Source organism: Rhineura floridana, chromosome 4, assembly GCF_030035675.1.
Source record: "Rhineura floridana isolate rRhiFlo1 chromosome 4, rRhiFlo1.hap2, whole genome shotgun sequence".
NCBI classification, from domain to species: Eukaryota; Metazoa; Chordata; class Lepidosauria; order Squamata; family Rhineuridae; genus Rhineura; species Rhineura floridana.
In genome coordinates this window covers 133,053,952-133,126,040 of record NC_084483.1, presented here as the reverse complement: position 1 = coordinate 133,126,040, position 72,089 = coordinate 133,053,952, and the positions used below count along the sequence as shown (strand labels likewise).

General features: G+C 43.3%; 1 long non-coding RNA gene across 1 annotated transcript; it reads right to left on the bottom strand.

Moving 5' to 3' along the window:
* Positions 1 to 27,719: 27,719 nt before the first annotated feature.
* On the bottom strand, positions 27,720 to 43,777 carry LOC133384448 (uncharacterized). Its single transcript, XR_009762564.1, has 3 exons — positions 43,622 to 43,777; positions 39,406 to 39,550; positions 27,720 to 27,919 (listed from the first exon to the last, which is right to left on the bottom strand). It is a non-coding gene; the product is annotated as an uncharacterized LOC133384448 (long non-coding RNA).
* Positions 43,778 to 72,089: the final 28,312 nt, after the last annotated feature.

Below are 72,089 nucleotides of genomic sequence, written 5' to 3'. Positions count from 1 at the left end.
CGAAAGGCTGGCTGAAATAAAAACATTCTCTTGGTAAGCCTAAATCCATGCAATGTTGACATCTGCCTCAACTCTGCTGGGAGAGTGTTCCAAAATGCAGGGGCTACTGTGCAGAATGCTTTCTTCTGAACATAGTGGGATTTGATTTCTGGGACTAGAGGCACCTCCAAACGCTCAGCCCCTGATAATCCCAGGGATCTAGCTGGCCTGTAGGCAGTGAGGTGCTCTTTAAGATACCTTGCTTCTGAGTTATTTAGGGCTTTGTACACTAATACCAAAACCCTGAACGTGGCCTGGTAGCATACAGACAGTCAGTGCAGTTCCTGCAGCAGAGGTGTTGCATGCTGTCAGAAAGTTATTCCCATCAGCCATTGCACCACTGCATTCTGTATCAGCCGAAGCTTCTGGAGCAGACACAAGGTAGCCCCATATAAAGCACATTGCAGTAATCAAGTATTGAGGCTACCAACACATGGACATGTGTGTAAACTATCCTGGTCCAAAGCTGGAACAGACACCTGTGCCTCTAGCGAAGTGGTATCTAGGAGCAGCCCTTGACTATGAACTTGAACTTCCTATAGAATATGAACTTCCTGTAGAGGGAGTACAACCCCATCCAGAGCAGGTAACAGACCTAGCTTTAAGACCTGGGCACTGCTTACCCGCAGCTTATTGGCCCTCATCCAGTTCAGCTTATTGGCCCTCATTCAGCCAGCCTATCTGATCCAGGGCTTGCACAGCCGCTCCTGATTCAGATATTACAGAGAAATAGTGTGGGGGTGCCCCAAATTCCCATCCTACAGAGCTGCCTCGGGTGGTCAATGGTATCAAAAGTAATGAGACCAAGAAAAAGCAACAGGTTCACAATCCTGACCCTCTCCTGATACAGGAGATCAAGTGGAATTAAGGCCAATTCAGTCTGATACACCTGGATTAAAATGTGTCCTGATTAGTTTTCCTCCAAGAATGACTGCTACTGATGCCACGACCTCTCAATTGTTGGAAGTGGGGCAAGAGCAACTCCTGTTTTGTTCTTTTGTTTGTGCTCCAGAAGGGAGAGAGGAGACATTCCTTTTGTCTCTGCTCTCTCTCCTAGCACGGGGCTAACTCCCGCACCTGGGCATTGCACCTCCAACTTAGTTAGTTAGTTAGAACTAGGTATGCCTTTCTATCTACTATGTATTTCTATAAATAAAGTAGCTTTTCTTATTTTACTAAGTCTCCAGTCTCAGTGATGCTGAAGCAGGGTAAAAGCCTGCTTTCTTAGGTAAACGCACGCACACGCTGGCACACTCGCATTTCAACATCTGCTGTGACTCTGCTGCTGTGGTGTTGCTTTAAACTAAATTAAGCACACAAATTACACACAGCGCAACATCAATTACCTTTCTCACAAAAGCAGTATTTGTGACTGGGTAGTAGTTATCACATACCACAGGGTCCAGGGTGGGCTTCTTTAAGAGTGGTTGCACCACAGCCTCCTTTAAGGTGGCGGGGACCACCCCATCCCAAATACATAAACTTAGAATCACAGAAATGAAAACTACTTCAGTCATTATTATTATTAGAATTTATATCCTGTCCTTCATCCAGAAGGAGCCCAGAAAGTATAATATTTCTATAGGGGATGGTGTTCCTTATGGAAATCGACACACAGCACATACTTAGATCATGATGTGTGACTATTGTACATGTATGTCTGAAGCCCCAGGAATAAGAAAGAACCTGTACTAAAGCACTAACATTTTGGTGCTTACCAAGCATTACCTGAGAGGCATGTCTTCTTCCCCAGGATATTTTGCAATGTAACAGAAGATACTAGGGCACACCAAGCAGACACATTTAATTATAGATGCAATGTCTTTGACTTAATTTTGAATCAGACTGATATATACAAGCTTTTTCAGTGAGCAATGCATTCGTTGGGGGAAGAGGGGAATTGTCTTGTTTTTTAAAGATTTCTCTCCCAGTTCATAATGTTGGCATATATAGGTTGATGGTGCTGCATACACACATACTATTAGATTGTGCCGTAGGAGTTGTAATTTGGTTTCACCTGCCTAGCCGTACACCCATCCCAAATCATCAGCCATTACTCATCAAGAGTAATGGGTTAATATCAAAGGACTTCTGAATATGTGTCTACAAAGCAGCTGACTTGGTAGTTCACACAATTTCAAGCAATCAACAAAAAGTTTCATTGAAGTAAGTAAGCTTACTGCTGAACACTGACTGGGCATCTATAGAAACTCATTTAACATTTTGAGCTGAAGGATAACATCTTGATGAACTTGTGCTCAGTTCTTAATGGAGCTGGACATTATGAGCTGCACCTAGGAATGGTGAATCTGGAAACATCACAAACCACATGCTGCTTTATTGGCAATCCTCAGTGGCAAAATTCCAAAGTGCAGGCACTCTTTATGACAACCCCCAAACCATGCCCCCATAATCATGTCCCTTAGGAACACAGGAAGCTGCCTTATACTGGTTCAGAACATTGGTCCATCTAGCTCAGTACTGTCTACACTGATTGGCAGGATTTCAGACTGGGTTATCTCCCAGCCCTACCCAGAGATGCCAGGGATTTAACCTGGGACTATCTGCAAACAAAGCAGGTGCTCTGCCACTTAGCTATGCCCCTTCTAAGAATATGCAACAAAAATTAATTTTTGACCAATGCAGATATTATGACTTCAATATCAAGCCAACTTTCTTCTCACATCATCCCTGCCTATGAAGAATTCTAGTGGATTCAAAAGCTTATTCGCTATTTTGTGTCATTTTGGTTGGTCATAATAAAGGAATTTCAGAATTTTCCAAAACAAGCACAGCATGACTTTAGCCATGTCTGCTAACATAACCTACCTCTTTCTCTGCTTAACATTTTTTGCTGGGCTGGCCTGACCAAGCTTATTTATTTGGCATGTAAAGGATTGGCAAATATCACCCCAAAAGGTGACCATCTCTGCTGTGCTCCTCTGGAAGGATGGGAAATAAGTTTAGTGAATAAATAATACTTATTATTAAAATTTATTATTTATCCTTCACCCTAATATTTCAGGGCAGTTTACAACACACAAGTAATGCAGTTTAAAACTAAATAAAATCCACACATCTGCAGCAGAAAAATCATACACTGATCAACAGGTATAAGGTACATCACAAATAAGTGGCAGAGCTTCATCCCTCCCTCCTCCGCTACATCAATGGCAAAAAAGGCTAAAAGTAGAAAGCTTGGATTACTTGTGCGGTCTGATCATCTGGACACCCAAATCAGAGAATGCTTGTTTATTAGCTTTTTAAAGAAGCAGCAGGGCTTGGAAGATTACTTTTAAAAAGGAATAAATTACAATTATTGTTACATGGCCCTAAAAAGGAATAAATTACCATTACAATTACAATTGTTCTGAAAGGAATTGATGACTTTACCATTATTCAAAAGTAATCACTACAATTACAGTTAAGTTACTTAAAAAACCTAGAGTGCCTACAAAGTGCTGGCCTTGGCTGCTGCACACCAAAGTAGCCTAAAACAACATTAAAAATAAACATACATGCACAGGAGGTAGTAGAATAATTCTTTTTATCCATATGATAGCAGTGGTGGTCTCTCCACTGGTAAGGGAGGCAGAGGCCACCTCTCATAAGAATATAAGAACATAAGAAGAGCCTGCTGGATCAGGCCAGTGGCCCATCTAGTCCAGCATCCTGTTCTCACAGTGGCCAACCAGGTGCCTGGGGGAAGCCCGCAAGCAGGACCCGAGTGCAAGAACACTCTCCCCTCCTGAGGCTTCCGGCAACTGGTTTTCAGAAGCATGCTGCCTCTGACTAGGGTGGCAGAGCACAGCCATCACAGCTAGTAGCCATTGATAGCCCTGTCCTCCATGAAATTGGCTAATCTGCTTTTAAAGCCGTCCTAGCTGGTGGCCATTACTGCATCTTCTGGGAGCAAATTCCATAGTTTAACTATGCGCTGAGTAAAGAAGTACTTCCTTTTGTCTGTCCTGAATCTTCCAACATTCAGCTTCTTTGAATGTCCACGAGTTCTAGTATTATGAGAGAGGGAGAAGAACTTTTCTCTATCCACTTTCTCAATGCCATGCATAATTTTATACACTTCTATCATGTCTCCTCTGACCCGCCTTTTCTCTAAACTAAAAAGCCCCAAATGCTGCAACCTTTCCTCATAAGGGAGTCGCTCCATCCCCTTGATCATTCTGGTTGTCCTCTTCTGAACCTTTTCCAACTCTATAATATCCTTTTTGAGATGAGGCGACCAGAACTGTACACAGTATTCCAAATGCGGCCGCACCATAGATTTATACAACGGCATTATGATATCGGCTGTTTTATTTTCAATACCTTTCCTAATTATCGCTAGCATGGAATTTGCCTTTTTCACAGCTGCCGCACACTGGGTCGACATTTTCATCGTGCTGTCCACTACAACCCCGAGGTCTCTCTCTTGGTCGGTCACCGCCAGTTCAGACCCCATGAGCGTATATGTGAAATTAAGATTTTTTGCTCCAATATGCCTTATTTTACACTTGTTTATATTGAATTGCATTTGCCATTTTTCCGCCCATTCACTCAGTTTGGAGAGATCTTTTTGGAGCTCTTCACAATCCCTTTTTGTTTTAACAACCCTGAACAATTTAGTGTCGTCAGCAAACTTGGCCACTTCACTGCTCACTCCTAATTCTAGGTCATTAATGAACAAGTTGAAAAGTACAGGTCCCAATACTGATCCTTGAGGGACTCCACTTTCTACAGCCCTCCATTGGGAGAACTGTCCGTTTATTCCTACTCTCTGCTTTCTGCTTCTCAACCAATTCCTTATCCACAAGAGGACCTCTCCTCTTATTCCATGACTGCTAAACTTCCTCAGAAGTCTTTGGTGGTACCTTGTCAAATGCTTTTTGAAAGTCTAAGTACACTATGTCCACTGGATCACCTCTATCTATATGCTTGTTGACACTCTCAAAGAATTCTAATAGGTTACTGAGACAGGACTTTCCCTTGCAGAAGCCATGCTGGCTCTGCTTCAGCAAGGCTTGTTCTTCTATGTGCTTAGTTAATCTAGCTTTAATTATACTTTCTACCAGTTTTCCAGGGACAGAAGTTAAGCTAACTGGCCTGTAATTTCCGGGATCCCCTCTGGATCCCTTTTTGAAGATTGGCGTTACATTTGCCACTTTCCAGTCCTCAGGCACGGAGGAGGACCCAAGGGACAAGTTACACATTTTAGTTAGCAGATCAGCAATTTCACATTTGAGTTCTTTGAGAACTCTCGGGTGGATGCCATCCGGGCCCGGTGATTTGTCAGTTTTTAAATTGTCCATTATATTGTCTCTCAGATCTTTGTATGTCAAATCAAGTGCAACCCTCACACATGCACACTCTCAGCCAGCAAATATAATCTCTCTCACTTAACCACCTCCTGGACCCTGCCCTGCCACCAACTAAGGCACCTCCACCTGAGCAAATATTTTCCCCTGGGGTGCAAAAAAGTTGAAACACTGCAAATGCAGCAAAGTAGTCAGGGAGGAGGGCTGGCCCCAGGCATGCCGGGGCCCTTTGGCACAAAGCCTGCCCTGGGCCCCAGTGCTCCCCTTCTGCGATTTGTGGCAGGATTGCTGCCACGGATCGCAGGGTGGGAGCTACAGAGCCCCCGCCATTCCCTCACTCAACCTACCTTTCTCGGCTGTGTTGTGTGGCTGCGTGCGGAGCGTGCGCAGGGCTACCCTTAACCAAGATGACAGTTTCCCTAAGGGGCTGAAGCCTCTGCCGCCATCTTGGCTGATGGCAGAGATTTTTGTAATGAATTACTTCTGTGGAAGAAAAACAAGGCTTCACATTGTGTTGAGATCAGATCCATTAGAGACACCTTTATTTTGGAAACAACCCAAATTACAGTATGTCATCATTTTAGTATGTCATCTAGACATTTGTTACTGTCATTTACATAGAATAGAGAAAATTAAACATTAATTAGGGGAAATGCTTATCAGCGGTTTAAAGTCTAAGGGTTACATACACGCAGCTTGCAAATGCTTTAACATGTTTGCCTTCTCATGTTTGTACTACTTGCATTACAGCATCAACATTATTCTCAGAACATATTTTAGCATTCCCTCTTAGTACATTAAACAGAAACATTCTATCTGTCATTCTTTGCACTCACAAATTTATTTATTTATTATTTGATTTATATCCCGCCCTTCCTCCCAGCAGGAGCCCAAGGCGGCAAATCTGAACCAAAATTAAGGCCTAGCTTTTACTTCCACACTTCCAAGCTCTGAGAAGCAACAACCCCAAATCTGCAGCTGAAGACACAATCAGTTGAGACATTCCTTCATTCTGAGGAGCAAGTCTTAAGGAACATCACTGTAAATTAAAAGAAAACTCTGTTGCTAGCTTCTATCAGCTTCTAAGGCCAGAATTTCACCCTTGGCTGTTATGGCCCTTTTAATTTTCAAAGTGCTTACAAACATTAATGGCATTAATTAAACACTCTCTTCTTCCTTCCTGCTAACAAGGTTTATTAAACTGAATGCATTTTTTTTCCTGTGGGCATCTCTGATGAGCAATCAAATGAATAAATTTGTTGCTAAATTTAAGAGCTGAGTTGCAAAGAGCAGGAGCTGACAGGAAGAGCCGAAGACAAATGATGATCAGCTGCTGACAGAGTGACTGGGCTGCCCTCATTACTCTTCCACCATATAATCCCATTAATCCTATGCATGTTCAGAAGCAGGTCCAACCCTGCTCAATAGGGCTTTCTGCTAGATTAAGTTTACAGTCTTGGGAATACAGATCTGACAGTAAACCCCTTTGAATACAGTGGCACTTGCTGCTGAGTAAACAAGCACAGCATCAGACCCAAGCCTTCTACCACTTTGAGATTCTGTACTCTCTTTTCCTTGATGACGTTAAAAAGCGTTGGTGTGATTAATATAGGCCACTTCACACTAGGGATGTCCTAGAATTCTGCCCAGTTTGGCTTTGGTACCGACTTTTCTATTAATTTGCATATTCTCTGTCGTTGCAGATCAGATTTTTATGTAGCGATTTTCTGTGGCTATTTGGAAAATTGACTTTTTAAAGAAAAAACTGTCTCTAAAATATTGATATTAAGAACGATAATTTTATTGCTATTTCCCTTCAAAATATTTATATTTCCTTTCAAATTATCAATATTAATATTAATTTTTTTGTGAAGGGGAAAAACCAATAAATGGAAGCAGTGGCTAGCAGACAAAGAACAAATTCAAATCAGTATCAGCCTGTTAGGGCGATGGAATGCTTTTGAACCAGCACTGGCCAATGGATCTCATCCCTACCACACCCCGCTTTTTTAAATAAAGGCCACTTCACATACTAAAGTGCCTGAAAGGTTTCAAAAGTTTATGCCTCATTAATGTTTAAACCACAGGAGCTTCTGAAGAACTATATGGCCCTGAGGGAAGTGAAGAGGAAGCAGAACCATCCAGTTCCCAGGGGTGGCATCTCGCTTCCCCAGCTGCCATCACAGGAGCTTCTGAAGAACCATCTTGCTCGGAGGAGAGGGGAGAGGAGGTGCCTACGTACAGCTTCTTCTAAACCAGCCCTCCCCAACCTGCTGGCCTCTAGCATGGCTAGGGCTGGGGCTGGTGGAAGTTGTAGCCCAAACAATCTGGAGGCCACCAAGTTGAGGAAGGCTGTTTTAAGCCAACACTTGCCTTTTCTGTTTGACTGTAACACTTTTTATGAATGCTTACTGGTGTAATAATCGCACTGTGAGGTCTGCCTGAAAAGCAGTATATAAATATATAGACCCCCCAAATACTAACTGTGAATGCAACAAACATATTTGCAAATACATCTACAGCATGAGACAGGGAGATGTGACTGGCTGCAGCTCCTTGTTGAGTGGAGAATCCATACCAAACCAAAGTGTACCTCTATGCAGTTGTGTGAAATGGCCCTTGGGCCACCCTTGAATTTGGGTTGCTATAGCTCAGGAAAGGGGAACCTCAGACCTAAGGTATAAATGTGGCCCTCTTGGCCTCTCAGTCAGGCCCTCACAACTCTCCAGGCTATATCCCCTTCTCAGCCACAACCCCTCCCACTGGCCCTGCTTTGCACTCTCTTTGAGTGTTTTTGCCTGACTGGAATGTGCCCTTATTTATTTATTTATTACATTTATATAACGCCCCATAGCCAAAGCTCTCTGGGCGGTTTACAGCAATTAAAAACATTAAAAACAAATATACAAATTTTAAAACACACAAAAAAAATTAAAAAGACAATTTAAACATTTTTAAAAACAATTTAAAAACACATGCTAAAATGCCTGGGAGAAGAGGAAAGTCTTGACCTGGAGCTGAAAAGATAACAGCATTGGCTCCAGGCACACCTCGTCAGAGAGATCATTCCATAATTTGGGGGCCACCACTGAGAAGGCCCTCTCCCTTGCTGCCAGACTCCCAGCTTCCCTCCGAGTAGGCACCCGGAGGAGGGCCTTTGATGTTGAGCGTAGTGTATGGGTGGGTTTGTGTCGGGAGAGGCGTTCCATCAGGTATTGTGGTCCCAAGCCATGTAAGGCTTTATAGATTAAAACCAGCACCTTGAATTGAGCTCGGAAACATACAGGCAACCAATGCAAGCGGGCCAGAATCGGTTTTATATGTTTGAACTGTCTGGTCCCTGTTACCAATCTGGCCACTGCATTTTGCACAAGCTGCAGTTTCCGAACTGTCTTCAAAGGCAGCCCCACATAGAGTGCATTGCAGTAATCTAACTTGGAGGTTACCAGAGCATGGACAACTGAATCCAGGTTATCCCTGTCCTGATAGGGACATAGCTGGGCCACCAACCGAAGCCTCAAGTGACAGAGATGGTTCTAGGAGAACCCCCAAGCTACGAACCTGCTCCTTCAGGGGGAGTGCAACCCCATGCAGGACAGGTTGGACATCCACCATCCAGTCAGAAGAACCACCCACTAGCAGCATCTCAGTCTTGTCTGGATTGAGCCTCAGTTTATTAGCCCTCATCCAGTCCATTGTCGTAGCCAGGCACTGGTTCAGCACATTGACAGCCTCACCTGAAGATGATGAAAAGGAGAAATAGAGCTGTGTGTCATCAGCATACTGATGGCAACACACTCCAAAGCTCTGGATGACTGCACCCAATGGTTTCATGTAGATGTTGAACAGCATGAGGGACAGAACTAACCCCTGCGGAGCCCCATACTGGAGAGTCCAGGGTGCCGAGCAATGTTCCCCAAGCACCACCTTCTGGAGCCGACCCGCCAAGTAGGAGCGGAACCACCGCCAAGCAGTACCTCCCACTCCCAGCTCAGCCAGTCTTCGCAGAAGGTTGCCATGGTAGATGGTATCAAAAGCCGCTGCGAGATCAAGGAGCATCAACAGAGTCACACTCCCCCTGTCTCTCTCCCGACAAATACTGGGCAACCAAGGCTGTTTCCGTGCCAAAACCAGGCCTGAAACCCGACTGAAATGGATCCAGATAATCGGCCTCATCCTGGAGCTGGCCCGCAACCACTCGTTCAAGGACCTTGCCCTTGGGCTCTGATCATGCCTCTTGCTTGCCTGGATGGAGGGTAGAGAAGGGGGTATGAGTATATGTATGTAAAAACCAGCCTGCTGTACAAAGGCAAACATTACATGCATTGTTGTGCTCACTTTTGCCTCTAACTGGGTCCCCCATTGGCTTTTGCCCCCCAGAAAATTGCCAGAGGGGGATGCTACAGCTGCACTCAAACTGAAAGAAGCTCCCTACCCCTGAAAAAGGTAAAACAATAATACAAAACTAACTCGTGCAGAGATCTTTCCCATCCCATCCCATCCCCTGCTTCTTAAGATCCTGTTTCACTGGCAGTATTAGGGATTAAGCTTGGGATCTTCTGCATTCAAAGCATGCACTGTACCACTGAACTACAGCTCCATAGTCCCCAGTCAGGTTTGAAGTTGTGGTTATGTGGCTAGCGGTCATTTGAATACAAACCTGGAAGGGAACTGCAATTGTAGTGTTTTCAAACTGAGTTCTTAGTCACAGTGGGCATCCCAAAGATGAAGTGGAAAGGTGTGATATTAAAATCTGAAATAAATAAGCTACTGTTTGTTCAGGACACAAGTCTGTATACACACCTGAAACCTAATTTTGTGTGTTCAGGGATTAAGCACTTCTGGAACATACATAAACAGAAGAAATTACTCTACTGCTAGAAAAACCGCTTTCCTCAACTGTCTTGGCTCTATTCTACTGAAGGATAGGCTGCTATCAGTCTGGTACAGCTCAGAAACTAGCAGATTTTACCAAACTACACAGGAGCATAGCATGAGTAGGTTTAAGAACTTTGGTCTAGGTAGCAGAGTGCCCTCAGAAGGTACGTGGAAGGGAGTAACAGAGACAAGGCTAGTGCTTTTCTGAAAAAGGACCTTTTTTGATAAAGTGAAATGGAAGGCAAAAATTACCTAAGTCTTGTCCAAGAAGGAAAGTGGAGAGATATATTGCTAGAGAGAGAAAGATGAGGTGTCAGTGAGCCTAAAGTAATGGCATGTACAGAGAAGGACTGAAGTAGAGGAAAGCGAGCAAACAAAAAGAAATAAGAATGGAGGAAAAGCAGGATATTGCCATCTTATACCTATCCTTCCTTTCCAATCTGCCTGAAGTACATCTGAGCGCAGAGCTTGGAAAAGTTACTTTTTTGAACTACAACTCCCATCAGCCCTATCCAGTGGCCATGCTGGCTGGGGCTGATGGGAGTTGTAGTTCAAAAAAGTAACTTTTCCAAGCTCTGATCTGAGGACAGGACAGCAGGGATCCTCAGTGTCAGGCTAGATCCCAGGTCACAATAAGTCTTTACTAGGTGAAGTAGTGAGTACCAAGGAGGCAGAAAAAGGCACCCAGACCAGGGCTTCCAGGAACAGGTTGAGCAGAGTGGCTGCCTGCAGGACCACTCTCCTAAAGTGAACAAAAGTCCAAAAATAGAGATGCAGTGAGCATCTTTTCTGGAATCTTCAAGGAAGAAAGAGAGAGTGTGTGTCATGGGCAATATGAGTGCCAGCAGGTCAGAGGCTCTCCCTAGCAAGATGAAGAATGCTGAGTCTGGGGTGGAGGGAGAGCTAGCATGACAAGTAAAAGGAGGAATTTCCAGGTAAACAAAGGGGTGTGTGAGAGAGAGCAATTATCTGTGCTTTTCTGCTTGTCTTTAGGTGGATGTGTTTCAGTACTAATTGGTAAGATGTTGTCTTGATTCCACTGGCATATAGGGATTTTTTGCTGCTGCATTTCCAAGAGCCGGAGGCATAAAGGGTCCAGATGCTTTCTTGTCTGCATCAAGGGTGGTGATCGGTCATAAGAACATAAGAACATAAGAAGAGCCTGCTGGATCAGGCCAGTGGCCCATCTAGTCCAGCATCCTGTTCTCACAGTGGCCTACCAGGTGCCTGGGGGAAGCCCGCAAGCAGGACCCGAGTGCAAGAACACTCTCCCCTCCTGAGGCTTCCGGCAACTGGTTTTCAGAAGCATGCTGCCTCTGACTAGGGTGGCAGAGCACAGCCATCATGGCAAATACACCTTGTCCTGCTGTTCATGTGGCTGCTACAGCTTTGGAGGGGCAGTTCCACAAACCCCAATATGACCATGATATATTGCGGGCTGAGATGATATTAACAATTCTGATTTCTCAATAAATTGTACGAGCAGCAGGTGTGGAAGCCAGTTGCCATCTGGGTGCAGCCAGACTATGGCACAGTATAGGTGTTTAAATTTAAGGTGTGATATTTAGGTCTCTCTCTCTCTCTCTGCAGCTTCTCCATTCCTTCTCCATTTTCTATATTTCCCACTCATTGGATTTTTTCTTTCTCCTCCCCTTGAACTAGTTTATTTTTAATGTTTAAAAACCTTCCACAGAAATTCAAAATCTAAACTTAACCAGATCATCTACTATTCATACATCATTTGTGCCTGCACAATGTGTGAGATTTTGTTGGTGCAGAATGAAAAGAGTCCCTGAAGCAGTGTATGCTCTGAGCACTATTGTTAGTTAGGTCATTGTGATGACAAAGGTACATGCATTTATTTATTTAATGGTGGGTGAAGTGATTGCTGTTTACACTCTATAACATTCAGGCTCTTGTGGGTTGGAGGATGCTATTAAACACAAGGTTTTATTATCAAGCTTCTTAATTACAAGACGAATCTGAAAATCAATGTTTACTGCATAGTTTTTCACACTATAACAACCTGCCATGGCATTCTGTTACTTGTTCAGGAATTGTCAGACACTGTCAAAGGTTGAACTGTGAGTCCTGACAATCGGGTATGTTCCCACTACAGTAGGGCCCCGCTTTACAGCGATACGCTTTACAGTGATTCGCAAATACAGTGGTCTCAATTAGACGCAATTAGACTAAAGCCCCACTCATACGGCGCTTGTTCCGCTTTTACGATGGTTTTCAGGCATCGCACGCCATTTTATTCAATGGGTTCCACTTTATAGCAGTTTTCGCTTTACAGCAGGGGTCCGGAATGTAACCCACCGTATGAGTGGGGCCCTACTGTATCTGTATCCCTAGTGCCACCACTGGTTGGATGAGGCAACTGAAAATAATTCAGGCCAGAATATTGACACCGCAGACTAGAGTCCTCCTGGTTGTAGAACTCAAGACACCCAGTTCTATGCCATTGCCTGCTATAAAACAGGCCTGCAGTTTGTGACTAACCTAGCTAAAAGCACTTCACCAGCCATGCATGGCAGTTTGCCAGATGTATATCAACTAGGGTTGCCAGGTTCATGGCCTGAGACTGATCCTGTATCTTTAGGAATAGAGAAAGTCAGCCAAGTGCAGGTGTTCTTGCAACACTGTAATGAGAAAAACCACAAGGTGGAATTCTCTCTTCCACCTGCACAACTTTTAAAGACACAGAAGACCTCTTGGTTGCCAGGCCTGGCCTCCAAAAGGTCTTCTGTATCTTTAAAAGTTGTGCAGGGGGAAGGGAAAATTCCACCTTGTGGTTTTTCTCATTACAGTGTTGCAAGTACACCTGCACTTGGCTGACTTTCTCTACTCCTAAAGATACAGGATCAGTCTCAGGCCATGAACCTGGCAACCCTAATATCAACTCACCCTCTCCAATAATCAAAAACAGGAAGTTCATTAAGGTTACAGAGGGCTGCATGAAATATGTGATTATCAGGAGTGTGGTCATCCTGGATTGTGTGGGGTCATATTGGTGGTGGAGTCGCTCTATACGTGAAAGAAGGCATTGAATCCAGCAAGCTCGAAACCACAAAAGAGGCAGACTCCTCCACAGAATCGTTGTGGGTGGTGATACCATGCCCCAGGAGGGACTTAATACTGGGAACGATCTATCGTCCCCCTGATCAAAATGCTCAGGGAGACCTTGAGATGAGATATGAAATGGAGGAAGCATCCAAACTAGGAAATGTGGTAGTAATGGGTGACTTCAACTATCCGGACATAGACTGGCCGCATATGTGTTCCAGTCATGACAAAGAAGCAAAGTTTCTAGATATTCTAAATGACTATTCCCTAGACCAGTTGGTCATGGAACCGACCAGAGGGACGGCAACCCTGGACTTAATCCTCAGTGGGGACCGGGACCTGGTGCAAGATGTAAGTGTTGTTGAACCGATTGGGAGCACTGACCACAGTGCTATTAAATTCAACATACATGTAAATGGCCAATTGCCAAGAAAATCCAGCACGGTCACATTTGATTTCAAAAGAGGAAACTTCACAAAAATGAGGGGATTGGTAAAAAGAAAGCTGAAAAACAAAGTCCAGAGGGTCACATCACTCGAAAATGCTTGGAAGTTGTTTAAAAACACTATATTAGAAGTTGTTTAAAAACACTATATTAGAAGCTCAACTGGAGTGCATACCGCAGATCAGAAAAGGTACCGCCAGGACCAAGAAGATGCCAGCATGGTTAACGAGCAAAGTCAAGGAAGCTCTTAGATGCAAAAAGTCTTCCTTCAGAAAATGCAAGTCTTGTCCGAATGAAGAAAATAAAAAGGAACACAAACTCTGGCAAAAGAAATGCAAGAAGACAATAAGGGATGCTAAAAAAGAATTTGAGGAGCACATTGCTAAGAACATAAAAACCAACAACAAAAAATTCTATAAATACATTCAAAGCAGGAGACCATCTAGGGAGGCGATTGGACCCTTGGATGATAAGGGAGTCAAAGGTGTACTAAAGAACGATAAGGAGATTGCAGAGAAGCTAAATGAATTCTTTGCATCTGTCTTCACAGTGGAAGATATAGGGCAGATCCCTGAACCTGAACTAACATATGCAGGAGGGGATTCTGAGGAACTGAGACAAATAGTGGTAATGAGAGAGGAAGTTCTAGGCTTAATGGACAATATAAAAACTGACAAATCACCGGGCCCGGATGGCATCCACCCGAGAGTTCTCAAAGAACTCAAATGTGAAATTGCTGATCTGCTAACTAAAATATGTAACTTGTCCCTCGGGTCCTCCTCCGTGCCTGAGGACTGGAAAGTGGCAAATGTAACACCAATATTCAAAAAGGGATCCAGAGGGGATCCCGGAAATTACAGGCCAGTTAGCTTAACTTCTGTCCCTGGAAAACTGGTAGAAAGTATTATTAAAGCTAGATTAACTAAGCACATAGAAGAACAAGCCTTGCTGAAGCAGAGCCAGCATGGCTTCTGCAAGGGAAAGTCCTGTCTCAGTAACCTATTAGAATTCTTTGAGAGTGTCAACAAGCATATAGATAGAGGTGATTCAGTGGACATAGTGTACTTAGACTTTCAAAAAGCATTTGACAAGGTACCTCACCAAAGACTTCTGAGGAAGCTTAGCAGTCATGGAATAAGAGGAGAGGTCCTCTTGTGGATAAGGAATTGGTTGAGAAGCAGAAAGCAGAGAGTAGGAATAAATGGACAGTTCTCCCAATGGAGGGCTGTAGAAAGTGGAGTCCCTCAAGGATCGGTATTGGGACCTGTACTTTTCAACTTGTTCATTAATGACCTAGAATTAGGAGTGAGCAGTGAAGTGGCCAAGTTTGCTGACGACACTAAATTGTTCAGGGTTGTTAAAACAAAAAGGGATTGTGAAGAGCTCCAAAAAGACCTCTCCAAACTGAGTGAATGGGCGGAAAAATGGCAAATGCAATTCAATATAAACAAGTGTAAAATTATGCATATTGGAGCAAAAAATCTTAATTTCACATACATGCTCATGGGGTCTGAACTGGCAGTGACCGACCAGGAGAGAGACCTCAGGGTTGTAGTGGACAACACGATGAAAATGTCAACCCAGTGTGCGGCAGCTGTGAAAAAGGCAAATTCCATGCTAGCGATAATTAGGAAAGGTATTGAAAATAAAACAGCCGATATCATAATGCCATTGTATAAATCTATGGTGCGGCCGCATTTGGAATACGGTGTACAGTTCTGGTTGCCTCATCTCAAAAAGGGTATTATAGAGTTGGAAAAGGTTCAGAAGAGGGCAACCAGAATGATCAAGGGGATGGAGCGACTCCCTTACGAGGAAAGGTTGCAGCATTTGGGGCTTTTTAGTTTAGAGAAAAGGCGGGTCAGAGGAGACATGATAGAAGTGTATAAAATTATGCATGGCATTGAGAAAGTGGATAGAGAAGAGTTCTTCTCCCTCTCTCATAATACTAGAACTCATGGACATTCAAAGAAGCTGAATGTTGGAAGATTCAGGACAGACAAAAGGAAGTACTTCTTTACTCAGCGCATAGTTAAACTATGGAATTTGCTCCCACAAGATGCAGTAATGACCACCAGCTTGGATGGCTTTAAAAGAAGATTAGCCAAATTCATGGAGGACAGGGCTATCAATGGCTACTAGCCGTGATGGCTGTGCTGTGCCACCCTAGTCAGTGGCAGCATGCTTCTGAAAACCAGTTGCCGGAAGCCTCAGGAGGGGAGTGTGTTCTTGCACTCGGGTCCTGCTTGTGGGCTTCCCCCAGGCACCTGGTTGGCCACTGTGAGAACAGGATGCTGGACTAGATGGGCCACTGGCCTGATCCAGCAGGCTCTTCTTATGTTCTTATGTTCTTATGTTAATTTGGCCCATGGACTGGAGGTTCCTCATACCTGCCCTAGGAAATGGTAAAGAAGGTGGATAGAGAGATTTTCTTCATTTCCTCTAATGACCCAGGGTCATCCGCTGAAGCTAAGTGTTGAAAGCTTCAGGACAGGCAAAAGAAAGTACTTCTTCACACAGCACATAGTTAAACTGTCCTTGTATTGCAAAGGATCCAACTGGTTAGACAAGTTCAGTGTGGGCGATTCTCTTTTGTTGGAAAGTAAGGCAGTAATGGGTCTGAATGGGAGGACTTTGCACAACTAAGGAAATGGTCAGAGATTCCTTCTGGAAGAGGCTTGTCTATCTTTTTTCTTCCTTCCTGCCCTGGCTGGAGATGAAATGATGCAGGTGTCTGTGTGCGAGAAAAAGAACAGACTGGCAGTTCTGGGAGACACAGAGTCAGGGTAGAGACACACTCACTGTCATGCCGGTTCCAGTGCATTTCCACCTCTGTTTTCTGAAAACGGGGGCACACGATGCTAATCAGTCCCTTTTTACTCTAAAACCTGGTCAGATCAGCTCAAGTGAGTATTTTTTTTCAAATCAGTTTCAGACAGATTTTGCAACTGATTGGCAGATCAACCTCTTGCCCCTCCAGGTGTGGCCAATGGAAACGCCTTGCTGTAGGCTTAGCAGAGACGGTGACTGGCCCAACACTTTGCTGTAGGAGGTCCTGAAAGATCTGAAGTCAGTAGTGGCGAAGGGAGGTGTGTCCAGCAGAGGGCAGACTCGCTTCAAAAAGCAGTCAGAAAAAACATTCTTGCTGCTTTGAAGAGACTAGTGTGCCCATAGCTTCAGAGAGAGAGGCTGAGTTTTAGAGCTTATCCAAATGGAGTGGGATAATCCACGGTTTCCATATTCGGTTTGTCATCTGATAGTCCTCACTTTGCCTTTTAGTTCGCTCTTTCCCAATTAAAAAAAAAATGCTTTTTTGCACCCACACACGCAGCGGTAAGACCCCTACATTCTTTTCGCTTTTTCCAAGCTCCGCCTCTAAAACCTCCCCCTATCAACCAGTTGGTCAGCAAAAAAATGACGTATGCTCCTCTCCCCCTTTGCAACAAAGCACAATATGGCTGTAAAGAAGTTCTCGCCACGGAAAGAAAGGGAGAACGAGGAGGGTGGTCGGTTCCAGCCTGCCTCCGGAAAGCTTTGTCAATTTCATTCTACTCACTGGGGGTTTGCTTCAAATCATTTCGCGGCGGGAAGGAAAGGGAGAAGGAGGGGGTTGACACGTTCCTTGCTTTTTTGGAGAAATAAGTGCAATTGCCAGCATGTGTATCTCCTTAAATATCCATAAAGGCAGAAAAGCATACATTTGTTTAAGCATAATATCGCAAATACCGCTAGTCGGTTTCACGCCTGCCTCCGGAAAGCTTTGTCAATTTCATTCTACTCGCTGGAGTTTTTTTTTTTTCAAATCATTTCGCCGCGGGAAAGAAAGGGAGAAGGAGAGGGGTTGACACATTTCTTGCTTTTTTGGAGAAGTAAGTGCAATTGCCAGCGTGTGTATCTCCTTAAATATCCATAAAGGCAGAAAAGCATATATTTGTTTAAGCGTAATATTGCAAATACAAACAGGAAAGGGGCTGCTGGTCGGTTTCATGCCTGCCTCTGGAAAGCTTTGTCAATTTCATTCACACACCTCTCCTTCTCCCTTTCATTCCTGCAGCAAAATTATTTGAAACAAAAACCCCAGCCAGTTGACAAAGCTTTCCGGAGGCAGGCGTGAAACTGACCAGCAGCCCCTTTCTCGCTTGCTGTGCATTGCAGATCTCACCCAGAGCGGCTGCCCAGTTTGCAGCCTGGCAAAAAATAAAATGCATCTGTGCAGTAGTTGCAGACACACACCCCCAACACCCCACCATTGCGATGATTGGTTCAATTTTCCCGGGCTTATCCTCGCACATGCGCAAAAGTGCAGATACGTGATTGGCTGGAATGAGGAGAAGGTGCAAGGGGAAATGTCCAAGAACCACCCATCAGCTGTAAAGTCTGTGGTATTGCATCCTACCTCCTGAAGGCACAGCAGATTATTCCCGCTTTTAAACAGCAAATCACATTTTTGCCGGTATTGCAAGGAGCGGATTTAACCCGCGAAAATGCGTAACAGCGCGAGACGTCATTTGGACGGCTGAAAAATAATGAACACACATAGCGGGTGTGTCACACATTTTGCAGTCGTCTGGATGAGCCCTTAGACTCTGGAAGCTAATAGTATTTTGGGGGCTGACTGTGTGTCTCCTTAGAAATCTGATGAAGGGTAGTAAATATGAACACCTGCTGGATTTAAGTTGCATACACAACCTGTGTATATATATATGTAAAACAAACCTTAAATCACAAAACATTAATAAGCCTCCAGTGACCTTCTTTGAAGGAAACCCTCCCAAGGTTCTGCACTCAAACTTCTGAAGCTCTCCAGCTCTCAGAGACTGGGGTATGTGTAACAATGTTATTCACATGAGACAGAAATACTTTGATCTAATAAGTAGACTGAAAAATCTTGGTTACATTTAAATCAATGATCATGTTTGCACCACAGTCTATAATTTTCATGGGTTTAGTCATAATCTGGTTCTACAAGGCTGTTATCTGACTCAAGTAGAATTAGACGTTCTAAGGAGACATTCTTAGGGTATATTTTGCTGACTGAGGCTCAGCCGTAAATGCTCCCTCCCGCCTAAAATTAAGGTGCAAAATACTTAGGGCTAGTTGAGTTATTTGGCACCCCAACCTATTTGGGAAAGGGCTGTAGCTCAGTGGCAGAGCATCTTGGGTTCAATCCCCGGCGTCTCCAGGTAGGGCTGGGAAAGCTTCTTGCTGCCAGTCTGTGTAGACAGTACTGTTGGTCTAATGGTCTGGCTCAGTATAAGGCAGCTTCCTATGTTCCACCTGAGGCAGAAAATCCACAGCAATCTCTCACTCCCTTTAGAAAAACAGCAGCAACAAATTGCTGTTTCATGGCACCCCAAACCAGCTGCCGGAGGCACAGCCTCACTTTGCCTAATGGGAGAGTTGGCCCTGTTTACAGCTATGGCCCAAGGCAGCCTAGAAACACCTTGCACAGTCCACACCTGGTTCTGTAGAGCTGGGGTTTGCATTAGGATGTCAGAATGCCTTCAATTTCCAGAGGACAGTTATGTTAATTAATGAATTATATTTATATAATATAATGTTTAGCCTGGAGAAGACTGAGGGGAGATATGATAGCACTCTTAAAGTACATGAAAGGTTGTCACACAGAGGAGGGCCGGGATCTCTTCTCAATCATCCCAGAGTGCAGGACACAGAGTAAGGGGCTCAAGTTGCAGCAAGCCAGATTTCGACTGGACATCAGGAAAAACTTCCTAACTGTTAGAGCCATACGACAATGGAACCAATTACCTAGAGGGGTAGTGGGCTCTCCGACACTGGAGGCATTCAAGAGGCAGCTGGACAGCCATCTGTCGGGAATGCTGTGATTTGGATTCCTGCATTGAGCAGGGGGTTGGACTTGACGGCCTTATAGGCCCCTTCCAACTCTACTATTCTATGATTCTATATCCCATCTTTCCTTCACAGAGCTCAAGGGAGCGTACATGGTTCTCCCTCTCTCCATTTTATCCTCACAGCAACCCTGTGAGGTAGGTGAGGCTGAGAGAGAGTGACCGGCCCATGGTCACCCAGTGAGTTTTATGAATGAGCAGGGCTTTGAACCCTGGTGCTCACACCATTTCTTAGAGTGCTTACTCAGGTTTGATTTCCTTTGAAAGGAGGTCACTGGAGGCTTATTGGAATTTTGTCATATTTGTGCTTATTTATAAATATACAGGTTGAACATAAGTGGAGGCACAGCTTAAATGCTCCCTCTGACAGCCAAGAGAGCCAGTGTGGTGTAGTGGTTTGAGTGTTGGACTACGACCTGGGAGAGCAGGGTTCAAATCCCCACACCCCATGAAGCTCACTGGGTGACCTTGGGCCAGTCACTGCCTCTCAGTCTCAGAGGAAGGCAATGGTAAACCCCCTCTGAACACCGCTTACCATGAAAACCCTATTCATAGGGTTGCCATAAGTCGGAATCAACTTGAAGGCAGTCCATTTCCATTTCATTTTCTGACAGCCAAATTCCACTGTTCCCATATCAGATCTCCGGGAAGACAGCTGGCACCCTAAGATGCTTGCAGACTCCAACCTCATTTCTGTGTCTCTTCCTCTGCATGTCCCTGCTTCAAACTGCAGTTTGCCCTTCACAGACATCTAGATTATATCACTATCAGCTAAGAAGGAGGACTGGAGGAAAGAAAGGCTTGTCTTTTTACCAAAATGGCTCTTGCCTTCCAGAGGAGTCTCTGACTATTTCTTATGCTGTGTACACACCATACATTTAAAGCACATTCGCGCCCGCCCCCCCCCCGAGTCCTGGGAACTGTAGTTTGGTAAGGATGCTGGGAATGAGCTCTGTGAGGGGTAAACTACAGTTCCCAGGATTCTTTGACGAGGAAATGTGCTTTAAATGTATGGTACTGTGGACAATTTGCCTGTAATTTCCCCAAACAATGAAATACCACCACTGCTACCATTGTCAGAGCCATTAAGCTAGTGTGATGTAGTGCTTAGAGTGTTAGGCTAGGACCTGGGAGACCAGGGTTTAGATCCCTAATACTCAGCCACACTGAGTTCACTGCAGGAACTTGGGCCAGCCACTATATATTAGCCTAACCTACCTCACAGGGTAGTTCTGAGGATAAAATGAGGAGGGTAAGAATGATGTACTTGAGCTCTTTGGAGGAAAGGTGGGATATAATGCAGTAAATGGAAACTATGGCAAGGAAATGTTTCAGCCTGCTGTAAGCTCACTGCTGTCTCCACTAACCCATATCATTCCTTTATAAGTGTGTGTGCATGCATGCATGCACGCACACGCACACACACATTGCATGTACATAGGAAGAAAGAGAGGCCAAAAATAAACCCAAATTGTTGGGCTACAACTCAAATTGCATGTGGAAGATCATATGACATATGCATATGATCCTCAAAAACCTCCTGCATGTGTACATTTAGCAAACTGTGATGAAGTCTTAGGATAGCCACCAAAAAAAGAGGACACAATTTGTATAACTTTTGTATGTGCTACTTTGTATGTATAGACTGAAAGACAGAAATCAGTACTATAATTTAAATAGCAGTACAATAAATCTCACTATAGTGCCAAAGATTAGGTGACCCTGTGTGCCTGCCAGCTTAGTCTGTTGTCCAGCTGCTCCTGGTTGATGGACAAGTCCAAGGCCTTTGCTGTCTCTCCTTAGGGTTCTTTGTCTTTAAACTGGACTTGGACCAGAAACCCTTCAAATAGAACAGGAGTGAGGAACTACTGGCCCATGGACCTCATTAGGCCTGGCACGGTCCCAATTTGGCCCATGAGACTACTTTATTGGATGAATTTCAGTTGGTACAGCTCGAGGATGTGGACAAGGTGCTTGGACAGGTGCGGGCGACCACTTCTGCTCTGGATCCTTGCCCCTCGTGGCTAATAAAAGCTAGCAGGAATGGAACAGCCAGCTGGGCCAAGGAGGTGATCAATGCCTCTTTACGAGAGGGAGTGGTACCACCCTGCCTGAAACAGGCGGTGGTGAGACCGCTCCTAAAAAAACCCTCATTGGACCCTGACAACCTTGACAACTATAGACCGGTAGCAAATGTTCCATTCCTGGGCAAGGTTCTAGAGCGTGTGGTTGCTCGCCAGCTCCAGGCTCTCTTGGATGAAACTGATTATCTGGATCCATTTCAATCCGGCTTTCGGCCGGGGTTTGGTACAGAAACAGCCTTGGTCGCCCTGTATGATGACCTCTGTCGGGAGAAAGACAGAGGGAGTGTAACTCTGTTGGTTCTCCTTGATCTCTCAGTGGCTTTTGATACCATTGACCATGGTATCCTTCTGGGGCGACTTGCGGACTTAGGAGTCGGAGGCACTGCTTGACAGTGGCTGTGCTCCTACCTCGAGAATCGTCTCCAGAAGGTGGTGCTTGGGGAGCATTACTCGAGTCCCTGGGAACTCCAATATGGGGTCCCGCAGGGTTCAGTTCTGTCCCCCATGCTCTTTAATATCTATATGAAGCCGCTGGGTGAGGTCAATATGCTGATGATACGCAGCTCTACTTCTCCTTTTCATCTTCTTCAGATGAGGCTGTCAATGTACTAAACCGCTGCCTGGCCGCGATAATGGACTGGATGAGAGCTAATAAACTGAGACTCAATCCTGACAAGACTGAGATGCTGTTAGTGGGTGGGCTCTCTGCCCAGATGGTTGATGTCCGACCTACCCTAGATGGGGTTACACTCCCCCTAAAGGAGCAGGTCCGTAGTTTGGGGGTCTTATTAGATCCGCTCCTGTCACTGGAGGCTCAGGTAGCCTTGGTGGCACGGAATGCGTTCTACCAGCTTCGGTTGGTAGCCCAACTACGACCCTATCTGGACAGGGAGAACCTTGCCACAGTTATTCACGCTCTGGTAACCTCTAGATTGGATTACTGTAATGCACTTTACGTAGGGTTACCTTTGAAGACGGTTCGGAAACTTCAGCTGGTGCAGAATGCTGCAGCCAGAGTTCTTACTTGGACTAAAAAATCTGACCATATAACACATGTCCTGGCCCAACTGCACTGGCTACCAATATGTTTCCGGGCCAAATTCATTTTTTTTTTTTTTCAATAATTTTTATTCAGATTTTCATAAAACATACAAGACAAAATCATAAAACATTCAAAGACAAAAAACAAAATCAAAAATAGTTAAACAAAAAGAAAAAAAGAAAGAAAAAAAAACAAAAATAAAAAATAAAGAGTAAAATATTGACTTCCCATTTGTCAAAGATCAAATCAGTTATAAGTCTATAATATATAACAATCCTGTCTCTTAAGTCATATTATAAAATCACTTTCCTCCAGTAGTTATCTTACTTAATCATCAAATCTCATAAACATTACTTTATTCTTTCCACAAAAAGTCAAAGAGAGGTTTCAATTCTTTAAGAAATATATCTATCAATTTTTTTTTCCAGATAAGCATATCGATTAATCCATCTCATTACTAATTATGATAATCTTATTGTCATAACCATAGTCAAAATAAACATTTCAATTAATCCATCACATCAGAATCTGTTAGGTTCAATAATTTCAGTAGCCATTGTTCTATTATCTCTATTAGTTCCATTTTCCATCTTCCATCTTCAGTAGTCTTGTTAAGTCCAGTAATTTCAATATCCAATCTTCCATTATCAGTATTCCATAATAATCTTGCTGTCAAAGCCATAGTCATATAGTAAGAGTCTGATGGGGATTACCTCTATCCCAAATATTTTCTTGCCATCCATTCTGAATAGGTTGCTGAAATACTGCTGTAAAATCATATCTCTGTTCTTTTTTTCAAAATACACTGGGTCATCTCTTAAAAGTTTTTCCATTGTCACATGGCTGCAGTTAATTCCATAGATTTTCTCTATATTGGGCTCCATCACATCATTCCAGTCCAGAAGATTATCCATGCCATTGATAACTTTATCTCTAGAATCTTCATTCATTTCTTCAGAGATAACATTGAGTTCCAAACAATAGATTTTATTTCTAAAGTCCATAGACTCCAAATCTTGTTCCTGTTCCACGTTGGTTCCAATCTCCGGGATCTCCTCTCTCACAGGGACCCCTATTCCAGTCTCCAGGGTCACCTCTCTCACAGGGACCCCTGTTCCAATCTCCGGGGTCTCCTCTCTCACAGGGACCCCTTCCAGGATCACCTCTCTCACAGGGACCCTTATATCTTTAATCTCCTGCTTCATTTTACTCAATTCAATTTTCATTATCTCAATCTCATCCATTATTTTCTGAAACATAGTTATTTCCAGATTTTCAGCCACTTTCTTAATTGCCATTTTAAAAGAAAAATATAGGAAAACCACTTCTTATTTCAGCAACAATTGGGTTAATACTCCAAACTTGGTGACATCACAGTATAAACAGAGCAGACAGCCTTATCTCTCCAATAGTTAAGTAAACAAAATGCAGTTCCCAGGATCGAAACAATTAATGGCAATCGTCAAGAAACAGATTCGTCAAAATAAAATAGACCAAAAAGAGAGTAGTCTCAAAACAGTATAATATTTTTCAAAATAAAAATCTGGAATAGAAATCCCTCTTCTGTGTATATCTTTAGAATGCAAATCCAGGACAGCTTTTTGCAACAAAAACAGAGATAAGCTATTAATTAGTGCGTAGCAGAGAGAAGTTATGGCTCCCCAGTGAGATGTCAAAAACTGATCAATCTGGCAAATCTCTTTTAAACAGCAACAATTTAAGTCAAGTAAAAGAAAAATATAGAAAGAAGGGTGCTTGCCTGTTAATGCGTTCTCTCTTAGAAGATAAGGTGAACGTTCGCTTTATCAGATAGAGCTTGCTGTTAAAAATCCGTCCCACCTTCGTCGGCTGGACCTCGTCCCATAAATTAATGAGATCTGGTCGTCCCAACAAAAATAGGCTTTGAGGTTAATCTCTTCGTTTCTCCCTACCCGGGAGAAGTTTAATCAGTCAAAAAAAAAAGAAAAAACTGACTGATATATCTGAATAAGCTTCTTTTGAGGCAGGAGCCCGTCTCAAAAGCAGGCACAGGCTAAGTCACCCTTCCGTTTCCGGGCCAAATTCAAAGTGTTGGTTCTTACCTATAAAGCCCTTAATGGCATCGGACCGCAATACCTGATGGAACGCCTCTCCCGCTATGTACCTACCCGTTCGCTACGCTCGACGTCGAAGGCCCTTCTCCGGGTCCCAACTCATAGGGAGGCCCGGAGAGCAATAACTAGATCTAGGGCCTTCTCAGTGGTGGCCCCCGAATTATGGAACGCCCTCCCTGACGAGATACGCCTGGCACCTTCTTTGTTATCTTTTCGGCGCCAGGTAAAGACCTACCTCTTTGCCCAGGCATTTTCATTTTCATTTTCATTTAATTTAATTTTAATTTTAAATCTACTGTAATTGCAATTTTATTTTAATTTTAGTCTTAATTTTGTTTTTAAAATGTTTTTATAGTTGTATTGTATCCACTCTCACCTGTTTTTAATGTGGTTTTATTCTGTTGTACACTGCCCTGAGAGCTTGTTGCTAAAGGGCGGTCTAAAAGCACAATAAATAATAATAAATAATAATAATTCTAAGCCATGCACACCAGTCCTACGACACCTGACTTCATCCTACGACACCTGACTTCATGTATGATGTCAGGTGTGGGGCTGTTACAGATCCAGTTCTTTGCCAGAAATGAGTTCACAGGCACCACCAATCAGCTGATGAGCAGCAACTGCAGTCTCGTGCCTTTGCCCATATGACTTGATTTGAAAAAGAGAACTGTCCTCTGTACAGTAGCACACAGAGCCACCCTAATAAAGGCTTCACTGAATGTACTAACTTTGCACACAATGAGTAGGGTTGCCAAACCCTGAGATTTCAGGGGCGGGCTCTTGTGATATCAAGAGGTAGACCCTGGTGATGTCATTGAGCATGATACATTAAGCATCAACCACAGTTGCTTGGAGCATTCCACTCAAACAAAAAAAAATCTGATCTGGAAATTAACATAGAAATTTTAGCTAAATAAGGGTCTTGCCAGGTCCAGCTGAAGTGATGGGATCATTCCTTCTCACCTCCTTAGTGAGCCTGGACAGGGAGCATTTAATCTAGCCTACTTGCTTCTTCCAAGAATGGTTGAAGTGCAGGGCCGGTTGTAAAGTGTGGCCAGGTGGGGCACTGGCCTGATGGCACCTGGAGCTACGGGGGGCCCCTCAGCTGCCCCCCTTCTGCAATCCGTGCCCCCCACGCCCCCACCTACCTGTCTGCTGTCTTTTACCATTGCCCTTAACGAAAATGGCAGCTGCGGTTTCCCTAAGGTACTGAAGCCCATCACCATCTTAGTTGATGGCTGAGATGTGTGCGCGTAGCATGCATGCATGCCATCAACAAAGATGGTGACGGAGGCGTCATCCCCTTAGGGAAACCATGGCCGCCATCTTGGTAAAGGGCAATGGTAAAAGACAGCAGACAGGTGGGGGGCACATGCGTGCACATGCGCACGCATGCACACACACACACCATGGGCCAGGGCAAGCTGATGCCCAAGGGCCCCGGCATTCCTGGAGCTGGCCCTGTTGAAGTGCCCTCAGGCCAGGCCAGGCCAGTCCCCAGAAGGCCATTGTAGGAAAAAGGAAGCCTAGGTTTGTGGAGATCAGATAAGAGCACTCAGGAGTAAAGATGGATGCCCCTGAAGGCTGCAATTCTAGACACACTTACCAAGGGACTAGACCCCATAGAACTCCACACGACTTATTTGTGAGTTCATATGGTTAGGATTGTGCTGTTAGTAAGGCTTGACTAGGGCTCCTCTGCAAAGATATCCATATCAAAGCAGAGTTGCAACTCCCTGCCTGGCATACCCTACCTGCCTATTGAAGTGGCTGCTCCAAATTTCTTTACCGACTTGACCCTTCACTGCAGAGAGAGGTTTGAGAAATGAATATGAGTTAAGAAGATTCTCTACCCTTTTCTGTCTACCCTGTGGGCTCCTATAAATTCACTTTGACAGTCAACCCAATTCCAGTGAATAATAATTGACAGCGAGAAAACACATGGTTTGGTTTACCTTCACAGACAATAGCTTGAGAACAACAGCAACTGAAGCCATACTTCCCAGTATGTGAATTCTCTTTTACCACTATTGGGCAAGAAACAAACCATCATGCAACCAACAAGGTGCATCATCAGTGGGTTTAAGGGGGTTTAACTGAGCACATGTAACCACTGTTGTTGCTTCCATGGATGTAAGGGAGTAAGGTCAGAGGTAAATGAAATGCAAATAGAAAAAGAAAATTACAGTTATGATTTCCTGAATGCAATATACCAACCACAACAAGATACCTGCGAGTAAGGCAGAAAACTCAGCATCCTGCAACCAGTCAGGGTTCCTAACCAAAACTAAAAAAATACTGGCACCCAGTTAGCCAGGGTCCCAGAAATCTCCATGCAGCACAACCTGACCAGGGGGCTGCAGTTAATGCAGAATGTTGTGGCACGATTGCTGACATGAGTGAGACCCTATCAGCACATAATATCTATGCTCTGAAATCTCTACTGGTTGCCAATTTGCTACCAGGCAAAGTTCAAGGTGTGCTTTCCATGTTATGGTGCAACATAGTATTTGTTCTGCTCTTTTAAAATATCGATCATTTAGTGTGGCAGCACCTACACTTTGCAACTCCCTGCCTACTGACATTAGGCAGGCATCTTCATTGTACTCTTTGTGGCACCTGCCAAAATCATTTTTGTTTAGGCAAGCCTACCCAGGCATGTAGAAGCTCTTATTTTTTTTTATCTTTTATTAACTTATTGTTGGTTTTATTATTTTGAATTTTTAAAATATCTGTCTTTAACTTTTTGCCAACAATGTTGTTGTTTTAATTTGTTCTGTAAACTGCTGAGGTTTTTTTTACAATAAAGCAGTATATTTATTTATTTATTGCATTTATTAATCACCTATCTGGCTGGCCATCAGCCACTCTAGGTGATGTACAAAGCAAAAATGATACAGAAATGATACAGAAATGATACAGAATCTAAAAATCTAAACAATAAAATAATACCTGACCAGCATTAAGAATAACATAATCCAAACAAAACAATAAGAACAGGAATCTTCCATGATCTTCTTCTGATCTTCTTCTCCAGGTGACCTCAAGGCGACTCCAAGTGCGACGCCCCTCTTCTTTATATACCTGGAGCAGGGAAGACACAGGATGGCAGAGTTGTGGAGTAATTGGAGCAAGTGGCCACAGCTGCAACAGCATACAGAGTCTCACAAACACAGCATTCTTCCACACACACCCAGCTTCAGGCAGCCCCCTTTATATAAATGTTATAAATAAAATACATAAATAAATTTCAGAGTCACTATGCTCCTTGGGTCTCTTTCCTCTTCTAAGAACAAAGGAATTTGCCTAATGTTGACACAAGCCATTTGGTCCCATCTAGCTCAGCACTGATGACATGGACTAGCATTGGCTGTCCAGGATTCCAAGCAATAGTCTTTTCCAGAGATTGGAGTTTGGACCTTTGTATGCAAAGCATGTGCCCTACCACTGAGATACAGCCCCTTCCACTGTTTAAAAAAGTATCTTTTAAAATTGTTCTTTTCAATTCACTAATAAATGCACAGCATACCTAGGGCAGATCCACACCATCAATTTAAAGCACATTCAACACACATTTAAAGCACATGAATCCCACCACAGAATCATGGGAACTGTAGTTTGTTAAAGGTGGTGGGAATTATAACTGTAAGGGGGAAAACTACACTTTCCAGGATTCATTAGGGGAAGTCATGTGCTTTAAATGAGAGTTGGATGTGCTTTAAATGTATTGTGTGGATCTACTTCATAAACTTTGCCTGCATGTAAATAATTTTAATCAGTTTTTTTAAATGGAAATCAGCTACAAAGTTTACTGGGTGACCATGGGCTATTCACATCTCTCAGCCTAATCTGCACAACAGAAGGGGCCCATGACCTCCCCAAGGAAGAAGGGCACACTTAAAATGTAAAGGAAATAATAATGTACAACCATAGTGTGAAATCAGATACTTATCAGGACATAGTATGAAGAAATATTCATATAAGCATGACTGCCAAATATGTTTATTATTTACACAATCTGTAATGATATGTATAGTGCAATCCTATGTATGGTTACTCAGAAGCAAGCCCCAATGTATTCAATGGGTTTACTCAAACAGGGAAGCATGCACAGGACCACAAACTCAAGTGATAAGGAACTTCACTCACCGAACACAAAATTCAGAATCATGCCACGTTAAGCTGTTTTGCAACTGTTTTATAATAGTTTTATGATTATTGGATTTTAAATGGATTTATTTCTTGTTGTGAGCTGCCTTGGTTTCCAACCCTACCTCACAGGGTTGTTGGAAAGATTCCATATATACACACATTGATGTTAAAATACATACACTTCATATAATAGTTTATTGTGAAAGCCAGTTTATTTATTTATTATACTTATATAACGCCCCATAGCCGAAGCTCTCTGGGCAGTTTACAGTAACTAAAAACATTAAAACAAATATACAAATTTAAAAACACATCTCTTAAAAACAATTTAAAACACAATTTAAAAATTTAAAACAATTTTAAAAACACGCTAAAATGCCTGGGAGAAGAGGAAAGTCTTGACCTGGTGCCAAAAAGATAACAGTGTTGGCGCCAGGCGCACCTCATTCCAGAATTTGGGGGCCACCAATGAGAAGGCCCTCTCCTTGTTGCCATCCTCCGAGCTTCCCTCGGAGTAGGCACCTGGAGGAAGGCCTTTGATCTTGAACGTAGTGTATGGGTGGATTTGTACCGGGAGAGGCATTCCATCAGGTATTGTGGTCCCAAGCCATGTAAGGCTTTATAGGTCAAAACCAACATCTCAAATCGAGCTCAGAAACATACAGGTAGCCAATGCAAGCAGGCCAGAATCGGTTTTATATGTTCAAACTGTCTGGTCCCTGTTACCAATCTGGCCGCTGCATTTTGCACAAGCTGCAGTTTCCGAACTATCTTCCAAGGCAGCCCCACGTAGAGTGCATTGCAGTAATCTAATTTGGAGGTTACCAGAGCATGGACAACTGAAGCCAGGTTATCCCTGTCCAGATAGGGACTTAGTTGGGCCACCAACCGAAGTTGATAGAAGGCACTCCGTGCCACTGAGGCTACCTGAGCCTCAAGTGACAGAGATGGTTCTAGGAGAACCCCCAAGCTACGAACCTGCTCCTTCAGGGGGAGTGTCGGAAGCAGTGGTTTGGATTTGTTACGCACTGGGGAACATTTTGGGACAAGCCGGGCCTGTACAAAGGGGACGGGCTCCACTTGAACCAGAATGAAACCAGACTGCTGGCACTTAAAATTAAAAAGGTGGCAGAGCAGCTTTTAAACTGACTGAGGGGGAAAATCAGACAGGAGCTGAGGAAGGTCCGGTTCGGAATAAACCTCCCCCCGGGACAAAGACCAAAGAAATGATGAAATTTGAAAAGGGATAGGCCTAGATGTAGGCATTGTGAGAGCAGGGGCACAGGATATCAATTCAGAAGGGCAAAATTACCACAGGCCAAACCAAAAGTGCCAAAAACACTTGAAGAGAGACACTGCTTACAAGTGCCTATACGCTAATGCTAGAAATCTCCGAACCAAGATGGGAGAACTGGAGTGCTTGGTCTTAGAGGAGAGCATTGATATAGTGAGCGTAACGGAGACCTGGTGGAATGGAGAAAACCAGTGGGATACGGTTATCACTGGATATAAACTATATCGGAAGGACAGGGAAGGACGCATTGGTGGCGGAGTCGCTCTATACGTGAAAGAAGGCATTGAATCCAGACAGCTCGAAACCACAAAAGAGGCGGACTCTGTGATGCGTCCTTCCCTGGCTCTCCCTGTCAGGTTCCTACCTGCTCGTGGTTACTGCCTGTCTCTAGGCACCACCAGGGACTCCACCAGTCCGGACCGCACTCTCTTATGGTTTCTCTCCCCGCTCTAGCACAGATCTCAACAGATCCCCCTGCTAGGCAACCACCAGTAATGTCCCAATACTAGTATTCCCAGAGACTCTGAATACTGGTATTGTTATTCTCTTCACCGCTGCCACCATTTGTTACAGTTCCCCTTCAGCCTTGGTCATTACCTTACCCTCCCTTCTGGTCTGTGAAACCCCAGCCAAGGATCAGGCCTTTGGTAAACCAAATTAAGTATTTATTACAGATAACAAAGCTAACAAGATTAACAAGATTTCTTCTTAAGGCACATAAGCATATGGTTTTACTCAATACTAATCCGAACTCCACCTCCCTCCTGGTAAACAACTCTCTAAACCCCACCAATCATCTCGCATTCTACTGCCCATTCACTCCCCCTCCTCTTTCACTCCACTTACCATGTATCTTCTAAAACAACAACACTTACCATATATACATTAATATAGGAACATCACAGACTCCTCCACAGAATCGTTGTGGGTGGTGATACCACGCCCCAGGAGGGACTTAATACTGGGAACGATCTATCGTCCCCCTGATCAAAATGCTCAGGGAGACCTTGAGATGAGATATGAAATGGAGGAAGCATCCAAACTAGGAAATGTGGTAGTAATGGGTGACTTCAATTACCCGGAAATAGACTGGTCGCATATGTGTTCCAGTCACGACAAAGAAGCAAAATTTCTAGATATTCTAAATGACTATGCCCTAGACTAGTTGGTCATGGAACCGACCAGAGGGACGGCAACCCTAGACTTAATCCTCAGTGGGGACTGGGACCTTGTGCGAGATGTAAGTGTTGTCGAACCGATTGGGAGCAGTGACCATAGTGCTATTAAATTCAACATACATGTAAATGGCCAATTGCCAAGAAAATCCAACACGGTCACATTTGACTTCAAAAGAGGAAACTTCACAAAAATGAGGGGATTGGTAAAAAGAAAGCTGAAAAACAAAGTTCAGAGGGTCGCATCACTCGAAAATGCTTGGAAGTTGTTTAAAAACACTATGTTAGAAGCTCAACTGGAGTGCATACCGCAGATCAGAAAAGGTACCGCCAGGGCCAAGAAGATGCCAGCATGGTTAACAAACAAAGTCAAGGAAGCTCTTAGAGGCAAAAAGTCTTCCTTCAGAAAATGGAAGTCTTGTCCGAATGAAGAAAATAAAAAGGAACACAAACTCTGGCAAAAGAAATGCAAGAAGACAATAAGGGATGCTAAAAAAGAATTTGAGGAGCACATTGCTAAGAACATAAAAACCAAGAACAAAAAATTCTATAAATACATTCAAAGCAGGAGACCATCTAGGGAGGCGATTGGACCCTTGGATGATAAGGGAGTCAAAGGTGTACTAAAGAACGATAAGGAGATTGCAGAGAAGCTAAATGAATTCTTTGCATCTGTCTTCTCAGTGGAAGATATAGGGCAGATCCCTGAACCTGAACTAACATTTGCAGGAGGGGATTCTGAGGAACTGAGACAAATAGTGGTAACGAGAGTGGAAGTTCTAGGCTTAATAGACAATATAAAAACTGACAAATCACCGGGCCCAGATGGCATCCACCTGAGAGTTCTCGAAGAACTCAAATGTGAAATTGCTGATCTGCTAACTAAAATATGTAACTTGTCCCTCGGGTCCTCCTCCGTGCCTGAGGACTGGAAAGTGGAAAATGTAACGCCAATATTCAAAAAGGGATCCAGGGAGGATCCTGGAAATTACAGGCCAGTTAGCTTAACTTCTGTCCCTGGAAAACTGGTAGAAAGTATTATTAAAGCTAGATTAACCAAGCACATAGCAGAACAAGCTTTGCTGAAGCAGAGCCAGTATGGCTTCTGCAAGGGAAAGTCCTGTCTCAGTAACCTATTAGAATTCTTTGAGAGTGTCAACAAGCATATAGATAGAGATGATCCCGTGGACATAGTGTACTTAGACTTTCAAACAGCTTTTGACCAGAGCTTGGAAAAGTTATTTTTTTGAACTACAACTCCCATCAGCCCAATCCAGTGGCCATGCTGGCTGGGGCTGATGGGAGTTGTAGTTTAAAAAAGTAACTTTTCCAAGCTCTGCTTTTGACAAGGTACCTCACCAAAGACTTCTGAGGAAGCTTAGCAGTCATGGAATAAGAGGAGAGATCCTCTTGTGGATAAGGAATTGGTTAAGAAGCAGAAAGCAGAGAGTAGGAATAAATGGACAGTTCTCCCAATGGAGGGCTGTAGAAAGTGGAGTCCCTCAAGGATCGGTATTGGGACCTCTACTTTTCAACTTGTTCATTAATGACCTAGAATTAGGAGTGAGTAGTGAAGTGGCCAAGTTTGCTGATGATACTAAATTGTTCAGGGTTGTTAAAACAAAAAGGGATTGCGAAGAGCTCCAAAAAGACCTCTCCAAACTGAGTGAATGGGCGGAAAAATGGCAAATGCAATTCAATATAAACAAGTGTAAAATTAGGCATACTGGAGCAAAAAATCTTAATTTCACATACACGCTCATGGGGTCTGAACTGGCGGTGACCGACCAGGAGAGAGACCTCGGGATTGTAGTGGACAGCACGATGAAAATGTCGACCTAGTGTGCGGCAGCTGTGAAAAAGGCAAATTCCATGCTAGCGATAATTAGGAAAGGTATTGAAAATAAAACAGCCGATATCATAATGCCGTTGTATAAATCTATGGTGCGGCCGCATTTGGAATACGGTGTACAGTTCTGGTCGCCTCATCTCAAAAAGGATATTATAGAGTTGGAAAAGGTTCAGAAGAGGGCAATCAGAATGATCAAGGGGATGGAGCGACTCCCTTGTGAGGAAAGGTTGCAGCATTTGGGGCTTTTTAGTTTAGAGAAAAGGCGGGTCAGAGGAGACATGATAGAAGTGTATAAAATTATGCATGGCATTGAGAAAGTGGATAGAGAAAAGTTCTTCTCCCTCTCTCATAATACTAGAACTCGTGGACATTCAAAGAAGCTGAATGTTGGAAGATTCAGGACAGACAAAAGGAGTACTTCTTTACTCAGCGCATAGTTAAACTATGGAATTTGCTGCCACAAGACGCAGTAATGGCCACCAGCTTGGATGGCTTTAAAAGCAGATTAGACAAATTCATGGAGGACAGGGCTATGGCTGTGCTCTGCCACCCTAGTCAGAGGCAGCATGCTTCTGAAAACCAGTTGCCGGAAGCCTCAGGAGGGGAGAGTGTCCTTGTACTCAGGTCCTACTTGCGGGCTTCCCCCAGGCACCTGGTTGGCCACTGTAAGAACAGGATGCTGGACTAGATGGGCCACTGGCCTGATCCAGCAGGCTCTTCTTATGTTCTTATGTAAAAGGAGAAATAGAGCTGCGTGTCATCAGCATACTGATGGCAACACACTCCAAAGCTCTGGATGACCACACCCAACGATTTCATGTAGAAGTTGAACAGCATGGGGGACAGAACTGACCCCTGCGGAACCCCATACTGGAGAGTCCAGGGTGCTGAGCAATGTTCCCCAAGCACCACCTTCTGGAGGCGACCCACCAAGTAGGAGTGGAACCACCGCCATGCAGTACCTCCCACTCCCAACTCAGCCAGTCTTCCCAGAAAGATACCATGGTCAATGGTATCGAAAGCCGCTGCGAGATCAAAGAGAATCAATAGAGTCACACTCCCCCTGTCTCTCTCCCGACAAAGGTCATCATACAAGGCGACCAATGCTGTTTCCGTGCCAGAACCAGGCCTGAAACCCGACTGAAATGGATCCAGATAATTGGCCTCATCCAAGAGTATCTGGAGCTGGCCCGCAACCACTCGTTCCAGGACCTTGCCCAGGAATGGAACATTTGCTACCGGCCTATAGTTATTAAGATTTTCTGGGTCCAGGGAATATTTGCTACCGGCCTATAGTTATTAAGATTTTCTGGGTCCAGGGAGGGTCTCTTCAGGAGTGGTCTCACTACCGCCTATTTCAGGCAGCCAGGGACCACCCCCTCTTGCAGAGAGGCATTAATCATTTCCCTGGCCCAGCCGGCTGTTCCATCCCTGCTAGCTTTTATTAGCCAAGAAGGGCAAGGATCCAGCACAGAAGTGGTTGCGCGAACCTGTCCAAGCACCTTGCTCAAGCTGCACCAACTGAAACTCATCCAAGAAATTGGGACAAGGCTGTGCTCCGGATACCTTCTCTTGATTCACCTGCTATAACACTGGAGTTTAATTCCTGGCGAATGCTAAAGATTTTATCCTGGAAGTGCCTAGCAAATTCAGTTGGATGGTTATTGCAGAACTGATTTCTTAAATCAGTATTAGTTTCCTACAAAATAAAAGCAGTGACACCTAGGTAAGCGCTGCCTAATTGTTTTAAAAAATAGGATTGGAGGGGAAGAGAAAGATTTACAACACAAACACAATCCTTTGCTATGTTCACTCAAATATCCCATTTATTTACAGCAAAATCCTAACCATGTCTACTCAAAAGTAAGTCCTATTGAATTCAATGGAGTTTACTCTTGGTGTGTGGGATTAGCATTGCAGCTTTATACCCAGAAATGCGAGTATAGGATTAAAGCTTCATATTGGGAAGGTTTTCAAAACATACTATGAATTGGAGAAGTAAACTTCTTTTAAAATTCTGTTTGAAAGACAAAATGTATAATATGCTATTTTTGCAAGTAATTAAAAAAATTCTGCATGTAGACTTTTATTATAATCACAGCTGAAATTGTTTATAGTAAACAGTTGCCTATAACAGATGCTATTGGAGGCTGTTGATTCATAGGGTCGCCATAAGTCGTAATCGACTTGAAGGCACATAACAACAACAAAAAACCAAGATCCTGCTGTGATTCTTTTGTTCTGGATCTCTTGACCTGCATACTTTGCTATTGCTGAAAGCTATAAACTTATTCAGTTATGAGATTTTCAGACAAGCAGTTTTCTGACCTTGCAATGGGTTCTAGCTGTTGACTGGAGGTCAACAAATCCCTCGTCAATCACAACCCTGACTTTACTTATTGGCTACAAACCTGAAATGGCAGGGTTAGAGTAGGTAGCTACGAGCTCATTTAACAGAAGTTGGCAGGGGTGCTGACGTTTTGGTGTATATCTCTTGAACCAGACCACCTAGAAATTTTTTTAAAAAAATGAATGCTGAGAATCTGGAGATTGGGGTGACTCACCTGGAGACCCAGAGAGGGCCCCAAAAATCCAGTCTCCAGGCAAAAACCTGAGACCTGGCAACCCTAGCACTGAGAGGTTTTACCACGAGGACACTTTGAATCAAAGAAATGATTGCGTATGCAAATTCTAAGGAATATGGTACCACACTCCCTTTCTAAATGTTTGAATTGGCTCTGTTGCAACCCAATTCTGTTGGGGAGGGGTATATTTGGTAATAGTCATTTAAAAAATTTCCTGTAGTAGGAAAAGAATAGGAAGCGTGACGCTTCATTTTTCTCAATCAGGATTCAGATTTGGAAGTTGAATCAGGCAGCCACTGAAATACTTTGGACCAAATCATGCTCTTTTCCAGAGCACCTAACCAGGGACTAAAACAGGTCTTGTGGTCAGTGCACACTCTTACCCTCCAGTTGTTGGTGGACTATCCATCCCTGACCATTGGTCATCCTGGTTGGGGCTGATGGGAGTTGAAGTCCAGCAACAGTTGGAAGGCACCAAGTAAAGAATTTTAAGATAAATATTTTGAGAACTATCAGGATCTTGTCAGGGCCTGTGGCCAACAGCAAGGCAGAAAGAGAGACATTCCTGCAGAGAAAACTGCTGTGTTCTGCAGATAGACTTAAGCTATCTGGGCCTAAGCCAGCAAGACAGACTAACTGTAAAGATGAAGGCCGGCCTTAGCTCTCTCCCTCCTCTTCCCCCTTGCCTGGTCTAAGAAAGAAAACCAGCTGTGGAATGAGCAAGAGAAATGAATGCCTTGGCAGCCAGTCAGGGGCTGTCTGCTCCAAGAATCATCATGCATTCAATAGAGCTTTCACGGTATTTTAGGAAATAGGAGCACATTGAGTGAAAAGGTTAAGTCAGCAGGCATGAGTGTCTTACAATGGGGAAGGACCATAGTTTAGCAGTAGACCATCTGTCTTACACAGAGAAGGCCCCAAGTTCAATCCCTGGTATCTCCAGGTAGGGCTGGGAGACAACCCTGTCCGAAATCCCTGAGAGTCACTGCCAGACAATGCAGAGAGAGATGGACCAATGGTCTAGCTCAGTATAAGGCAGCTTCCTATGTTGTACTAGAAAACAAATGCTAACATGCAAACAAAGATGGCACTCAAAGCACACTGATGCTATCTTCCTAGAACAGGACTATTAGCCACCAATGCCAAGAGTGCAAAGGGCAATTTCTTTATTTTGACTCAGTCAATCCAGCGATCAGCTTAATGTTCCTACAGCTTGACTGTGCTGTCTCTTTTTCAATTCTCACCTCAACCACTGACTTGTTAGGTAGTCTTAGATAAACGACTATTTTATTCACTTCAGTTTCACATCTGCACAACGGGGATAATAAGACTCAAATTAGCCATTCGTGTAAACATTCATCTGCCACAAAACCAGCAGCAGTGTTGTTTGGCTGCCCTCTCCCATCACCCTCAATAATGTCTAGTACAAACAGGCCTTAGAAGTCTAGAGAGGCCCAGACCACTTCCAGCTTTTGAGGCTCCTAGCCACAACAACAACACAAAAGAATGAGCTGATCTGAGAGAAACATGTTCATTGTGGTCTAAACTTGTGCCATCAGAACTGGTATATTTTTATTACTATTTATGAACATTTAAAAGTCTTTAATATGACAATATCTGTATGAGTTAACAAAAAAATACGTCGTTGTGAGCCCTCTTGGGCGGGGGTAAACAGACAGGGGCAAGTCAGAGGAAGAGGACGTGGACTAGGATGAATCAATTGGGGAGGGGTCTAGCAGTGGAACGGACTTAGAGGGCACCCTGATCCCTGTCTTTGATGCCACCACCCCCACAACTACAGGCCCCCCTGCAGGAGCTCAACCTGACTCATCAGATGCAGGGCCGGCTTCAGGCATGCCAGGCCCTTGGGCATCAGCTTGCCCTGGGCCCTGCCCTTAATGAAGATGGGGGCCGCAGTTTCCCTAAGGGGATGACACCTCCACTGCCATCTTTGTTGATGGCACGCATGCATGCTATGCACGTGCATCTCTGCCATCAACTAAGATGGTGGCAGGGGCTTCAGTACCTTAGGGAAACCACGGCCGCCATCTTTGTTAAGGGCAATAGTAAAAGACGGCAGACAGGTAGGTGGGGGCGTGGGGGAGTGGAAGGGCAGCTGAGGGGCCCCCTGTAGCTCCAGGGGCTGTCGGGCCAGTGCCCCACCTGGCCGCCCTTTAGAACCAGCCCTGATTAGACGCTTCCCTGCCGGGAGCACCTCCACTTCCCATGCCTGAACTGACTGTTGGCAGCCCCCATCTGTCGGAGGGGGAAGACAAGAGACTGGCTGAGGCTCCCACCTTCACCCCACACTCGAAGATGCTTGAAGTGGGAAGTTCAACAGACCCAAAGGAGGAGCCTTCATTTGTGCGCGCGTTCCTAACCTTCTTAAGCAGACTGGGGGGGGGGGGGAGAACAGTTGCTGAGTCAACATCTTGGAGTTGCGAAGTCACGCTTAGCTAGTGCTAGAGAGATGCTGAGTTCCTAGAAAGAGTAGCTAGTTTCATGAGACACTCTGCACCACATTGTCTATTACTTTAATAAAAAGAGAAAACACCACTGTTGAGTCTGACTCTGAGTCTCTCAACTTCGGGCAGGACATACATCTCTTATTTGCTTAAATGTACCACTCTAAGCTGAGAGAATATGTCACATTTTGGTCTGATGTGCATAAGGACAAATTGTGAAACTTACAAAATGCCAAAAATTAACAAGCGACTTGAGGCCTCCTTTGAGTTTCAGGCCCACGCCAACTGCTCTCCTGCACCCCCACATGTGGTTTCATGACATTCTCTCCCCCACAGCCACCAGTGATGCAGCCTGAGGGCAGAACAAAATGCCAAATGTTGTGATGTCAGAAAATTAGAGAATTTTTATGGCAGGGAGCTTATTTTGGATTGGCATTTTATGCTTTTTTATTTTAGATATGACCGTACTGCTGCATGTACCTCAATCTCCAAGCAGTGAGAGACTCCAGGGGTTCCTGAGCATAAGATGGAAGGATTCACAGCACTCCTACTCCATTGCTTCCCCATTAGATTTCTAGGGAGGCTCCCCAAAGCCATGGCTTTGGATTCAGCGCAAAGAATAAGGCAGGCCTCTCTGTGTGTCTTTTTAGCTCCCCAGCTCTATACCTAGCCAAATGAGGGGGGAGGGCCTACCCCCCAAAAGAGCATCACTGGCCATTTGTTCCTATGGCAACACATCTGCTCTTGACCAAGTCTTTAGACATGTTAATGGAGGCACTGGACTGACTTGGCCGTTATCCTAACAAAGGAACTGGTTTGACCAGTTCAGCTGGTTCCTTCCACTGCAGATTCCACACTTCCAGAATTACAGGCTTGGAGAAGACCCAACTCCCAATCATATAACAGTATTTTTATTCTTCGTGTACCCTGCCCTGGGACTTTTTGCGGAATTGGTGATGTTAACAAATATTCAGAGTAAACAAATTAAAGTGCAGTTGCCATTTTTGCTCCAATGTCTCATTTTTGCTTTACTCCCTCCTAGCTTACCTTTAGGGCTGCTGTAAGGTAACAGAGATAATGTATAAGAAGCGCGTTGAGCACATAAATGCCATATTTTGTTGTCAATTGCAGATTTATATGAAATTGTCTTTGAGCTGTGTTCTTTGGTAAAATTCATCCAAAACAGAAAGGTCTAATAAAAGAAAATCCATATGAGGCATAGCTAACCAAATCTTTAGGTGTAGTGTTGAAAACATATGGTAACATATTATAATTCTCTTCCTTGTAATTCATATCTTTTTTATATGGAAGCTGTGAGAACTTAGTATCAGCAGTTTTCTTTCCTCTTCCAGTACTTTGTCTAATGTAAAATGCACACGTGTGTGTGTGGATGCACACGTGCACACACACACACACACACACAGAGCAGGGGAGAGGAGGGGAGGGGAGAAACCACACCAATGAAATATTGAGGTAAGCTGCCTCGGAATGGAAATGCCCTAAATAATAAAACAGATGAAGATACATGCAGTAAAAATAGGAATTTCCACATCCCATCATTCCATTGTATTATATCCTAGTGGCCCATCTCATTTATGATGGCAATTTCAGGCTGTTCTCTCGAATTTTCTATTAGACATAATACACTTTCCCCCTTCCCTTCTAAGCATATGATAAAACAGTTTTATTAAATGTTGGGAAAGGGGAGTTAGGATCAGACACCCACCGTTGCCAACTCAGCACAAGCTCATATATAAATTAATCACTTTTTGGGCTGATTGCAGCACATGTGTGGTTTTGATTAGAGACTGGATTTAAGACTTGGCAGCCAAGAAATCTTCTGCAAGGAGAGGCTTAAGCAATGCTCTAAAGAGAGAGAAAAAGCTCAAACTGGAAGACTAGCAGAACAGTGCAATTTGCGCTTTGGGAATTAGAACCTGCCGAAGGTCGCCCGGTCGAAGCCCTGGTGACGGAGTGGAACGAGAGGATCGCCGGGGCAGTAGACCGAGTGGCTCCGAAACGTCCTCTCCCCCTGAACAGAACTCAAGTAGCACCATGGTACACACCACGGTTGCGTACTTTGAGACAGGAGGTGAGACGACTAGAGTGCCGGTGGCGGAAGTCTCACTCCGAAGATGCTCGGACACAGGTTAGAGCAGCAATAGCTGCCTACCAAGTGGTGGTAAGGGCGACAAAGAGGGAATTCTTTGCTGCCTCTATTGCATCAGCAGAGTGCTGTCCCAGGAGGTTGTTCCAAGTGGTCCGAAGCCTGGTCGGTCCAGCTGCTCAGGAACCCTTGGAACAGTCTAAGGCCTCCTGTGACAAATTGGCAAAGCACTTTGCTGATAAAATCGAGCACCTGAGGAGCTCGATTCCATGCGCCGTGGATACAGTGAGTGAGCTAGAGGTGACCAGTTGCAAACCGGTCAAATGGGATCGATTTCGGCCTCTTCCTTCTGAGGATGTGGACAAGGTGCTCTCATCTGTAAGGCCTACCACTTGTCTAAATGACCCTTGCCCATTGTGGCTCCTTATGAGCTGCAAAGACAGATTGGGTGAGGGGGTCAAGGCAATGGTTAATGCATCCCTGCAAGGGGGTGTTATGCCACTAGCCCTCAAGGAGGCTATTATTAAACCCATCTTAAAGAAGTCCTCCTTGGATCCCCAGATCCTAAACAACTTCCGCCCAATTTCGAACTTACCATTCTTGGGCAAGGTCATTGAGAGAGTGGTGGCAAATCAGTTGCAGACACACTTGGATGAAACGGATTATTTAGATCCATACCAATCGGGTTTCAGGACTGGACACGGAACTGAAACAGCCTTGGTCGCTCTGGTCGATGATATGAGGAGGGCAATGGATAGGGGAGAACTCACCTTCCTTGTCCTCCTGGATCTCTCAGCGGCTTTTGATACCGTAGACCACGGTATCCTTCTAGATCGCCTGGAGAGTTTGGGATTGGGAGGCACAGTTCTACGGTGGTTCCACTCCTTTCTCTCTGATAGGCGCCAACAGGTAGCATTGGGTGATGAGGTTTCAGACCCTTGGCCTCTCAATTGTGGTGTGCCACAGGGTTCTATCCTCTCTCCCATGCTATTTAACATCTATGTAAAGCTGCTGGGAGAGATCATCAGGAGATTTGGGCTGCAGTGTCACCAATATGCGGATGACACTCAGCTCTATCTCTCATTCAAGTCTTCACCGGAGAGGGCTGTGGGGACCATGTCCAAGTGCCTGGAATCCGTGAGTGGATGGATGGGCAGGAACAGGTTGAAGTTGAACCCTGATAAGACCGAGGTACTACTTGTGGGAGACAAGGGAGGGTTAGGAGATGTTGACCTGGTGTTTGATGGGGTGAGGTTGCCCCTACAGGACCAGGTCTGCAGCCTCGGGGTTGTTCTTGATTCCAAGCTGTCCATGGAGGCTCAAATTTCGGCTGTGAGCCGGGCAGCTTGGTATCAATTACACCTTATACGTAGGCTGCAACCCTACCTCCCTGTTCAACAGCTTCCACTCGTGGTGCATGCCCTGGTCACCTCTCGTCTAGACTACTGTAATGCGCTCTACGTGGGGTTACCCTTGAAAACGACCCGGAAATTACAACTTGTACAGAATGCAGCGGCACGCTTACTTTCCAACAGCCGCCGCCGGGACCACATTACGCCAGTATTATTTGATCTACACTGGCTACTGGTTGTTTTCCGGGCCCGATTCAAGGTGTTGGTTTTAACCTTTAAAACCCTGTACGGTTTCGGCCCAGCTTACCTGAAAGAGCGCCTCCACCGCCACCAACTATGCCGCCCAACTAGATCAGCCACACAAGGACTTCTCTCAATCCCGCCAACCAAAATAGTTAGGTTGGTGGGTACTAGGGAGAGAGCCTTTTCTGTGGTGGCCCCCACTCTCTGGAACTCCCTCCCATGTGACCTTCGACATGCCCCTTCCCTAGAGGTATTCCGCAAGGCCCTGAAGACGTGGCTATTCCAACAGGCCTTTGAGGTCCTTGGGAGGGGTAAATCTCCTTAATCTTGTCATCTATCGTATGCTGTTAATATAATTGTTTTTATATGTATTGATGACTGTCCAGTATTTTTATTTATTGTTATTAATATGACTGCATTGTTATTGTTGTATTTTATCTCATTTTAATGTACGTCGCCTAGAGTGGCCATTTGCCAGATAGGTGACAAACAAATTAAATATTATTATTATTATATTATTATTATTTGTTTCTCTACCTACTTTTGCTGATGGCCCCATCCGCTATTGGTATGTGGCCCCCACAGAGCTTGGAAAAGTTACTTTTTTGAACTACAACTCCCATCAGCCCCAGCCAGCATGGCCACTGGATTGGGCTGATGGGAGTTGTAGTTCAAAAAAGTAACTTTTCCAAGCTCTGGGTCCCCAGAAGGTTATCTAGAAGGGAATTTGGCACTTGGGCTGGAAAAGGTTCTCCACCCTTGCATTAGCAGCTGGGGTGTGTGTGTGTCCAGAACCATGGCATGTGGAGGAGGGGGGCTTCCCGTGCCACAGTCCTGACAACAATCACTCACCTTAAGCTGCCATTTGGCATTGTAGCACAGGAAGAAAGGGTTACCTTCCATCAGTTAAAACATGGTCCTGATGCTAAGTACCCCCTCTCCCTCCCCTGGTAGTGACTATTTAAATAAAATAAAGAGAATCTCACAGAACCAAACTATGCATTCAACCTAAAATATAGTTTGACCCTATGCACTGATTATTATGAGTCTCTACTGTATACAAAGCACTATTACTATCGTTACTACAGGAACTCGCCGTAACAAGTATCCTCACAATAGCCCTCAGAGGTAGGTCGTGAATATTGCCATTTTATAAAAGGGAAACCTGAGACGGACTGAACATTACTTGCCCAAGTCTCTCTAAACTGAGAGTTCATGGCTGAGCATGAAGTTGGCTCCAGGTTGCTGTGGCCCATGCCCTCCTCTCTAAATTAGGCCCACACTTGTTGGTAATGCTGTGGCTGACAAATATTGGGGGGTGGGCAACAGGGAGTGTGCTAGAGGTTCAAAATCCACACCATACTCTTTGAATTATTGCCAGAGTCCTCTGCTCCCTTGCCTCATTATCCATTTTAAATACGTTTGCTTGCAGCTGGTTCCTCTGCAATCTTATCCTCAAATTTGCATTGCCATAGAAACAATCTTCCTCCTCCCTGGGTTCCTCTCCATAGCAAGTCCTCCTATTTTGCTTATCCTCTTTATCTGTTCATTTACTACCTACCTCTCTTCTCATTATGCTGTTCCAATTCCCCTGCCTTTTTCTTATGCCACCACAGCAAAACATTTCTTCCATAATCCTCTTCCACTACAGCCTTTATCTTTGAAACTGTCAGAATCCGCTGGTGTTGATTCTTCTGGTGCTGAGCTGAAGCAGGAAGAGTGGGGAACAGGAATGGATTTTGCAAGCCTCTCTCTCTCTCTCATACACACACATTCACATACACACACACACGCAGAGGTATGTGAACTGTCTCCTTTTTGCAAAAGGGTGTGAAACTGCTTGCAAGGTTGTGGGTGTCATGAGGAAAATTCCAGTCCAGTCACAAACAGTCGAGAAGTTGGAGCAGAATGGGGACACACTCCTTAATGTTGTATATCTGCACTGCATTATTTTCACCAAAATGCATGCACATCCCCATTTGCTTTCTCCCCTAACTAGACATGCATAACTATGCACAACTGAAGCTGGATCAGGGTGAACGATTTGCCACACATTGCTGGCAGGAGATGCATCTGCTGACATGGTATGGCAAGACAGGAAACACTGGCCTGTTGACTGGGCAATGGTGATGTGTCTCCTCTCATTCCTCCTTCCCCCTTGTTCAGGGTGAGGACAACTGAAGGGCTCAATTTGCCTTTAGTGATGTCATCACGTAGTCACATATAATTGGCTACATGGTACACTGATATACAGTAGTGGATGGTGTGGTGGGGTACCACCATTCACTTAACCTCCAGTTGGTTGTATTGCTGATGCTTATTGAGAGGTAGATGGGGAGGGAAAAGATGACATTGAGATTGGCACAGTGCAAATGCACTGGTGGAGCCAATCCTGTGTTCCTGCTGGTGCATTTGCACCTCACCAACCTCCGCGCCGCCTCCCCTCTAGCTCTTGATAACCAGCAGTGATGCAGCCAACCAAAGATAACTGGCAGCACCCAACCACTCCATCTGCTACTGGTGATATAACATGTTAACTATGTGATCTCTGAGTGGCTAGAGACATGCATTGAGGAAACCCTTTCAAATAATAGATATTGAGCTGGAACAGTAGCAGATCAGGGCAAAAATGGCTGCAAATGTGCAAATTAAAAAGGATACCACAGAAGGGAGTTGTCAGTGAGGTAACTGACAACAAATTAGGGCAGCTTCATACTTAGCTGTGTATATGTTATACTGTTTTAGCTATGGTTTTAGTTTTTAGTGTTGCATTTTATGGGGTGTTGTTTATATGAGATTGTGTTTATGTGAACCACCCTGGGCTCTTGATGGATGAAGGGTGGGGTGAATACTTAAATGAATACCTAAAACAAAACAAAACTGGGTAATGTGCACTATTCATAAATGATTCATAAATGTATTTTATACTCGGGAATAGATGTCCAAGCACATACAAAAAAACAGTACCCATTAGCACACTTTACACACCCATTACACACACAATACATGGCCGAAGGGTTGATTTCCTCTCCCCCACCCCACACTTTTAAAGCATGTTTACAGATGAAGTGGAGGTTTCTAATTATTCTTAATCAATACAGAACAATAACTTGAGTACGTGGGAGTGATCTTGAATATGGTGTGAGATGTCATAGGCCAGCTGAACTCATGTGCTTCATTCCTTGTGGGAAAAACAAGAGACCAATAGAATGGGGGACAAGGGCCTATTGAAACTTCAGCGTACAACAGAAAGAAGCATTAAAGGCCACAGATCCAATTTTTTTCTCTTTCCTTTCATTGATCTTGAAAGCACTGTAATAGGCATGGAAGTCTTATCTTGGCTTGTTCTGTGTTAAAAATCCATCCATCATTGGAAATGTGTTTAGGGTCTTTTTTTTGCTCCTTGCTCTGCGTGCACAATTCAGCTGGGCTTTCCTTGCTTTCTCTCCCTGGAGGAATATCCAGGCACCATAATCTGTTTAGAGTATGCAGCTATTAAGATCAACCAGGACACTAACCCTGTGTGACAGGTTTATCTTTTCTGAGCCAATTTCTTCTATGTATGCATACCAGCTTTGTCAGATTTAGTGAATGATTACACCTACCCTGTAGGTGCCAGGAGGGCTTTCAAAGACAAACAAATCCTAGTATGAAGGAGAGAGAAAGAAAGCTTTCTGTAAAGGCCATGTTTGGATATCATAACCTTTTGGGTCCTGTGGGCACATCTGGAATTTTGAGAGAATGCTGTGGGTGCCATTTCTCTGGCCAGTTCTGTCTTCCCTCCTGCAGGTCACGTTCCCCCACACCAAACACACACACACAGAGAAAGAGAGAGAGTGAGTGTGCACACGACATGCATGGACACACTTTGTTTTTATATGGGGTCTGGGTAAAAGTTGAATCCAGTAGAATTGAAATGGATCCTTTTTAGCTTTAATGATTTTACACGGCATGCTCCTCAAAAATGATCAAATTAAGGCTTATATTGGTAGATTGCAAAGTAAAAGTTACAGATCTGGTGATTGTCACCACCATAAAAATGTTGATCAAAGGCATGGATCCTCATGGATTTCTATGATTTTTACATACAATAACAACAAAACCACCACACAAATCACAGAATTCATCTATAGACATAGAGGATCCCTTGTAAGAATTATCCAGCATAGTTGTGAGGAGTTCAGATGCTTTTACTTGCATTTTAGATTAACCACAGCTTGTTATGGCAATCAGACCCAAAACTTTGAACTGTTAACCATAGTTAATATTAACCACAGTTTATGGTACGTAATTCTAAACTGTGGTTAATCAAAATTGGAATCAAAAGTTTCCAATCTCCTCTTCAAAGCTGCACAGAAAAACAGAGGGGAGGGGGAGCTTGCTATCTAATGGGATACTACTAGGCTTCTTCTCAGACACTGTTGTTTATAGACTTACATGTCTGGAAGCAGGATGTCATGAATTTATTTATTATTTAGTTTCAATAATAATGAAGAGAGGGACCTAGCCATTAGCTATGTATGGATGTGTGATACATTTCCCTTAAGTTTTAGCTGTTTCTGTTTTCCTGGGTGCAGGCATTTGGGAGAGACACATATCCTGTTCCCTCTTCAGAAACATAGACTGCAGTACATACTTGAATCACTGTAAAATTGGTTTAATTTTCTATCATGTTCTCAGACCGCTTTATAAATTAATGCAAATCTGAATCACGATTTCATATTACATGTCTGACTGGATTAATTGAAGAACAATTTACACAATTAATCTGCCACAAGTTTATTATTATTATTATTATTATTATTATTATTATTATTATTATTATTATTAAAACTTTTATACCGCCCGACTAGCAGAAGCTCTCTGGGCAGTGAACAACAAAAATACTAAAATACACAATATAATACAATAAAAACATATAAGAATAAAACAGTCTAAAATCAATTACAACAAATGAAACATCAATAGCTTAAGTTAAAATGCATTGGGAAAGAGGAAGGTTTTAACTTGGCGCCGAAAGGATAGCAGTGTCGGCGCCAAGCGTACCTCCTCGGGGAGACTGTTCCACAGTTCGGGGGCCACCACTGAGAAGGCCCTAGATCTTGTCACCACCCTCCGGGCTTCTCTATGAGTCGGAACCCGGAGGAGGGCCTTCGAAGCAGGGCGCAGTGAGCGGGCGGGTTCATATCGGGAGAGGCATTCCAACAGATATCGTGGTCCCATGCCGTATAAGGCTTTATAGGTTAATACCAACACTTTGAAGTTGCATATTAGGAGGGGGGGGACAGAATCCAATGAACAAACATACCAGAAACCTGCTACCTATTTGGGACATTTATCTGCATCAGTGAATCCACATTTTCAGGGAGTGGAAAATCATCTATTTAACATATCTCACTGTTAGGGTGGTGAATTATATATCATTGCCTTTTCATATATATTATGGGTGTGTTTTTAGTCTTTCATTTCATTCTGGATTTTTATACTTGGTTTTAATATTTGAATCATTTTGCAAGTTGCTTTGGATCACTTCTTGTGAAAAAAGCAACTAATAAATGACGATAATGATAATAATGATGTATTGCCAAAAGAAGATTTGCATCACCAAAAGGATGACAAATGAGGCCACCAATTTGCATAAAAATTGCATATGGTATATGTAGAGATGCATATTTAGAAATGATTACTATAATTTAAATGGAAATTCAATGGATGTCACCATAGTGGGGAAGACAGTGGGTGATGTGTGCCTGCTTAGTCTGCTGACCAGGAGCTTCTAACTGTTGGGCAACTTCAAGGGTCCTGCTCTCCCATTTTATGGTTCCTTATCTTTAAATCAGACTTGGACTGAACAGCCCTCATATAGATGAGAACTTCAAACAGAGGACTGTCCTCTGTAAAGTAAGATGCATGGCCACCCTATTCCTTGCACAAAACATAGGAAGCTGCATTATAAATATATACATATATTTATATATATATATTAAATATAAATATGTGACTAAGTGGTCCATCTGGACCAATATTGTCTACTCTGACTGGCGGTGGGGCTCAAACAGAAAGAGGCCTTTCCCATCACCCCTTTCCAGGTTCTTTGAACTGGAGATGGCAGTGACTGAACAGGAGAGTTTCTACATGAAAATCAGGCACTTTGCCACAGAGTTGTGGTTTCTGACTTCCGCTTGTCTTTGCAGTATCCCTAGCCTCATTTTCCATGTACACAGTTTGCGTAGATTTCCAACCTGGCCACAAAGTAGGAATGGGAAACTGTGAATGGACTCCACCAGGACTCCACCTCAGCTCTGGGAGGACAAATGTGGCCTTCCAGTAGGGATGGGACCTGCATTTTGGTGCTGGTTTGATTTTCGGTATGTCGAACTTCCTTCTGGTACTGCTTTATCAGGGATTAATGTCCGCTATTTACTATACTTTCATATTAGCTCCCTCCCCCACAAAAACATTGATTTTTCCCACAGAGAAAACAAATAAATATAATATCAATATTTAAAATGAAATATGATATTAGCATCAACATTTTAAGGGAAATATCAATATTAATACTGATATTTTGAGGTGATCTTTTAATTTAAAAATCTGCTTCAGTTGTGGAAAACCACTAGAAAAAAACCTGAACTGCAAGGACAAAAGAAAAGCAAGTGGGAAATCCAGTGTCTAATTTGAATTTTGCAAAATTTGAGCACATCCCTACCTCCCAGATATCTGTATTTGGACCCTGGGACTCTCTCCCAATTCGGGCTATGGCCCCTCTCCTCTGGCCAGCCTCTTCCCTGGCCATGCTCCACATTCTCCTTGACTGCTTTTGTTTGGCAGGAATGTGTCTTTGAACCATGACAATTCCTCTTGCTTGCCTGGATGCATCATGGAGGGGTGCTTGTGTGCATGTGGGCACATGCGCAAACTTCTGACTTTGGTGTGGATGGAATATAGGCTATTGTACAAAGATAAGTCACATCAGTTGCCCCACCCACTTTTGCCTCTGATCCCAACTATGCCTGGTATGCAGCCCGCAGGGCCCACAAAATTCCCCACAAGGGAATGTGACCCTTGGGCTGGAACAGGTTTCCCACCGCAGGCTACACGGATTACCCAGGAGAAGCAATGATGTTGGTGCAGCAAATCCCATGCCACATGTGGTCACCTCCACACAATACATTTAAAGCACTCTCATACAGAGGTGGTGCCAAAGGGCAGCAAGGAGGGAAAGTGCCCCCTCAAACAAGGAGCTTGCCTCTCCACCTAGTATATTTCACCCACCTAGAAATATACTTTGCCCCTTCTGTGCCAGCCAGAATTTTTTTCTGGTGTCTGTGTCCCCCCAGAATTTTTTTCTGGTGCCATTGCTGCTCTCATACCACTTTAACAGCCATAGTTTCCCCCAAAGAATCCTGGGAACTGTAGTTTGTTAAGGGTCTCTTAGCACCTTACTAAACTTCAGTTCCCAGGATTCTTTGGGGAAGCCATGACTTTTGAAAATGGTATGAGTGCTTTAAATGTATGGTGTGGATGTGACCATCTGCCCCCCAGCACTACTGAAGACTTGCCAAAGTGGGAAATGAGTGATGACAATTAACTTTTTTTTTACAGATATCTGTTTTGGATTAGGAATGAAACTGCACTGAAAAATGGTAAACCATTTTACATCACTTTGGCTCACCCAATAATGAAAGGGAGCGGGGGGAAACATCCTTATTATAGCAACTGCATTCCAGCAACCCAAAGTTCAATAAATTGCTTTCAACACTAATGATGAGTTCTTACACACTCTGTTTATGGCTTGATCAATATTTGAACAAAATGTGATAGAAAAATGTGTGGTTTCTTTTTTGCCTGCATCTGTGTAACTCCAGCACACAATGACTCCCTAGACACCTCAGTATAGTGAGGAAAGAATTTTGTGTTCAGTATTATCTGTGATATATATGTGTAGGCATTATGTAGAAGCCAAGGCTTACCAAGCAAATTTTGTTTTAAGAAGCTTTGACTTTTCTTTGGGCATTTCGGAGTTCAGTGATAAACGGTGATTTATCTTTAAAATATTCATGCTTCCTTTTTCAGGCTTCAAGTCTATTTCTTCTGTATTATCCTAAGGCGGTTTCTGCTGTAGTAAACATCTATGGATCATTTTTCACTGCTGTGCAATTGACCTATTGGATCTGCAATGTGCCATTGACTAATTTTGTATCCAGTTTGCATGATCTTTACCCCAGTTGAATGCGAATGTCCCCTTGTCTTAAGATTTGCATTGACACTAGATCGTTTAACACCAAACTCTTCTTGATTGGATACAACACATGGCATGGCCCTTTCTCCACAGTTGACCTGTGGGAAACACTAGTACATAATAGCTTTACAATGTGCAAACATTCCTGTGCTTACATTATCATTTTTTTCCTGTGTGCATTGCTTAAAATAGCTAACTTTCACCTCAGATACTGCTTTGATACTTGGCCGTTTCTTTTCTTTTAATCAAATACTTTCCCAAATGCTCAGCTGCTGCACTGGGCCTGGTGGAATTCCTTCCAGGATCATAAACAGTAAAGGGCCAAACTCCCTGGGAATGTCTCCTATGAAGGAGCCATTAGAAGTAGGTGCTAAAGGCCCTAGGCTTGATCTCCAGTATGGCAACTCCAGCAAAAGGATCTCTGAAAAAGATTTAAACTTGAAATTTTGGAGAGTTTTGCCTTCTTGTGGCAGGCTTCGAGGACACATCAGTCAGGAAGGTAGACGAGAACTTCACTGCCTCCATTAAACAAGAACAGAATAATATTGAGGAGTTCCCCAGACCCCTGTTGGACTTTTTTCTGTCACTGGTTTCAGAATTTGTTGAAATTAATTAAAAATTAGCCATGTTCACAGAGTACCTGTAATCCTATTACTGTCCTTACCCCATGCTGTGACATTCATCTTCTGCAGTTTAAAAGTAAAAAAAAAATGGCTGATTTTTAATTAATTTAAGAAAATAAACATCTATGATTGTGCAGGCATACTCAGTAAGAACCAACTGTCAGTGTTCTAAAAAGCCAGACTAACAGTTGTTTGACTTGGCTAATCGTGCCCACACCCACACCAGACATTTATTCCACTTTGAACAGTCATGGTTTCCCCAAAGAATCCTGGGAAGTGTAGTTTGTGAAGGATGCTGAGAGGATACTCCTATTTCCCTGGCAGTGCTCCAGTGGCCAGAGTGCTTTAACAGTCAGCCCCTCTTCCCAGAGAATTCTGGGGATTGTAGCTCTGTGGCAAATATTACCAAATTCTTCCAAGCTACACAGGAAGTGAATTGAACTGTGAAAAACCAAGCCAAATTGTGTTTGCATTTTTACAAATTTGTAGGGCAGGTACAATATCTCAGAGAGGAGGTCAGGTCTCCTGCTCCCCTGGTACATTCAGTACAGCTGCCCAAGTTCCCTACTTTTTAAAGTTTGATAGAAATATCTGTTGGCTACAGGTACATTCTTAAACTGCAAGGGTTTTTTTTGCCTATTAGTGAATTAAAACCTATTAAAACACAACAATCAATTGTATCAGTTGTCAATAAAACAGACCTAAATTGGGGTTCCTCCCCACTCATCACAAAGAGATAAGTTTTTAGTTGATGTTGGGAAGAGCCACTGATAGGGACAAATTGGGTAGAATTTAATACTAGTTCTACTCAGACTAGACCACTGAAATTAATTGACATGACTAACTTAGATCATTAATTTCAATGAGTCTATTCTGAGTAAGACTTTGTTGAATACAACCTGCTGACAGTAGAGGGTGTGGAGGGGCAGCAGTTCTTACCTGACCTCCTGTCACCAGTGTTGCTGCTCCTTACTGGGAGGAAAGGGGGCAAGGGAGCAAAGAGGATGGTGCAGCATAGTGGTATTTGCAGCATGCTAACCTCCCCACCGCCTCATCCCTCTACCTCCCAGAAAGGTGCAGCAACCCTGGTGAGGTGAGATGAGATGAGGTCAGGTAAGTGCTGTCACTTGTCCATGCTCATAGTTAGTACAAACCAGAACTCCCAAAGCCTGGGGGTCTCCACAGAAGTCTCTCTCTCAACTCAACATACAATGTGTTGTCCCATCAGTGGGACCAGATGGGCCTTCCCTGCAGAATGCAAGTTCCAGGTTGGTAGATATGAGAAGAGGTGGCCTTTCAAGTATTTGGGTTCTAAGACATTTAGGACTTTGTCTTGTTCTGAACAGACTTTTATTTTTTATAATGAAAACAACCAATAAAGAAATTTACACTATTGAAATGTTGAACAGTTCAGATAGTTGGTCACTGTCATCTCTAAATCTCAAAAGACCTTTGAACAACTAGACCAGAGAGAGAGAAACAACAAGAATAAAAGGGAAGCCAGTGTAGAAAATAGAAAAGAGATGTGATCATACCAGTGAATGGAACAGATTAAGTAAGTTGAAGAATTCATAGCAGAGGAAGGATGTCTGAGAGAGGAGACAGGAAGACTGATGGGGGGAAAAAGAGCACCTAAATTGCCAATGTGGGGAAAGTACGAGAGAGAGAACTTCAGTTGCATCAAAAAAGAGAAAAGCATGCTTTTATGAATATTCCAAATGGCAAAATTTAGCAAGTAAGTGTGTATGTGGAGAAATTAGCCCTATTCAGACAATCAGGTGTACAAGTGTGAACTTAAAGAGGGGAAGAGGCAGGGGGTGTGTGCATACACAAGCCTCCACAACCCTTACATGTGCTAGCTCTACTTTTGACCTTTGTGTGGTGATGCGTGTGAAGGTCTGAAGGGAGAGTCTAACTACATGCAGCTGAATTTCCCTTGAGATCTTTGTGCACAACATGTGAAGATCAGAAGTTGAGTCAGTGCATGAGGGGATGATGGAGTGGATCTTGTGTGTGTGCCCACTTCCCCACTTTAAGCCTAGACTGTTCACCCAAGTACCTGATTAGGGCTAAAGAGGGGACTCCACAATAGTGGAGACTAAGACTAAGGGAGAATAAAGAGATTAAGGCCTTGGGGGAATAAAAAATAGTGGCATTATCTAACAATAGAAATGTCAGAGCATGAGAAGGAATATCACCTCTCATGCACAATTAAGGCTGTGGGCAAGAATGAATTTTCAAAGGGGAAGGCAAACAACACCCCTGAACAAACTAGAGAAGGCTGAGCTCAGTTTCAGTTTGTTCCTTGCTGGAGTGATGTCAGAGCCCTGCGCCCAGTGTGAACCTTGTCTTGCCTTGCCTTGTGTCCATCCTGAACCTGACCTTGCCTTACATTGAGGCTGAGTTTGCTTCACCACACTGTACTGCAGAGCAGAACAATCTGCAAAGATTTCAAACTATAATACAAAGTGTGTGTATATATGTTAGATTTCCCACTGCTTCATTGGTCACCTTAAATATACCACTGGTCTCACATCACTGCTTGAGTTGCTGATGCAGATGCTGATCCCTGCGAGCACAATGCAAGCCTTTGCAATGACACTGCAGAGTACAGGCAAGAGATATTTATTTAGAAGAAGGCTGTCCACAACTGTGCCCCAATTTAGCTGGCCTGCTGGTGTATCTTTGTCAGTAGAACAGCTCCCCCCAGTGGAGTTTTCTGCCTGTGTATCTGAGGTGTTGTGCTGGTGAATGTGTCATGGTGGCAGGATATCTGTTGTTTTGCTAGTGTCATGGGGTTTCCACCAAATTCTAGCGCCCCTCAACTGGAATCACTAACCCTAAAGTATAGGACTGTGCTGTCGTTCTGGCTTCTAAGCTACCCCAAGTTTCATTGTTACGCAAACCATTCTTGGGGTCTCCCGATTTGGTGTGGAATGGAATGGATGCATCACCTATGATAATGAAGCAGAGCTATGCATCCCAAAAGAAGCTTTGACTCGCTCTATCATGTCTGTCATTTTTATCCATAGGAAAGGAAGTGAGAAAAGAATTAAAGATATGATAGCTATTAGCCAACTCTATACATGGGTTTCTATTATCAGGTGTTTGTATTATGCCACTATGATTCAAATGCCGTTGGAAGACTGGGAGACAATAGATACAAGATTTGAGGGGGGTTTGCCAATCACTGGCACTGATGCGACTGTGTACATAAATAATCGCACAAATGAGTTAAGAGAAGCCATTTCAAAAGAAAGCACTGCCAGGTACTTTAGCTGCCACATCTTTGATCAGTCACACTTGTCTGACATTGAGTAACTTGAAACGAACACAGTGTTGGATGGACTGCATTCAATTTTGTTTGAGGAGGACAGAAAAAGAATGATATTAGCAGAGAGCAAGCAGAAACAGAGACGTCAATAGCACCCCATAGAAAATGCAAGAATGTAAGAAGAGCCCTGTTGGATCAGGCCAAAAGGCCTATCCAGTCCTCAAAGTAACCCGCAGCAAGAACCTGGATGGCTTAGCAGGTATTTCTTAAATTTCCCTTGACTTTTTTGACACTGTAGGTAGCACTTATTAAAATTCAAAGTGAAGGCAATATTGCTAAGGTTTTTTTTTAACATAGCAAACTGCCTTATACCAAATGAGTGTCTTGGTCCAGCTAGCTCAATATCGTCTACCCTAGCTGGCAGTTGCTCTCCAGGGTGCGAGACAAGGATCTTTTCCCCAGTCCTGTCTGGAGAATTGAACCTTTGCTGATCAATGTTGTCCAGGTTTTTGAACACGGAACAAATGGACCCTTCTATCTATCTATCTATCTATCTATCTATCTATCTATCTATCTATCTATCTATCTATCTATCTATCTATCTATCTATCTATCTATCTATCTATCTATCTATCTATCTATCTATCTATCAGTCGCCCATCTGGCTGGTTATCCAGCCACTCTGGGCGACATACAAAATAAAACATCCAAATACATTAAAACATTTAAAATCTCTAACCAGAATAATATCTATTGGTTTGGAGGATTCCCTTTTGCTGGCCCAGGTTGGCACCACTAGACACTGGAGAATGACAGGAGAGGACAGAATGTCCTGTGGAGGCAGCAAGTGTCACTCCTGAGTGGGGCTGTTGGTCTCAGGGTCCGTGGGGGAAGAGCCATATCTCAGTGGCAAAGCATCTGCTTTGCATACAGGTTTAATCTCTGGCATCTCCTGGTGTTGGTCCAATTGTGAGGTGGTCTGAAAGCTCAGTTTCTGTCACAAAATACTTGGAAAATAAGGTTGGGATTTAGGAGCAGTAATTTTTTGTCCAAAAGTTAACACTCCTGAGGCTTAACCTCACCAGCAGTATCACTCTCTTGTCCTGGAAAACAACCTCTTTCCTTACCCAATTAAATCATCTGGAAGCACTATTGCAGATCTACATTCAAGTAGCTTTTTGATATGTAAACACATATTAACATATACTGATTGTCTCCTTTTCAACTGTCCTTTGTGTCTGAGACTTGCATCATTGATATCTGAAAGCCTATTTGCAACCTTGATTGAACTGAGGTAAAAAGTACATATTTGTGGACACAAGCCAGCCAAAGTTAAGCATCTTTGGCTCCATTGATTTCAATGGATGAGGTTTCAGCATGTGCTTGACTGTACCACTGAAACAAGTGGGACTTTTAATTTTGGCTGGATTGTTTCCAATGCTTTCCCTGTTCCCTTTCAGCTCCTGGTCAAATACTTTTGCCAAACTTTGCCTTGGAAAAAACGTACCTTTGAAAAGGAATTTCAGATCTCTCCTATATTCTGTGTAACCTATTAGCTACATAAAAGCTTCACCACCCCCATTTTAATTCTCTTGTCCATTTTTAGCGTGTATGTATAGATCTAAAACATATGGATTGCAAAAAGAAAAAACACCTCACAGAACCATACATATGGGATCATTATGGTTTGTATGGACAGATTTATTACCCTTGGATTGAGTAATAGGAATTGACCTTGTGACTATATCTATAAAAACACTTGTTTTTAATCTGAGTAAGTGATTGCACTTGGAAAAACTATTACCCTTATGAAAGGGATAGCATAGGTATTTTGGGTAAAGTTATGATTTCACTGGCAGATGTTAATTCCAGTGGTGATGACAGTCAATGACTGTAATGGAATGAGGATTTAGTAGTTCTTAAGTTGTTGAGAAGGACTTTGGTTTATGCATTACCTTAATGCCAGTGTTTGACATTTAAAAAGAAAGGGCATGGATCTAGCCAAAGTTAATCACTTTGAAATCTCATTAAGTTCAACAAAATTACATATTAAATATTCCCTACTGAAATCAATGTGCCTTTAAAGTGTAATGGCTGGTGCAGGATCAAAAAGGGGGTTTGCCTTTCAATTTCATCCCCTTGCACAGAAGTTGGAAAATTTCAGAGGGAAAACCTTTCATGGTGAGTTCTCCACATGTCCTACTTTGAAGAGCGGGTGGCCAACTACAACGCTGGGATGCTTTTTTTTCAGATTAAAAAAAAGTTGCTTTGTGCTGCAGAATGTGAGATTTGTCTCAAAGAAATTGGTTGATTCATTATTCTTAGCTTCTTAGTAGCCCTGGGTAGTTTCTTGCATACTCTGTTTGTGCTGAGCCATTCCAAATCATTTCTTTTGTCCCAAGATATGTTGTCATACACACTTTTATTTGTGAGGATAAAGTAAGTTGGGTCTCAAGAAGAGTTTTCTGAGCAGCTTACTTTATATATAAAAAAGCTACATGCCTGTTTTGTTCTCCATGCAATACTCTATACCATTCCAGGGAGGCCCCTAACCTTCAAGAACAGTTTCATTTGGGAGGGGGGATATGGGACTACTGTGGGTGGGGAGTATGGGTAGATAGGAACACATCATGCCACTGCTTTGACATCTGCTGTGCCTTCCTATTTGGCCTATTTCAAAATCATCATCATCATCATCATCATCATCATTTATTGCCAGTCTTTCGCCCAGAGCATGTTATAACAACCTTAAAGAATTAAAAACAAACAGAATCACAAAATAGGGTGGGTCCTAAAAATATACATCTCAGGTGTCAAAAGCCAGGGTAAGAGGTGCATCTTCAGCATTTGCCTAAAACTGTACAGTGAGGTTGTCAGATGCACCTTAGTGGGGCGGTATTAACCTTTAAAGTCCTAATTGACTTGTGGAGTGGTTACTTGAAGGATAATTTTTTCCCATATATACCTGTCTGGACTACAAAATCTTCAGCAGAGACCCTTCACCAGGTTTCCCTGCCCAGAAGAGAGCTGAGGTGGGTAGCCACTAGGGAGAAGGCCTTTTCAGTGCTGAAACTCTAGTTATGGAATATCCTTCCCAGGGTTGCTTGCCTGGCTCCTCCATTAAGATCTTTTTGACACTATGGACTTGTACACACTGCATGATAATGTGCGTTCAGTGCTTAAAGCAAGAACCTTTTTGGGGTGCTGTACACTATGTCGTCCCTGTCCCACACTATTTGTTGATCTAAAGTGCATTCTGCGGGAACAGTTATAATCTATTTTGTGCACTTCTCAAGCACTTGCTGCATACACGTGTGCATAGACAGCACTTTCTCAGGTCACCTCCTACTGGGGTAGACCTACTGACAATGTAGTGCTGTGCCACTCCCACTCACCATGTTTAACTTGTCTGTGAATGAAATAGACAAAATAGGAAGCAGCACAGTAACTTAGCCATAACTTAAATATCAATCTGCCAGTTTCCAGCCCTTCTCTGTTGAAAGACTGTGAAAAATATATTTTTTAAAAGATCTGTGGAAACACTAATTGAGGGGAGGGGTGTTTGAAAACACCCACCGGTGCGTACATACAACACAGAGAGTAGTTGCTGCTTTAGATGATATCACGTGAAGTTGTGTACACTTGCAAAACGCTATGTACAAAAGCACACTGAGAAAAAATGACCCCTGTGCATTTCAAAGGCTATGTTTGTATACAGCCTAGGTGAAGAGACTAGGCTATTCTCCAGAACACTGGAACACAAGAAGAGCCCTTCTAGATAAGACCAAAGACCCATCTAGTCCAGCATTCTGTTCTCACAGTGGCCAGCCAGATGTCAGTGGGAAGCTTGCAAGCAGGACCTGAGCTCAACATCACTCTCCCTACTTGAGATTCCCCAGCTGGTGTACAGAAGCATATTTTGTCCAACAATGGAAGCAGAACATAGCCAACTTCATAAGTAGCCGCCACTGATAGCCTTCTCCTCCACGAATTTGTCTAATTCTCTTTTAAAGCCATCCAAGTTGGTGACCAAATTATGAGAGCCAATTCCATAGTTTAACTGTGTGCTGTGTGAAGTTCTTTATCTTGTCTGTTCTGAATCTTCCAACATTCAGCTTCTTTGGATACTCCTGGGTTCTAATATTATGAATGAGGGAGAGAAAAAAATCTCCATATCCACTTTATCCATACCACGCACAATCTCCCCAGTGACCTCCTTCAAAGGATACCAACTCCAGGCATGTGCTGGAACCTCTCTGAAAGCTTGGAGATTGGAGTGCACATAGCAGTTGGATACCATCCATTGTTTAAACTTATTTGATTGTTCTATACAGGTATTTGATTGGTGTTTTTTTTTTTTAAAAAAATCTTGTTGTTGTTGCTGAACTGCCCAGAAGACATAGTTAATAGCTGGTCCATTAACATATAATAATTGAATAAAGGGAAAGTTAAAAATGAAGTTCTCCACATTGTGCAAGTGGAAGGACTTTCCACTACCACAAAGATGCCATTAGATACAATACTAAAAGCATTTGTTAGCTGTCAAGGCAGCTTAATTAGCTGTTCAAACAGGCAGAAAGCAAGTATAAAACAGAGACAAAAACAGCACAGTGGGGTGGGAGTCAGAGAAACAACTGTCAGCAAGCTGACTGATCAGATCATACATTCTTTCTTCTTTGCAGATTTAGGTGTGTGCCTCAGACCATTCCTTTCAAAGGATTTACTTTTACCCAACTCTGCATAGGATCAGCCTGCTGGAAACATGTAGCTAGGAGCACAGTCACAGCTGAAATAATGGACCTGGGGGGAGCCTTTTACCCTGCAGGATTATTAAGTGGATATAAAAGAAAACAGAGACCAAGTCAGGCAAGAGCGATTCTCCAGCACAGCTTTCCTAGTGATTGCATTTATAGTTGCAATGAGGCCTTCCAGTCTTGCTTCCATTGCCTTTCTTGCATAAGGTTGGCACAAGTATGATACTTTTTTGACAGGATGGCTGGAAAGAACTCTGTCATAGTAAGAACTTGCTTCTGTGTTTCATTGCACAGTCTGTCAACCACCTACAGACTTGGGAACATGAAATGAAGATAGATTCTGCCCATATTTATTCAGAAGCCAGTCCTACTGATTCAGTGGGACATACTGCGAAGTAAGCATGCGTAGGTTACAGCTTCTCTCTTCTCTTTGCTTCATGAGGCTACTTTCTGGATTATAGCCATGGTCCACCAGATCTGATTACCCCATACTCCACTTTCTGTCTTGACCTTTGTCTCTTGCTAGGGGCTATTCGGTAGGATGATTCACCAGAGGGGAAGTTGGTGAATCAAGATGTGCATTGAGGGTAGCCTTCTTTATCTTTAAGGATATTCAGAGTAGCAAAAGAACAAGTTCTGTGCAAGACCATAATAAAAAAAATCACATTGAAGAGAGACCCCTCCAAAGAACATCTAAAAGATTTAATTATCCTTTAGGCCCTGCATCAGCATCATCCTTGCTGTTTTAATTTTCTAGCCTATGAGACACTGCTCTGTCACTAGGACATACCAATGCCTGCCTGCCAGATCAATTCAACAATGTGCCATTCATTTTTCCAAAAGGCAGGCTTTCCGCTGGTTCCCTGATGTGCTGTGCATTCTAATAGTGGCCTGCAATCAAATGGCATACTTATAGAGCAAAGAAAAATAGCCTTCCTTGGATCCCTTCACCATAATGGTGCTATCTTTCATGCATAGGAATGAGTATGGGTATGCATCATACTTGTATAGAGTATGGGGTGCATCAGATTTGGATAGGTCTCAAAGCAAGAACTGAAGTGGGTCACTTTGTATAGATTTGGGACTTGTCTGAACCAAAGTGGGATCACTTTGAAGCACCACAAACTGAAGTGGGGACCTTTGAAGTGATAGGATGATTCCTATGTTATGTTAGGCACTCATTTTGGTGCCAATTAAGCAGAATATGTCTGAAGCTGTTTTTTTTTTTTTTTAAATCATAACTCCTCCCTGGCCCTTACATCTAACTTTCAGAAATTTGGCAAGTTACTTTCCTGGGGCACCTGTATAATGTATGCCATTTTCATAATGACCTCTATGATACATTGCTCACAAAACAATAGGGGGAACAAAAGGGGGATGTGAGTCCTTTTTAGTTCTCTCCCCCCTCCCCAAATCAACTTGGGTGCCTAGCACAAAATCTCCACAGCCAATTTGTCTGTAATTTGTCAAGTTTATGACCTAGGGGCATCTAACTGATATATTCTGTTTTCATACAAATTGCCCACAAAACAATAGGGGAGAGTAAGTGGATCCTTTTTTACACATCCCAAAACCTGTAAATGCTGCCCATGCAGTAAAACCACTGCAGCTGTCCTTCTGAAATTTGGCACAATTCATTCTAAGAGGGAGCTAAAGCCTGCAAATTTCATCCATTTCTGTCACAAGTAAAAAAAGTTATATCAATTTTTTCAATTTCCCCATAATAATGAATAGGAGGCACAAAACTTCATTTTTCCAAATTGGGATTCAGAACTGGACCTTAACCAAATCAGGTAGCCTCCAAAGTTATTCAGACCAAATCAGGCTGCTTTCCAAAACACCAAGTTGAGGTCTGAACCAAATATTGTGGTCTGTGTCCACCCCAGTACAGAAAAAGGAATATAGGATTATTTTCTTTTTCTAGAATAAGTTAATCTAAGTATTAAGAAAGGTACCACTTGTGAATAATGACTAATTCTACAATCCAGCACAAAATTTAGGAGGCTGATACTCTCTCATTTCTAGCTAGATTGGCTTCAGGCCATATGAATCAGTGGTTAATCCCATGGACTGCAGAGGCACCATTCCTGATTGTAGCAAGAAACAATGAGAGAAAGATTTTGGAGATGTGTGTGTGATGTGAGGTGATTCACAGCAAAGTCAGTGACATGGTCTTGAAGGTAGTCAAGATGGAATTGTGCAAAAGCAGTGCATTTTTAATAACTAGAGACACAGGCATTCCTGAGGAATAGCCACAGGTACTCTGAAACTTAAGTTTATTTATTACATTTATACCCTACCTTTCTTTTCATGATAGAAACCCAAAGCAGCTTACATATAGTTCCCAGGCAGTCTCCCATCCAGGCACTGACCCTGCTTAGCTTCAGCGGGGAGCTGGCTTCATGTGCCTTCAGACCATAGCCTGGGACCAAAAGTTGTGTATGTATGTGACTACTCTTCCTTCTGTCATCTTTAAATGGTGCACCTGAGTGGTCCAATGAACACCTAAATTAAACCTTGCATTCCTAGTTTCAAATTCCTGCTCACCCACAGTCATACTGGATTACCCTGGGCATGTCATTACCTTGTTCTTTCTCTATTATGCAGTGGCTGTGCTCCTACCTCAAGAATCGTCTCCAGAAGCTGGTGCTTGGGGAGCATTACTCGAATCCCTGGGTATTCCAATATGGGGTCCCGCAGGGTTCAGTTCTGTCCCCCATGCTTTTTAATATCTATATGAAGCCGCTGGGTGAGGTCATAAGGAGATTTGGAGTGCGTTTCCAGCAATATGCTGATGATACGTAGCTCTACTTCTCCTTTTCATCTTCTTAAGGTGAGGCTGTTGATGTACTAAATCACTGCCTGGCCGCGATAATGGACTGGATGAGAGCTAATAAACTGAGACTCAATCCTGACAAGACTGAGATGCTGTTGGTGGGGGAGCTCTCTGCCCAGATGGCTGATGTCCGACCTGCCCTAGATGGGGTTACACTCCCCCTAAAGGAGCAGGTCCATAGTTTGGGGGTCTTATTAGATCCGCTCCTGTCTCTGGAGGCTCAGGTAGCCTCGGTGGCACGGAACACGTTCTACCAGCTTCGGCTGGTAGCCCAACTACGACCCTATCTGGACAGGGAGAACCTTGCCACAGTTATCCATGCTCTGGTAACGTCTAGATTGGACTACTGTAATGCACTCTACGTAGGGTTACCTCTGAAGACGGTTCGGAAACTTCAGCTGGTGCAGAATGCTGCAGCCAGAGTTCTTACTGGGATTAAAAAAATATGATCATATAACACATGTCCTGGCCCAGCTGCACTGGCTACCAATATGTTTCCAGGCCAGATTCAAAGTGTTGGTTCTTACCTATAAAGCCCTTAACGGCATTGGACCGCAATACCTGGTGGAACGCCTCTCCCGCTATATACCTGCCCGTTCACTCCATTTGACATCGAAGGCCCTTCTCCGGGTTCCAATGCATATGGAGGCCCGGAGAGTAATAACCAGAACTAGAGCCTTCTCAGTGGTGGCCCCGAGCTATGGAACGCCCTCCCTGATGAGATACGCCTGGCGCCTTCTTTGTTATCCTTTCGGCGCCAGGTAAAGACCTACCTCTTTGCTCAGGCATTTTAATTTAATTTTATTTAATTTGTCTTTGTCTTGATTTTGTTTCTATATTTTACAGTGTATTGTTATCATGTTTATTGTATTTTAATCTGTTTTTACCTTTTGTACACCGCCTTGAGAGCTAGAAAGCTATAGGGCGGTTTAGAAATCTAATAAAATAAATAAATAAATAAATAATGTCCTTACTTGGAAGTTTGTTTTATGGATAGATGAGATATGGATTGTCAACTGTTTTGCAGAAGCAGAACCTTTCCAGACTCTCAGTTTTGTTTTTCTTGCTGTGGGGACTGGACAGCTGCCACTAAGCCACTTAGCTAACATTGACCCAGCAGGCACTTCTGTTGTGGGGAGGGGGAATTGTGGTTCTGTCAGGATCTAAACTGCTCAATACAGTTGTTGGGAAAAAGCAGTTCTTGGTAAATGATTCCTCCTTCCCACAATTTGCACTTCTAAATTTTATTCATGGATCAGGATGTCGGCCTGTATCACAGAGAGCTGATAACTGAACTTTTGGTAATGGCCAGAGCCATGACTTCCAAATGTTGGATGGATTTTAATATTACAGACCTTGAATACTGGTATCAAAAGGTGTGGTAAAAGCTTTGTTAGAAAATCTTACTCAGAAACTGAAATTAGCAAGAGGACAAAGTACAGGAGACACTTTCGAGGCAGTATTGTTCAGTTTTATTGAGTATACATACTAGTGGCAGAGGATTAGACAATTTCATGGATATGGCTATCAGTGGCTACAATGGAACAAGAGCTGTTGGGAGGCTGGACCCCAAGCCTCCCAAAACAAACACTATAACAAGAGGAAGACCAGTCTGGCCCCATAATTGAACACAGGAAGCATAGAAGGACAAGGCTATCACTGGCTACTAACCATGATGGATAGGTTTTACCTCCACTGTCACATGCAGTATGCCTCTGAATACCAATTGCTAGAAACCACAGGAATGGGGAGTGCTCTTGAACTTAGATCCTTCTTGTGGGCTACCTATAGGCATCTGGTTGGCCACTGTGAGAACAGGATGCTGGACTAGATGGGCCACTGACCTGATCCAGCAGGCTCTTCTTATTTTACTGTAGAAGTTGGTAGGGAACAGAAGCTTTATTTTTGGTTGCTGCAGGGTAAAATCCTGAAGCCTGCAAAAGGGGAGAAAATGATTCAGTCTAGTAGAAGAAAATGTATTGATACTTACCTGTAAATCCTCAATCTCTTTGTAGAAAAAGTGGAACTTCGCATCAAGGCTGTAATCCTTCTAACCTCTGTAATGGATATTATTTGGGATTAGGGATGGGCGAGAATTTTGCTAAATTTGGATTTAGCACTGGATTTTTCAGTGGTCTGCATGTTCTCCATTTTTGCAGAGCAATCCTGTTTGCTCCAAACTTCAGTCCCCGACACCAGATTCCCCCCTCAAATATTCCCTCAAATATATTGTTCTTTTATTGATTTTACTCACAGCACAGCAGTACATTTTTCTAATTCTCTCTCTGTCACCACCTTCCATTTGAATAATCCAAGCTCCAGGTGGGAGGAAGCAAGCCTATAATAGAGATTAAAAGGCAAACCTAGAGAGTCTCTGGAGAGTCCTTAACATGGGTGAGTCTCTCTAGCCTTGCCTTGTAATCTCTGTAGTGTTACCCCATTAAATGATTAAAGGACAAGCCTAGAGAGTCTTGCCTATCGCCTATGTTAAGGACTCTAGGCTTTCCAAGGAGGAAGAGGAGGCACTGAAAGCCGCTTTCCTCTTCTCCTTTCCAAGAGGAAAACAGCCAGTCTCTGTCTGCTAATATGAACACTGGCCAGTCTCAGTTACAGTGGAGGAGGAGGTGGCGGCTGCAGCAGCGAAGCTGCTTTCCTTTATCAATATTTCCTTTCAAAATGTCAATATTAATATCAATATATTTGGGAGAAACAAATTGGACCAGTAAAAGCGGTGGATAGCAGACAAAGAACAAAGTGGAATCAGTACTGCCTGTTAGGCCGATGGAATATTTTCAAGGTGGCACCAGCCAATGGATCCCATCCCTATTTGGCATGTTATGGGCATTGCTTGCATTGTTTCATTTGTTTTGCATTACTTCTGAATTTTTTTAAAAAGTGGAAAAAATCAATGTGATGCTACAATGTATAGTATGTGTTTGAGTTGGTATCATAGGTATTATTGCCAGTGATATCACTGCAGGGTCAAAAATCCCTTCTGTGTCTACCCATGCAATTTATAATACCCCTTCCTTTAAAAAATAAAACCTTTCACTGTTATTGTTAAATCAGAGAATGCACAGTCCATCTCTCATGCACTAGAGTACACATCCCCTGTGGTATAAATAAAACAAGGTATTCCCTGAATCTAGGCTAGCCACCAAGTTTGTCCTTCCCCCCCTTTTTGAACTCTCCCCCTTGTTCCCATGCATACGTGTGTGCTGTATTTATCCAGACAGAGCACTCCTGCCTTTTAAAATGCCGGCCAGCTTTTTATTGTATATTTATTTGAACTCCATCTTTCTTTTTATTTGTATTTTTGTCCTGTTTAATCACAAGACTGAATTGTATGTGGGACAAAAACTGTCTCAGTAATAATAATAATAATAAAAATAAAAAATCATTAGGCGTATAATAAATGGCTTAAGGCTGATTTTTTTGTTCTTGGCAGAGATGAGGTGAGAAGTAGGGTCCTTGCAGCTCCTCCTCTCAGTCCCCCAGCTCTCAAACTCATGTTCTGTGAGAAAGAGAGAGATTCCCAGTCCCAGAGAGAGATAGACTGTTGACAATCTCTGCTAATATCTATACAAATGTACATAACATGCATCACCTGAACTCACATGATCTAGAGTTACCTTAGATCTTGCAAGATTTGCAAATGAGAAGCAATAGGGTTTTATATTAGTTCTGATTGTCTATTGGGCTATCATAGGTTATATGTTTTTTTTCATTTTCTATGGCAAAAACTCCAACTTCAGTGGAATTTATGTGATGTGTTCTAATCATTTGAATTTGGCTAATGAATGCTTTATTCTTTCATCAGAACTTTAGCAGTAGTACTAAAATATTAATAAAAAAGAAAAGGGAAAGAAAAAATACTTTACATACATCATTCAGCTGTATTGCTAATTATAGAGATAGATATAAAAGATAAACAGCATTTTGTCAAAAGTATTTTTGTCTACATTTTATACCTCATCCTTGGTTTTCCAAGCTTGGCATGGAATGCTTCTCATACAGAATTAATTTGAAATGCTGCATATTTATTATCATAATCATCATATTCAAAATAAAAAATATATGTACCGCCTTCAAGTTGATTCCAACTTATGGTGACCCTATGAATAGGGTTTTCATGAGGCTGAGAGGCAGTGACTGGCCCAAGGTCACCCAGTGAGCTTCATGGCTATGTGGGGATTTGAACCCTAGTCTCATTTTGTTCTCACAACAACCCTGTGAGATAGTAGGTTAGACTGGCCCAGGCAGGGTTATTCAGTGAGCAAAAATGATGCAAATAGGATCTCTTTTAATTGTGCTATCGACCTGCTTACTTCCACTCTGACTGGGGGATCTTGCAGCATGGGGAAGAGATGGGGGCACATCACAGCTGAAGTTCACCCATATAGGAGCATTATCTCTTGTTTATTACAGAGACGCCTGTTGCAGGTTTTGCTGCTGAGAGCAGCAGTCAGTTAGTGCGGCCACTTGAGTCACAGCTCGTTGATCCTGAGGAGGCAAAACTAGAAAGTGAGGTTCAGAAAGGAGGCCCTATGCATGAGGAGGAGGAGGGCATGAAGCAGTGCCAGTTGCCCACAGCCACATCTGCAGAACAGCAAGTACCATGGTTCGGCTTTGAGAAAGCTTGTACATTTGTGAGCCAGAGTGGGAAAAATGTTGTTGTACGATGCAATTACTGCCTTCCAAGGATCAAAAATCTGAGATCAGTTGTTTCCTCCTCATCCAATGTGAAGAAACATTTTGAGGTAAGCCTTTGTCATGCTGGTCCTCAAAGAGTGTCCATTGTCTATTTATGTTTAAATTGTGAAGTTCCTCTTCCATTTTTTCTTGGATTCATGCTTTGTTCTTCTTCCTCAGAGGGCACACCCTGAGAAGCTGAGAGCAATTGAAGAAGCAATAAAGGCAAGGAGACGTGGCCTTCCTGAACCAATGCATGACACCCCTCCTCCCAAAATGCTTGAGAGGTGGGGATCTGGCAGGGAGCCTGTCACCCAGAGCAATCTCGACAGGAGAATCATTGATTTAATTGTAGAGGAGACATCACCACTTCAGACTGTGGACAAACCATCATTCATTAATCTGGTTCGCATTGGACTCCCCAAAGATCTCACCATCATATGTGCCAAGACCGTGAGAGTCAGAATTGAGAAGAGAGCATGCCACATGAGAGAAACTCTTGCAAACCGAATGGGTGCTGTGGCATACATAGCAACCACTGCAGATTGTTGGACCAATGGCAAGAAGAGTTACTTTGGGGTAACAGCCCACTGGATCAACCCAACTACCCTGAAACGTGAGGTCGGGGCCTTGGCTTGTAAGCGTCTGAAGGGGCGCCATACATACGATGTCCTTTCAAAAGCACTGCATGATGTACATGTGCAGTACAGGATCCACAACAAAGTTATGTGCACTACTACAGACAATGGCTCCAACTTTGTGAAAGCGTTCAGAGTTTTCATGGCCAAAGAACCAGTGGAAGCTGCAGGCACCAGTGACGATGATGGTGATAACCAGGAGGAGGAGGAGGCTGAGGTGGAGTTTGTGCCTATCTGTGAGATCCTGGACACAGGACCTGAGGCAGAGGAAGAAGCTGCAGACTCAGGAGAGGATTTTGTTTTACCACCACACCAGAGATGTGCTAGCCGCACCCTCAATCTTGTGGCAACACAAGACATAGAGGCCATGCTTTCTGACTCCTCCAAAAGTAGTCTTCTTGGTCCTTTCAAGAAACAGTTTCGTTCCTTGATGGGAAAGTGCAGCAAGTTGTGGTCCAAGCAGAACCAGTCAGCACAGATTGCTGAGTATATCCATGCGCAATGTGGTGTGTATCTGAAGGTACCAAATAAGACCAGGTGGAATTCCACCTTTGATGCGTTGAAGCAACTACATGAGCTCCTGTCAACTGTGCCACTAAAAATGCATGCCATAATGGACCGCTGCTCCTTGTCCAGGATCACAGCTGCTGAGATTGAAGTGGTACAGGAATACACAGAGATTATGGAGCCACTAGCCCAGTCCCTAGATATCCTGCAACGGGAGAACGGCATGCTCATGGGGTATTTGCTACCAACGCTCTGCAATCTGGACCACAAGTTAGAAGGACTGGAAAACAAACCTGAGAGGTACACATACTGTTTTCAGCTGCTGAGAGGTGTGCGCGAAGCCCTAAGAAAGCAGTTTGCAGCTATCTGGGAGGACAAGAGGCTTCTTCTGGCAGCCTGCCTACACCCTCGCTTCAAACTAGATTGGCTGGAATCGTGTCAGGCCACCACCCATACTAACAAGTAAGAACATTAGGGAAGCCCTTTGGGTGGATTACTCCAAGGGAAATGCTGTCTCAAGGGAGGCATCAGAGGGCTTAAGGTGGTAGGCAGGGGCTGGGCCTTTTCTTTCTGGGGCTCCTCATCACAACCTTGGGTTGCTGCAGGTAATCCTTAAGGGTCTGCTGTGCTGCCCCATGAGTGTGGTGACTTGGTCACCTTCCTACCTTCCATGTCATCATCCACAGGCTCAGGCTGGACCCTGAACCAGGGGACATGACAAGCATCAGGAAATGAAGAGCAGATGATGGTTTCCTAACATTAACATATCCTCTCTCTTTCTTAGATACACAATGGAAGCCTTGTTGAAAGCTGAAATAAAGATGGGTGTACTTAATGAGGACAGTGATCAGTCTTCAGATAAAGACCAGGAAGGAGATGACTTAGAAGATGACTTCTTTAACTTTCTGCCCCAGGGCAAGAAGTCAGCAGTGGACACTGCTGAGGAGGAACTGGTGAGGTACCTGAGGTCTCCCAGCAGGGAAGTGTCATCACTCCATGGCTTTCCACGTGTGCTGCGGTGTTTTTTGCAGCACAACACAGGCATGCCTTCAAGCGCCGCAGTAGAAAGCCTGTTCAGTACTGGTGGCAACGTAATGACTGTAAAAAGACATTCCTTGTCTGACATGCTCTTTGAGCATCTTGTTCTTTTGAGAACATAACAGAAACATATTATAAAAGCATTTCAAGTGTAAAATTTGATTTCAAGAGTTGGGGTATCTTCATTGCTTGGGGGGATGTGAGATTCTGTTATGCCATTATGTTAATCTTATGGATAATTTTTTTTATTCTACTACCCCCTGTGTGTGTGTGTTTATTTTTAATATTGTTTTAGGCTTCTTAGATGTGCAGCAGCCAAGGCCAGCACCTTGTAGGAGTTTTTTTAAAAAAGTAACTGAAATGTAATTGTAGTGATTACTTTTGAGAAAAAGTAAAGCAATCAGTTACTTTCAGAGCAATTGCAATTGTAACGGTAATTACTACTTTTTTGGGCCAAGTAATTGTAACTGTAATTTATTACTTTTTAAAAGTAATCTTCCAAGCTCTGGTTTGGAGAGGGTCTAGAGGGTCTAAGGTGACCAGATCTCTGGCTATCGGCTGCAGACTCTGGTTTTTGGGAGTCCTCTCTGGGTTTCTGGGTGACTCCCTTAATCTCCAGACTTTCAGCTTTCATTTTTTTAAAAATTAAGTTTCTAGGTGGTCTGATTCCCGAGATATATACCAAAACATCAGCTGACCCCCCTGCAACTTCTCTTAGTCGCTCTAAATTCTGCTCTAATCCCTGCCCTTTCAAGTTTTTTTTTTTTTTAAATTTATACCCCGCCTTATGGCCAAAAGGCCCTCAAGGCAGCTTACAAAAACACGAATATAACACATCATAATGCATAAATACAATAATGCAATTCTCAAAATTAAATAACAAATAACATTATTAATAATAATTAAATTAATAATTAATTAATTATTAATTTTAATAATTATTAAAAGAAAAGAAAAAACATTTAAATGTGTCACAATAAAAGAACCAAACACTTTATAAAAAGGCCTAGATAAAAATCTTCAATTTCCCAGCAAATAAGTAGCATTTTTATTTTTAACATATAAATATACACAGTATATAAGTAGCCAAACAATAATAAACAACAAACTAATGAGAACATCTCAATAAATATACAATTAAACAATCCCCACACACTTCACAACAGTGTTTAACAAAAATATGCTGTAGTCCAAATAACAGCAAAAATGAATCTCCAAAATTAAATCTTGACCCCCAAAACAACTAAAAAACAACTAACCCCAGTAGTCTATAGACATCCCGAGCAGCAGGTTCATGCACACATACACACACATGGTCTCTGGCCCCTTCAGCAGTTGCTGCTTTTGTAGCTGGAGAGAGACAGGGCCCTGCCCTTCCAGGCCAGGTGGAAATTAGCCAGAAATGCAGGGAGCAGGTCTTGCAGAAACTCACACAGGTAGATGTGTGTTAGCCAATAAGAAGTCAGGGTTGTGACTGAAATAGCAAGAGCTAAACCTCATATCAGGTTCTGAGAACAGTTTAATTTCCTGTTTCCTTTCACATCAGGAATTATGTAAATATATAGCTTTCAGCAGCATAAAGAATACTCTCTCTGTACAGGATTGGGACTTACTTCTGAGTAAACATTCATAGGATTGCACTACAGCAGAAGATCACAGAAGGATCTTGGTAGGCATAAAAGTGTACATGTAAGGTTTTTTTTAATTACTTGCAAAAATGGCATATTATATTTTTATTTTTCAAATAATTTTTGAACAGAAGTTTTAAAAAGTGTACATGCTTCAGTGTTACACTTTTCTAATTAAGGAGTCAAACAAAGTTTAAATTTTACAGGACTGTGGAAGAGGGCAGCTTATTTGTCTTATTCATAACCTGTTTTGAAAACGTTCCCAATATGAAGTTATGCACGTACCTGGGAGTTAACCTCATTGAATTCAGTAGGACTTACTTTGGAGTAGACATGGTTAGGATTGTGCTGAAAATCAATGGGACTTTCAGTAGGGGGTTGCCAACCCTATTTGGATATGGATATCTTTGCAGAGGATCTCTAGTCAAGCTTTACCAACAACACAATCCAAACTATATCTACTCAGAAGTAAGTCCTGTTGAGTTCTATGGGGCGTAGTCCCTTAGTAAGTGTGTTTAAAATTGCAGCCTTCAGGGGCATCCACCTTTACTCCCAAATGCTCCCATCTAACATCTCCACAACACTAGGCTGCTTTCTTCCTACAATGGCCTTCTGGTGACTGGCCTGGCCAGGTGGCACTTAAACCCTTTTTGCCAGAAGCGAGTTAGCTAGATTAAATGTTCCCTACCCAGGCTCCATCTTTTAGCTAAGATTTGTATCTTAATTTCCAATCAGAGAAATGTTTTTGTATGAATTGCATGTGCCAAGCAATTGTGATTGATGCTTAATGTATCGTGCTGAATGACATCACTTGGGCCCACCCCATGATGTCACTTGGACCCACCCTGTGACATCACTTGGACCCATCCCATGACATCACCCAGGCACACCCCATGACATCACTCGGGCCTGCCCCCAGAATCTCAGGGTTTGGGATGCTTCTGATCTGGCAATCCTAGGCACTCTTTCTTTTAATAGTCAATGGAGAAGTGTGCTTTATGCTGCTGGAGGACATCACACAGATATCAACAAAGCTGTGAAAGGGGGCATCATGAAATGACAGGGGCAATGCCAGAAGGGTAGGAGATTGCCTAGCCAGTATTTCTTTATATATAATTTTGTTGAAAGGGCAAAACTGAGTGTGTCTCTTAGGAATGGGGGAGAATTCCACCCAAATTGGATTTGGGACTAGATTTTTTAAAAATGTGTGGATCCATTACCTTTGCAGACTGATCCTGAAGGCATCAGATTTCTGCTTTATTTTCCGACACTCAATTTTTAAAAAATATTGAATATCATTAAAGGGTTAATGTTACAGAGATTACAGGGAATAATAGAGTGTCTCACATTAAGGAGACACTCAAGACTCCCTGTTAATCTCTAATATCAACCCTCCTTCCTCCTAAAAAAAAGATCTAAGATGAGAGGGGGAGAAGCTGCAAGAGAAGCTGCATGCAGCAGGGCCTCACTAGGCATCTCCGTAGCCTTCTTGGAGTTCATCTTCCACCAAAAGCAACGGAAGCTGGATCACCCACGGAGGGGGATCTGCCTGCCAAGCCTCGCTACAGTGTCCTCCACTGTTTCTAGTGCCACAGAGGTGGCCAGGGGGGAATTGGAATTCGGGAGAGCCTGCACTGTCACTGTCATAGGGAGCCTGGCAAAGCCAGTGGTAAGCTGGGAACAGGAGGAAGGGAAGGCCTGGGGTCCCTACCCTCCATTTCCCCATAAGTTCACAAGACATACTTCTGATTCCTTGTTCCACATTGAACTGGAACAAAGCAGATGTTTGTGGGAGGA